The sequence below is a fragment of the Lathamus discolor genome, chromosome 4, assembly GCF_037157495.1.
Source record: "Lathamus discolor isolate bLatDis1 chromosome 4, bLatDis1.hap1, whole genome shotgun sequence".
Taxonomy (NCBI): Eukaryota; Metazoa; Chordata; class Aves; order Psittaciformes; family Psittacidae; genus Lathamus; species Lathamus discolor.
The window spans coordinates 41838817-41903965 of NC_088887.1; the positions used below are offsets into that span (position 1 = coordinate 41838817).

Below are 65149 nucleotides of genomic sequence, written 5' to 3' on the forward strand. Positions count from 1 at the left end.
ATGGAATGGAATGGAATGGAATGGAATGGAATGGAACGGAATGAAATGGAATGGAATGGAATGGAATGGAACAGAACAGCTATGATATGTTATGCATATAGTTTTGCATGACAAGCTCTGACACAGGTCTGAGGGGCTTTCTGCAGTGCAGATCCCAGTGGAGGCCAGTCCCAGGCACTGAGGCCTACGAACACCCTCTGGACCCTGACAGACCTGCACTCCTCATATACTCTCCTTTAGACATGAATGGGGTGCCCCTGGAGAGAGAGAGCATTGGGCCAAATGGACTCCTGATGGAGTGGTGTTGTTCTCAGGCTTTTGTGTTTTATTCTGTTTCTCCAAAAGAAACTCAGGTATTTTAAAAAGCAAGTATTTGGGTGAGGGGTGGGGCTGGGAGTGGGTCGGAATCACAAGGAAATGAGCAGATATTGCCCACATAAAAAGGATTTGCAACCATTTAGTTCAGGAGCACGTCCTGCTTCAGGCTGAGGGCTTGATCTTTGAGCCTCGCTTGAGTCAGAGATGTGGTCTTTTGCTATCCCGTGAAAACCCAAATAAACTGGATGAACACAGAGTTTAAGAGTTTCAAAAACCAGTTCACACATGTTTTTGCAAATCAGTTCAGATGCTCAAATGATCCACAGACAATCTACATCCCCCAATCCCGTCAGAAGGCACAGGCCTCCTTCCCACAAAGTGAAAAATGCCTGTGATGGACACGATACCTATTCAATCCCTTCCACTAGTGCAGGGCTGGGAAGAAATGTCATCCAGAATTTCCTCAGCATGTACTGTTAGGGAATGAAGGAAGTAGGCAAAAAAAAAAACAAAACCCTGGGAGTTGGAAGAGCCCTACAATCATCATCCTTTAGGGCTGGCCAAAGGCTAAAGCATGTTATTAAGGGTGTTGTCCAAATGCCTCTGGAACGCTGATGGGCACAGGGCATTGGTCACCTCTCTAGGAAGCGTGTTCCAGTTTTTTAGCAACTCTCTAGGTAAAAGAAATGCTTCCTCATGTCTACTCTACACTGGCCCTGGCACAGCGCTGAGCCATTCCCACATGTTCCATCAACAGATCCCAGCAAGATCAGCACCTCCCTCTCCATTTCCCGTCCTTGGGGAGAGCAGCCTCCTCCTCTCCCAGCTAGAGAAACCCGGTGTCCTCAGCCTCCCAAGACATGCCTGCCAGCCCTGTCACCAGCTTTGTTGCCCTCCTGGATGCATGCAAGGACCTTCATGTTCTTAAATGGTGGGGACTAGAACTGCACCCAGTACTCAAGGTGAGCCTGCACCAGTGCTCATTACAGCAGGGCAATCGCCTCTTTCTCCTTTTTTTGTTGTTTTCTTGTTACGAGCTCCCAGCTTCCTGGATTCACGCCCTCCCGTTTTTTCTGTACGCGCTATGGTAGCCGCTTGTGGCCCCTGCACAGCGCAGGCCTGGAGCAGGCAGCCCCGCTCCCTCTCAGCTTCCCCGACACTTTCCAGCTACCGACAGCGCCCCGCGGCTCAGCCCCTGCTGCAGGAGGGCCTCCCCCAGGGCACCGAGCGCAGCCCTGCCCGTGGCGCGCCCTCCCCTCACGACCCCGGTGCAGGCGCTCTCTGCCCCCGAGCTCCGCGCTGCAGCCTCCCCTCCCATCGGCTCTGCCTGGGGCCGACGCTGCCACCGCCGGGGCAGCCGGGGCAGAACTCCCGGAGCGGGCCCAGGCCCTGAGGCGAGCGCTCCCCACCCCGCCCACTGCCCGCTGGCGCCAGCCGCCGTGCGCTGTGGGTCCCTGCTCCCCTCAGCGGAGCTGCGGCTCCGGGGCAGGGTCTGGTGAGGGCTCGCGGCTCCCTCGGTGGCCCTCGCCGCTCCGAGCTGAGGCTCCTGGATGCGGGGTTTCCCCTCGCTCCGGTGCTGCAGGCTCCTCTCTGGAGTCCTCCTGATTTTAAGGACGAGGCTATTAACTGGTCCCCTTGCTTCTTTTGCTCTCTGGGCAGAGAGGAAGATTAGTTCTATTTAACTTTAGCTGCTGTGGTTAACATGCTGCCATTTACCCATACACTTGAAGGCCTTTCCTCTATCGGGTAGGTAGGTAGGTCTGCCTGTAGCCTCCCCTGCCCTCTGCTGCCTGTGGCGGTGGCATACTTAACCGCTGAGGGTGCTACATGCCAGTCACCTGCCGCACTGCTCCTGCCCACCGCCTCTCATCGCAGCAACTGCCACCCAGGCCAGGGCTTGCTGGTGTGATATCGGAGCCCAGCACTCCTCTGCTTGCCCGGCAGGGCTGCGGGAGCACCCTGGTGCTGCGTGATCCTGGTGCCCAACCCCACAGCACTCCAGTGGGTTAGCAGCATGCCCAACCCCCAGGTGCATTTCCCGGGCTGCCCATGGGCATGGATGTGCAGCCAGGCTGAAACCCAGTAAATCTTCCCCTTCTTGACACAGGCTCCACTCAAAGATTTCACTGGGAATTTGTTTCAGCTCAGAGGAAGCGTATCAACTCATTAGAAAGTGGCATAAATCTGTGCAAGGAAAATGGGGCTTGCTGAGACCAACTAAGATGTAACACTTTCATACATGAATTTGTGTAAGCTGATAATGATGCTTAGCAGCTAAGGAAGGTGATTACAACACGTTTAGTAGCTTATAGTGCCAAAAACATGGCTAAAAAGCACTTGTGGTTAAGGCAGGGATGAGTATTATGGAAGTGAACTGTGGGGTTTCATAAATACACAACGTTGCTGTTTCAGCCTATTGCTTAAAACCTTACTGCCTGCCAACCCAAGGCTCATATTAGTCAATTTGTCAATTGTTTACCAGTTGTAAAGACTTCTTTTTATTACTCTTTGAGCACTACAATGGATATACCATTTATTGAATAGCTGGCACATGCTTTCCACTAGCTGTGTTCAAGCAAGTTCTTGTTTGATGACATAAACACACTACTTTGCAATATTTTCCTCTCTTTCTTTCTCTCACACCTCCCTATGCGCGCGTGCACACATATAACAATCTTTTATTGTCTTTCTTGCTGACTAGAAGAAGTTGGGTTTTTTCCCACATGAGCATTTCCAGGAATAACATCGTCCTCACCCGAACCTAGTGGTATGCCCAAAATGTCAACAAGTATTAAAAATGTACTTCTGGAATAGGACATCAGAAAATCATGTTAATTTACCCGTTTCCTTCACACGTGCTCTACTTGAATCTGAAGATGATCCAAAACAACTGCAGTTTTGCAGGTATGATGTCTTTCAGACCCTTATCAACTGTACTAAATAAGATGAGGGTCTTTGTGAACATATCATTTTATTGAGGCAGGGACAAGCTAAAGTAAATCAATCAGACCTCCATGAGGCTGAGGAAGGTGGTTTTGTCCCTGGCACCCAAGGACTTGGTACTTCTGCACTCCTGTCTGCCATGATGCTGCCATCAGCATCTCTGCCTCTTCCAGCCACTACCGCTCACCATTCTGCTGCAGGCAAGGGAGAACCATGTTTCCTGATCATCTCCAAAGTGGTGATATCACCTCAGCAAAGCAAAAGCTCTTTCTTTTCAGACTCAGAAGCGAGCAATTAACTGAATGGCTGACCTGTGAGGTGGAATGATCCAGTTCAGAAACACAGCAGTGGCAAAGGCTTCTTGTGAGGCTGGGGACTGCCCTAAGCCAGGCCTTGCATGGTCATTCAGGGAACATGAGGGGCACCATGAAATGCCAAAGCATTTTATGGGAAAAGAAGTCAAGTGCTGTGGAGATTTACACCAGCATATCTTTATACACTAGCAGTATTACAACATTAACATGAGGTTAGAGCAATTTCAGAACCAGGTAGTGTGTCCCCAAATGAGGTTAAAACTGCTCAATATCTAAAGACTTGCTGTTAAGTTTGTGCTACTTCAAGATGTCCTTATTGATGATCTATGGCACACACAGAGAGGCATGGGAAACCCTGGTCTTCCATGCGTGTGTTCTCACATCTGTGCGCGCACAAGCCCTCTGCTGTGCTGAGCCTGTTAACTTTTCAGTTCAAAAAAAAGAACTGAGATCAGTTGTGTCAAAATAGATAAAGCTTGACAATGTGCATTAATTCAGCTTTGTTCTAAATCATGACAGCCTGTGTTTTGCAGCACCAGAGCAGTATTTTATTCCACAGTTGCTAAAGTTCCATCAGGAATTTTGATTCTTGAAGGAAATGGCCATAAGCACATTGGCTCCATGTAACCTCTGCTTTTTTTGTTCCTCTGAAACACCTGGCAGAGCTGGCATGGCTTTCCAGCCTTTGCAGAAGGTAATAAAGACATCAAGCATATAACTTAGCTTCTTTCATCTTTTTTTTTCCCCCACGTTTGGTTTTTTTAACTCATTGGCAAGTTCAAAGCCTTCCTTCAGCAAGATCTTGCAGACAAAGGCTGCTAAGCCTTTCAATGATTTATTGTGCATGTATTTTATTCTACCTGGTTTTTGCTGGCCTCCTCTTCTACACTGAGCAAACTTATGAGACAAAACAATAGATGAAGGGAAAAAACCCACTTGCATCTGTAAGTCTTACAACTGCAAGTACCCAGATCAAGCCATAGAGCTCCCTATTTTCTTACTGCAAAGCTGCAATACTGTTGACACTTGCATGATTTTATCAGGTGCTGTGTGTAGGGGTCCCTACCCTCCTGCTTTCTCAGGATATAAAGATTCCTTTAAAGTTTGCTATAATAGTTAGGATGCTTTTCCTCCCCCAACAGAAATATGTCAATTTCCACCTTGAGGACACCTATTTTTGCCTCATGTCCTGGCCTCATCCCCTGTGGTGCTGGTGGACTGAACCCTTTCCTGCTCAGCCCCAGCTGCACCTGTTTCACCATTAGGACCTTACTGCTTCCACCCAGGTTGCCTGTCCCCATCTTGTGCCCATCCTCACCCCCATCCCACACTGGCCCCAAGCTTCAGACCTGAGTGCAGTGGAGAGCCCTCCCCTCAGCCTCCAGCACCAGCCCCTTGGTGGCAAGGATGGGCCATTCCCACCCTGCTCCTGCATAGGCTGCTGCCAAAATCACCTTTGCCCGAAGTCACCCTGAACTTCCTGTCGCGTGGCTGATGCTGTGGGGCTGTACATGCCACAAGTTCATTACTTGCTTTCCCCCTTGTGCCCATATCTTTAACAAAGAATACGAACCACAGCTGGTCACAAGATCCAGGGAGTGCTCCCTTACAGCACAACACATTTGCTTAACACTCTGTGTTGTCTTTCCTTAAGTGTCTGGGGTTGTTTTTCCCTCATACTAATTTCCCTACTGAGCCTCATTTTTTTGTGCTTCATTAACGTTTACCTTTATGCCTCTTCCAAACATAGCTTTGCTTATATAGCAGACTCTCCTGCTCCAGCCCCTCTCTTCCATTCCTGCAGGGGTCTCTTCTTGCTTTCCATATGCTTAGGAAAGTGATTGTGTTGGTGTCATTTAGGTCTGGGGTCCCATGTAGGTTTCTCTTTATTCCTTAGCACCTTGGGCTGGAGTTTCTGACTTTTCTTACTCTTGACTTCTCTAACCCTGAGTGCATAATTTTTCCTTTTGTGAATGAGACTTTCAGCGAGAGACTCTTTTAATGCAGTGATGCAGAAGATGAAAATTCTTGTAGGAAGATATGCTGGTTCTCTTTTTTTTTTTTCTTAGGGGTTTTTGATAATTTTGTTTTCTTGCTTGAGGGCTTGGGGTGTTTTGTTTAAGAACAGGGGTTGCCACCTTGCTTGCTGCTGGAATTTGTGCTGTAGATGGAGGTTGGCCCATACACCCAACAGGGCTGCATAACCCCCGTGGACTATGACTGCCAATGATAGCCCAATGACTCTGCCTGCAAAGGGGGGCTGGAAATTCCAGTTTACATCCAGTGAAGGTAATTCACTAAAGTGGCTTGTTACTTTTTACCTTGTTTCAAAGAAATAAGCACGCAAAGTCATTACTCAGTGAGTTTGTGGATATCTCTACCTCACAGAATCAGACCACCAACACTTAGATGGCTTACTGTGGATCTGGCAGCCACACTTCAAGTATGTGACTGAGGAAATTAGACACTGATCACAGCTCACTTTGCTGCTCGCTTATGCCCACCCATCAGCACTGAGGGCAATAGGAAAGCTGTGGTCCCTAGGCAGGCAAAGACCATGGTGAGAAGCCCAGCTGGTTCCATGTCAGGCATCAGCAGCCCTTGCTCCGGGAGCGGGGCTGGCAGGGGCTGTTGCTATGGGCACGAGAGCAGCAAACAATGATAACGTCAAGGCACACTAAGGGGAAAAGGGTAAAACAGGATTATCTCTGTTTCAGTCTGAATACAGCTTCAAATTAACTGTGGTGAGCAATTACCTGTGAAGAAATAATAGAGATGATTCTCCAGTTTAGAAGGAAACCCCTTTAACAATGGTCTGCGAGAGACACTTTTGATTTTGTCTGCAATAAAAGGGAATTATTTTTTTTTTTTTTTATGAGAAAAGAAATCATGGCCATGAAATATCCTACATCAGCTATTGCTAAGGCAGCTGTTTCATTATGGCATGCACTAGTTGGTATTATTTTTTCCAGGCTGTTGGCTGTTGTGCTCGGGTGGCCTTCCCACCCATTCCTCCCAACCCCAATAGAAGGTTTTCATTCCCACAGTTAAGGGAACATTTGCTCAGCTCCCCTGCACTGAATTTTTCTCCAGCTGGGCTCTGCACATAATCTCAGCACTTTGATCCTTGCCTGTCACTGGCAGGATAACTTTCCTGACTTTCATCCAATTTATACGAATTACTTGACCTTTTTCCTTTTGCCTTCAGCCACAAAGCACTCAGCTGCCACACAGAGCATGCCAGCATCCCACAGGAGAAGAGCGTCAAGTTGCCTGTTGAGGCAGGGTTTACATTAACAAAGATACTCATTGCCCTACCACTTCCCAGCTGAAAATCCCTGATGGTATCATTGCTGGTTGGGATCTTGTCTTCTGTTCATTTTCTTACAGTTTTCTGCTAGTCAGTTACTGCTCTGACCTGGCTGCTTTGTGCCACCCACAGCCAGGGCCATACATGTGCTTTACCTTTCAGGAGCCAGAATAGACTTCTCATCTGTCAGGTAAAGGTGTTCAAGAGCCACCTTCTTCTTCTTACCCGCTTTTGCACTGCTTTGAGTTATTTAAGAAGAGGAACAGCACAGAACTGAGGCCCTGAGGACCAGAGGAGGCTCAGTGAAAAGCTCCTCTCTTCCCTTGTGCCTGGTGCTGTATCTCAGTTCCAAGGCTCTGCATCTTTCCTTGGTTCTTTTGCTACCTCCTTTAACACTTTGAAGGATAGTTTGTGTGGGACTGCACAGAAGATGACAGCAGGACCTATAGCCTCTGTATAGTGTGAGGCTTCTGTCATTAAGAAGCCTTGCACCTTCTTTTTGGTGAAGAAATTTTAACCTATATTAATGATGCTATCTAAATTTGGCACTTCCTAAGTCTGAGCATCTAATTGTCTCACTTATGAAAGGAAGGCTATTGAAGGTAGGGCTTCTGGTCTTTTACTCCTTTCCCTTTTTCTTTCTCTTCCCCCATTCTCCCTTTCACTTCTCACTCTGGAGCCGTAGAACACTGGTCCTGAGCTGGCACCAGCAGCATCACTCATGTCCCTGGGCACTATTCCTGGCTTTCTTGGTGCTGCCAGAACAAGTGTGAGACCCCAGATCAGATCAGCTTTATAAAATCTGTTGCATGTGCACAAGGTGACACTGTGAGCAAGCTGTGCCTCCACCAGGTCACAAAAGGATTCCCCCAGAGCGTGCAGCCAGCCACAGTTTCAAATACAGTGCAGAGGAGCAGTGCCTGTGTGTCTGTCCTGATATTCTGCAGCTCCCATTTGTGATTCCACATGGCTCTGCTAAGCACTGTCTGGGTGTAACAAGTACTTAGGGAAGTGCTGGTTCCATGAACTAGATGGTCACTTAAAAAGCCCTTAGATCCTGAGAAACTGAGAGCTACATATGGGGTTTTTTTTGTGTCATTAGTGCATAAGAAATAGAGAAATACTGCAGGTGGGATTCATTATGTGCAGCACATTATCCTGTGATATGGAGAAGAGACATGGTTGCATTCCCAAAATATCCTTCCCACTGATAAAATACAGCAAGCAGGTTTAAAGCTGCGCAGCATGAAGGATAACCTACTTAGGATGAACACGTGCGTGATGCTATCAGCAATATTGATGCAGTTACCAGACGTCATGACGGGTTTGATGAAGGGTTTATATCAAATCACAATTGCCAGAAGCACAAGGGAGCCGATAGCCTTGAAGCAAAGCCACCTGTCATTTCCCCCAGGATGGGCTTTTCCATCAGCCCCAGGATGTTTGCTCACTGCAGCCTTCCTCTCCCACATAGTGTGGAAATAAATATAGGAAAGAGAAGATAGAGGAATACTTTGTGCTCACATGGGTGTTAGGGGAGACCTGATGTGTGTGTGCGTTTAATGGTTCACACTTTGGGCATCCCCTATAGAAGTGCCTCTGACTGATCCACCACCCCACAGGGAAATAGCAGAGCAAATCCAGGGCCACTTCTTGGGGGAATGAGACTTTGCACATCTCTGGAGCCAGACTGGGGACTGACCTCCATCCAGGGCAGGAATTTCCATGGAGGAATTCAAATCTGTTCATCCCAATGGTGCCTGGCAGAAGTGCAGGGTGAGGAGGACACACAGATGCAGCAAAGTAGCCAGAGGGCACCTCATCAGTCAGGGTGACTTGGTTTCCACATGGGTCTAAGCATTTTAGAAGATAAATTCAAGGTGGCACAGGCAGTGGGGCACTTTGTTCAGCAGAATGCTTGCAGCAGCAAGCTCTAAGCTTTAAGGCAGAAATAGCTGGATTTATGAAAGGCTCACGTGGGGCTGAGGCAGGAGCACCAGCCACCTGATGTTTTCCAAGGCAGTCATCCATTAACAGGCAATTTCCCCATCCTTCCCTGAACTCCACAACCCTCCACTAAGCTCTGGTATGCATCATTTCTGTAAGCACAAACCAGCAGTTTCATTTTGAGCGCTCGATGGTGTCATGGGTTTCACTTCAGTTGTTCTTACAGCCTACAAGACCCCAGGTTGTGCGTGGCTCTCGAGTAAAGGCAGCAAACAGTAACACACGGACCAAGCTACTTGGAACTTGAAATTTCTTCTGTAATCTAAGGGGAAGGAAGAAAGAAAGAGAGAAAAAGCTCTAAAACTGGGGGAGCTAACAACATAGCCATAAACCATGTCTGTTCTCCCCACACACACCCCCCCCCCCCCGTAATATTTAATATTGTGTATAGATATAGTGCTATACTGGTCTAGTGTGTGAGTCCATGACTGATCACACTAAATGCAGCCACACATGATAATCAAACCAGTCTGCACACAGGGAATATTCTCTTTAGTCACAGCTAAGCAAACAACAAATCTTTCTTCTGCAGGCAGCCCAGAGCCTTTACCACCCTTTGGTGATTGCACTGCAGTCTGCAAAGCAGCTGGGGGCATGTATGTGTCTGCAAGCAGCAGGGGTTATATAGAAATATATATATCTAATCAAACTTTTATTAACCCATGACCTTCCAGCTCAAAAAGACACGGTTGAACCACTGGTGATTTGTAACGGCTGCAGCCTCCTGACTGAGCAGAAAATCATTTGCAAACTACTCCTGATTTCCTGATTTTTCATGATGTGCCAGCTTTCACCGGGGGCCCTTGGGCAGCTTTACTGGCCGTGCTGAACATGATGCTGACTTCAGTTTGCTGCCTGGAGGGGATGCACAGGGAACAGTGGGACCAGCTGCCCTGGGCTGTGCAGCACCTTTGTTACCCACACATAGGCACACACTGGCTGAGGAGGAGGATGTCTGTCATGGAGAGGTGACAGAGACTCTGGCTGGGAAGTCCTCATTTTGGGTTGTTCCTGCAGCTTTTTGTTGCATTTCAGCGCTTTGAGGCACTGAGCCGTGGAGGGGGGGCAACCCATAACACCTTGTGGTTGGCAGCACTCTCAGGCCAGCTTGTAATGGGAATGTCCTATGAAATCAGTGCTTATTGCTCCCACTGTCAGGCTCGATTGTTGCAGCAAGCATCAAAGTGGAGAAAAACAGGAATAGAGAAGCTTTTTCTTTCATAAACAAGCAAGTAACAAGCAACTCTTTGTCCCAAATATTAGCCATCTGCACAAAAATCCTGAGACTTGAGGGTTTACAAAATGTTTCTGTTCTTTATTACTTAATAGTACAATCTTCAAAAGCTAACCCAACTGCTTTGACTCACATCTGCAAACTATTGCTCATTCACCCAGTCCCACCTGCCCCAGCAACAGCTTCTTAGTCACCTCCCATCTCCCTGCCTCTGCCCTGGCATCTCCAGGGGCTCTCCCACTACAGCTCTCCCATCCTCTCTCCCAACACCATGGGACACTGTCTTTGGGGTGCTGCATGCTCTCATGGGAAGGGTGCTGGAGGAGTAGTGACTTCGCTGGAGGCAGCACTGCCTGCAGGGTCTGCAGGTCAGAGGCAGAGCCAGCACTGAGCCACTGCAGCCATGGCGGAAGGGGATGGACGACCTGAGGACCAGGAGGCCATGGGCAGCTTTCTTCCGGGGAGGCAGGAGCTGAGGAAGGACCTGGTGGCATGAAGACCTTCTCAGCCATCCTGCTTATAACAGCAGCTTGTCTGTGAGGCAGCAAAACCAGAACAGGAGGAGTGGGGAAGAGGGAAAATGAAAGCTTAGCTTCGTAGCTTGATTTTAGCCTTGCATAGTGACAAGCACATGGTAGCCAGCAGCACATGGTCTCACACCTTTGCCTTGAAAGTGATGGCTCACACAGTGCATAAAGCTTTCTGCTGCAAACCTGGTTTCAGCTGCAGCCTGGCACATTCAGTCACCATTGCTTGCTACCATTTGCACAATGCTCCTCCTGTCTACCTCTCTTTCTCACAAATCTTTTACTCTGCTTTCTGTCTCTGGTTGCCTTATTCCCTCTCCATCTATTTTGTCAGCAGCCTTTATCTTCTTCTTTGTCTTCATAAAGTCACCAGGGAGTGCAGTGGAAGGTCCCACTGGCTTACGGGCTTTGGTATAGTGTTGAACACACAATACTCAAATTTCCTATCAAGAGGCTTCTGTGGAGACATGTGGGGGTGGATGAACTAATTACAGCCTCTGGAGTTCAAAAAAGGAATGGGCAGACACATCAGCTAGGTTTCACCTTTGGGAAGGCAGAGCAAAGGTTGTTGGTACACAGCAGATGGATGTATCAAACACAAATGCTTTTCTATTACTGCTGGATGAAGGTAAGTGCAAGCAATCAAATATCCCCTCCTGTTTTCTGTGTGTCCCTCTGTGACACTGATAGAGGGAATCCAAATGTTTCCAAGCAGGCAGTGCCTATCTGCAGCAGGCAGACAATTTCTAAATGTATTAGCAGCACAGAGTCAATAGAGAAATAGCAGTCCAGCATATATCCAATTTTCAAATGTAAATAACTAGACCACTTTTAATTTGAAGGACTACAGCAGGGAATAAAATGAAGCCTGGAAAATACACATGGCAGTGACCACTGGTGCAATGCATTACCTTCAGGCATGCCTGTCATTTTCTCCTGCTGGCTGCTGTGCCCCAGTTCAGAAAAACCTGTGGTCTCATGTGTGAAAACAGGGCTGAGCACCCAAACAGCCCCACCGCACAATGGAGAGGGCAGGCTGCTACATGGATGCTGCCATGCTGCAGGTGAGCAGCGCTGAGCACTCTGTGCAGGATGCAGCCCTGCCTCACTTCCCATCTCCCGCTCTGGCACTGCTGGAAGGGAGAGGACATTAAAGAGAGGCTCAGGCAGTGCAGCACGTTGCTGGCAGCAGTGCTTTATCTCTCTCTGGAGACCCTTTGTGTTCCCCATGACTGGCCTCACAAGCAGGAACACCTCAGTGTCCCAGCCCATAACGAGCACTGATAAGGCAGTCACAGGTAGAGTAAGAAGTGGGATGAAGGAATCCTCCTCCTGTCACAGTGACTGCCAGGTGGAGGGAAACAAGCAAGAAACCTTGAGGAGATCCTGGAGAGGAGGGGGAGGGATGATGCCTTTAGGAAAAACTCTCTTGGGGTTTGCCACTGTAACCAAAAGCAAATTTGTTCTCTTGTCTACACTGACTGCTGAAGGGAGGACTCTTACAATGCTGTCTCTGGCAACACATGCCACAGCAGGTGGAAGCCGTCCTTGCCCTCACTAGCTGCTGGAATGTTCCCATCAGGCACATGTCCCAAAGGAATGCTGAGGGCTCTCCCTCTGAGCCAGGAAAATGGGTCTGACACTGGGACAGGCAATGATGAAACTGTTATGTTCAAAGGAGGAGACCAATTAGGAAGGTTATGTCTTGTGTAAATCCACCAATCTCCATTGAACACAGTGGAAATGAGCAGGTTTAGCCCAGCTGAGCAAGTTCATCCTGGGGCTCCTTATCCTATTTTGCACTCTCCTCACTCCCTTTTTGACCCACCAGTGGATATTCTCAGGGTGCACACAAGGAGTAACGTGCTGGAGGTGCTAACTGTCAGTCTGCCAGATTGGGTAGGTCACCTTCTCAACACTTACCAGCCCATTAAAAGACAAACCCTCTGAAAATGAAAGATGAACATCTGCTTTAAAGCCCACCAGAAGTGAATCTGGCCCAATGGTGGAGGCAGAATATTGCTGCTAGGGAGATGCTTCTTTGGGAGGCCACCAGCAACACCAGGAGGGCTGGCTGCAACACTCCCAACAATGAACCTCTTCAGCTGGGCTGTGGTAAAAGTCTGGGTTTGCTTTTCTGCAAGAGCCGTGTCACAGCAGGCTGCATGGAGCAAGGGAGGGTGCATGGCTCACAGGGAGCCATGAAAGCCTGCAGCTGAGACACTACCTGTGCTGTAACAGGAGTGGTGTAGCCAAGGTGATCCAAGCATGGGAACAGAGCAAGATTTGCACTACCTTTCATTACAACAGTTGTTCTAGTCGGAAAAAACAGACAAGCTTGTCTAAAAAGCTTGCCTAAAAGCTAGTCTGCACTGCTCATTGTCTTTTTTTCCCCAGACTCATGAAAAATACACTGGAGACAAAGAACGAAACGTCAGACAGAAATGATGGATGTCTTCAGGTTTCCTATATGTCCGGTGTTGGTGTGAAAGAGAGGTCCTCTGTGCTTAGGGGGGGCCTGATGCTGAGCCTTCGGATGCTGCTTCAGCAGCACTGGGGCCCCTGGCAGCCACAGCAGGTGCAGCAGTGCAAAACAGAACGTGAAGCTGCAGCTCTGGCATGGAAAAGCAGGAAAACTGAGGGGACTAAAGCTGGGGGGGTGGGGTCGGGGGGTGGGGGGAGTGGGGGAAGAGGTGTATGGGGGAGAAAAAGGGACTGTCCCCTCTCTGGCGCTTACTTGGGGAACGGGTTTTCCTTAGAGAGGGAAAAAAAAAGACGCGATAAAGAGTGTGAAAAGAGCAGCGCCCAGAACTGGGAACTGATAAAGTCTTCTCTTCCTTAGATTGTTATCTCCCATCCAGATCAGCCCGTGTTTGTCCCCACGTGGTTTGATATGAGTCACTTTGTTATATGCTGAGGTCCAGCCAAGATTACCTGTTTTGTATAGTCTTGTGCTATCTTGCTACTACTGATTCACTGCAGTAGAAATGGCACTGTTTTACCGGAGGAAGAGAAGGGGTTGGAAATTACGAAGCCCACCGGTACTTAAAACAGGGGGTGTGCTCCACCTACTGGCTAGGAATAACAAAGTGAGCCGGGATAAAAGGCAGCATCCTCACAGAGAGCCAAACCAGTGCTTGATGTTGCCATCCTCTTGACTTTTTGCATTGGGAGGAAAGACAGGGGGAAGAAGAAAGGGGAAAAACATATGAAGAAGAAACGAGAGAGAGAATATGATGGCTGCAGGGCAGGAAAAAGTACGAAAAGAAGAAACAGCTCTTTTGATTTAAAAAAAGAGATGCTTCAAGCATAAATAAGCTTGCAGCAACCTTGGCCATGTAAGGCCATTTTGATTTATTTCATAACTCTCAAAGGAGAGTTCTTTGCATGCTACATCCCATTTTTTATTGATGCCAACAGGGTTTATACCTGAGACAGATGAGGACACATACCAGGCTGCCGCATTTTCTTCTGGCTGCCACCACCTTCCTCTCCAAGGCTTAGGAGTTGGGCAGGGCAAAAGGACAAAGTTCCAGGGCTCCTTCCTCCCCTGCATCCTCTCCACCAGTAAGTGTAGCTGCTCCTTCTGTCATTGCAATGTGAAGTGGCAACACATTTGTTTCCTGCTCCTGGTCCTTGGTAGCAAATCAGACCTTGGTTTTGTCTTCTTTCTGCAGTCTGAGACTTTTTTTCACTCAGGTCAATGTAGCCTGTGAGCATACGTAGGATGTGTCTTATCTCATATGATCTTCAATCCCCACAATGTCTCCTGTGAAAGACACTTTTCAGTTGCTAGGGAGGAGACAGAGACACAGATCAGATTGAAGGTAATGTGTTCAGAAGTAGACAATTTCATAGTCTCTGTGATGATTTAAAAGTAGATATTTAAGTACTATTAGGGTGATTGAAAATCAAATTCCCAGTATGGTCTTCTGGGAATTTCTTGGATTAAGCAGAATGAAGGCGAGGTCTGATTGTTTGTAAACTCCAGTGCGGAGCTGCTGCTTATACCAGGACAAGGAGGCGAGTCACTGCTAGTCCCTCCATCAGTCAGAAGGGTTGTGCACACGACATAGTCAGAGGAAGAGAGAAAAGGGGAGCTGCAACTGTCACTCTAAATCCAAAAGGGAAAAAAGCATTTACAAAGTAGCACTGCTGCAGTGCTCTGAGATGTGAAAGGGGTATCTTACTCACTGCTTGTTTTTTCTTGCGGAAAAGCCCCAAACAAACAAAACCCAAACAAACAAACAAAAGCCACCCAACCTCCCCCCCAAAGCTTCACTAAGTCTTTCCTGAAGTGGGATTTTTTTGCATGTTTAAATAATATTTTTAGTACTTCAAATATAGATGTGTATATATACAATCACATATATATGTTATATACATACATATATATTGTACTCATATACATGCATACGCACACACATATATATGCATATGCCTTCACACAGAGGTCAGGAAGATCATTTCTGCCAAGGTCTACTTTTCAAATGTTTAAGCATATGGCTGCACACACAAAGCCAGGTATTCCTGCACCTCTACTGTCCAGTTGCATACTCCCTCTGCTATAGCATCATACTAATGAGGACATATGGCACTGGGCTTGCAAACAACTTTGAGCATAGCCAGAGTGAGCACAAGTCCATCTATATCCAGCCATATAGATGTGTCTAAAGATCCCTCCTGTCCTTGAAACCCTTCTGCAAAGCGATTGCCTAAGACTGTGTAGTGTATTCATGACAGAGCAGTAACTAACCATAGGTTAATGCAATAACAGTATCATTTAATATCTCACAGGGCAGCATCTGAATATATTTCAGACCTGTCCTGAATACAGATATTACCAGTGGGTTGTAATTTGTCTATGCCTTTGCCTGCAGCTGCTCTTTTCTATTATTCTAGCAAATACTGCAGAAATGAATAAAAGCTAAGGAAGACTGGTAGGTTTATGAAGTGCACTCCTGCTACTGTTTCTTTGTTCTCATTATTAATCTACTCTACTTTTTCATCATTCTGTATCGTCTGGCTCCTACTGAAAAAAAAAACCAAAGATGCTTCCTTTTTCACTTTGCATTGATATGAGCTTTAATTCAACCCTGTCTGCTGGCTTTGACAGAGCAATGCTAAATTGTAATCAGATTGAGGCTGTGACACTGTTCAGCTGCACATGAAATATGAAGGATACAGAGGGAAGAAGGAGGAGGGAAAAGAGAGAGAGAGAAAGGGGAAGTATATTTGAGCAAACTCACTGGTTCTGATGTTACATCCAGCTTCACACAGTAGTTCACAAAGGGTCACAGGGAAAGATATTTGCTTGGGGAGACACTGCTTCCAGACAAAAAACTGCCCTGTTATACCTCAGTGTATTACCACAACAGGACAGGTAGAGAGGACAAAGAGAGAACAAGGTCAGCTGGGAGACAGGGTGACCTGTCTTGGGGCTGACAGGAGACAGGAGAGCTAGCAGGGACCAAGGGCATGGCTGAAGGTAGACTGACCTATAGGAGATACAGCTGATGAAGCAAGGAAGGGAAGTAAAACAGTGTGGGGAAAAGAACATCAAAATAAAGAAAAAAAATAAGGGGGAAAAAAGCAAAAAAGCACAGAGAGAGCAAGAGAAGAGGAGATGTCTTGACAACTTGCAGCACACCTCTGACTGCTGCTGGCTGCTTGGGCAGGCAGGAGTGAGTGGCTGGGGCAGTTTGCCAACCCTGATGGAGGATGTGTGGGGACAGGAGCTGCTGAAAATGAACCTGCAGCACCCTGAGTTCCTTCTTTTCCCTGTAACCCAGCAGGGTCTGAGTAAAAGCAGGTAAGGTTTTTGGGTTTGCTCTGGCACTGTGCTCCACATCCTTCTTCATGGAGGCTTGGGACACCTCAGTCCCCTTCTGCCTTACTGCTGGGTAGTAAGCCTTATAGATGTGTATTCCAACGGTTTCCAGCATGTCCTTTATCACAAAGGGATTATTCTAAGTGCAGTTAGTTTTATTTTCTCATCACTCTACTAATGGTGCAAACTCTGGTGGCGTTTTTGCATGATAAATCTCCAAGGCTGCCATGTGATGTCTATTTTTTTCAACTCCCTTGAGGGAAAATACCTCCCTGTTCTGCTGTACATACAAAATGACTGATTACACATCAATTAGTACACCCATCACCCAGGCATACTGTATTAAAATTGTAATCCAAGGGCACAGAGATTGAGCATTATAAACTATTGATAACTTTTTATATGGTTTTCATCCAAAAAATGTAATCTTTGTTATTTGTCATTTAAAAGGACCCAGGCAGAAATAGATCTCAAACCTACTGATTGCAAACACCGTTTTCTACAAAGAAAGCCAGTCTTCTATTTTTTTCTCCTTTGTGAAGAAGTTTCAATGGGGATTACAGCTTTATGTTGCAGAACTGTGTTTTCCAGGTGAGCTGAAGCAGGATTGACTTGAGGTTTGACAGTGTGTATCAAAGTCTTCCTCCAGTTTAGACAGCACATGGAGAGCTTTGAAGGCTATCAGCATCAGCACAGCTCTCATCTCAGCACACCATCAGATATTCAGGGGCAACAAATTCATGACAGTGCTCAGACTCTCTACAGCCTCTACCCATAAGGGCTGTACCTTGATGCCCCTGGATCGACTCAGCCCCGAAAGTGTGCTGCTGGTAGGCATGTACATGCATACACACACAGATGTGTCTGCTGGGTGACCTTCAGACCCTACGGCCTCCTGTAGCCAACTGGCAGACCCTCAGGTCTCTCCCTGACTCCAAGGGCACTCAACCTACTCTACATCAGCCCAGCCTGATGCTCACTGGTGATACATGTACCTTCATACTGTCCAGCAGTGGACTATACGTGCATGGACACTAAGACCAGTAGGTCCCACTCCAGCTGCTGCCACTCAGAAACACACACACACACCGCACACTCCCTCCAGAAAACAGTCAGAAATTGAATTTAATGAGAAAATATGGACAGACTGCACTGACCAGGTGCAGGGCAGGCCCAGACAAGTGCTGTGACCAGCAGCTTATGTACACAACCACCCCATTTTATCCCTTTCCCATTCTGTTTTTTTTCACGCTTGTTTCTCCTTGGACTGCCTTGATCCCTTCCCTTCCCCATTTTAGGTTCCTTCCCCATCCCAGAACAACCTGTAAGTCACATGCAGTGCCAAGATGCTCCACCCTGCAACCCATAAAGAATCCTGCCTCCCCAAAGGCAGTGATGGGGGGAAGACAAAGATGTCCAAGTGCCTTTTGATGATCCCATTGTGTTGGAGGTCCCCCCTGGCTATGACCCTGGTCGCCTCCTGTGACAGCCTGGAGAGGGGCAGGGTCATGCCCACCCTTCCCATCTGCCTCTGTCCTCTTTCATGTGTGGGAACACCAGTCTTTCATCCCTTTCATCCAACACCACCAAGCTGTCATCCTTCATTTAACATAACCCAACACTACCAAGTTGCTGTCCTTCATTCAACATTCGCTTAAACCATGACAATAACCCAACACTAGCCAGTTGCCCCGAAGTTCATATGAGATTTTGGAAATACCATGAACAATGAACATAATGGTGCTCTAATGGAAGGGGAGGCGATATGTTGGGATAAGATGCCATCTCTTTCGGCAGTTGCTATTACCTGCCACCAGCATGTTGTGCAGGCAGGCACACACACACCTAGGACAAGGGGAAGTAAAGAGTTCTGAAGAAAAAAAGGAAGGATGGAAGAGGTGTGAGGAGCAAGATTACAAGCAGAATGCAGAGACAAGCTGAGATTTAGGCTGGCCTTGATCTGCTTCTTGCATAAAGGAAGCAGAGGATGAGGAAGGGGCAGAGAAAGGACAGGGAAGCAAACAGGAACAGAGTAAATCTTCTGACAAGGAGAATGATGTGGTCTGCAGGGCTAATTTTTCATCCTCAAATATATGCAGTGAAGGAGAATGTGAAAAATAAATAAGAAAGTGGAAAAAGAAATACATATTAAATGAGGCAGTGCATTCAAACGTAGAAATACAAAAGCTCAGAACTTAGAGGACCTGTGTCAAGTAATGTGATTATACCAAAGTAAATTCTCCAGGAATTCAGATACAAATAGAACTGTACCTAAAAAGGTATCACTTGTGAAAAAACTCAGTGTGACTCTAGTTTGCCAAGTATGAAGTTAAAAGTAACCTCTTTTTGTAAGTAAGTCATACAGTTGGAAATTTTTCCACAAAAGACTCTACGTTATATCCATACCGCAGAGTTTGGTAGAAACCTATAGGAATATGGGAGTCCAGACAGCAGCTCTGCCACTTGTGACCAGGGAAAATCACCTTCCTCAGGCTCTGCTCCCATTTCAAAACAGTCCAGGGTCTGAGAAGTATGGAAAAGGAGGCTGGGAGGACCAGACGGGCAAGCCTGCCCTGCCACAACACCATCACTGAGTCACCTTCAGCTCTCTCTAAGGTCATGTTAAATACTAGCATGAAATACATTCATGAGAATCCTGTTTGGATCAGAAGGGACCTTCAAAGTCCAGTTAGTTAGTCCAAATCCCCTGCCATGGGAGACTTGGACTAAAACCTCTCAAACCTCAAGCCTCACTCCCACCTTTTTATATTCAATTTAATACATTTTTTTCTCCCAAAGTTGCTTCCAAAGACATATTCCACCAGACCAGGTTGCTCAAACGCCATCCAACCTGGCCTTGAACAGTTGCAGAGATGGGAAATTGGCCTGTCTTCTCTGAAACTTAATTTCATTACCCACTTCTATCTTTGGCAGCTATTAAAATGAAGAGCTGGTGAATAACTGTTCTTTTCACTCCTTAGCCTGGATTCCAGCATTTAAATTTTTAAATAAATAGCATGAATTTTTTAATTCTTGGCTTTTATTTTCATTCTTCCAGCTCCACTCTTGAAAATAATTCTCTCTCATCTTCTTCACATCTCACTGGAAAGAGAAGCTCAACTTAAGACTGAATAATTTTCACAACAGACTTTGAGAGGGAAAAATAAAAGCATGATAGACTAGAAGATGATACTCCTGCTGAGAGAGAATCTAAGAGACCTATTAGAGAAATACTAACAGTTGTGTTATAAGAATACTACATTTTTAGGACAGACATTAAGAGGAGAACTAGATGCTAAAGGGTTGACATGAGAAATTCAGAGAAGTAACAGTTTAAATTCATAAAGAGATGCAGTTAATTATGAGACTGATTTGTGTTAATTTCTCCTATAGAAATGAATGAAAATATAAAAATTAAATACTCGCTGCTTCCCTAATCCGTACAGTTACCTGCTTTCTCCAGCAGCATTGGACACCTTCCAGTGGCTGTAGCTCTGTTTATTTGGCTGGCTTAGTTGTAAAACCTGTTGAAAGAGCCTACCCTGGTATTAGCCCATAGTTTATCTGCAACAAAACCATTTGAAAGAAGCATTGTCCTTTAGTCTTTGACAAGTGCCACATCAATGACCTTACACAGCTGATTCCTTCATTTGCTTCCAGGGAGCTTTTGAAATCACCTACGTATTTTGTCTTAGCGATATCCCAGAAGTCAGTCTGGAGCTCCTGAAAATTAGTGACAGATTGAGAGAAGGATCAAGGTAGCTATATTCATGCATACACACACATATATACAGAAATGCTCTGACAGTAAAAATAAGAGAGGCAAATGGGAGGAGACTGGAAAGACATTAAGAGGTCAGGAGGGGATAAAGGAGCTTACGGAAGAAGTGGGGTTTGGAATTAAATTGGAGAGGCTTTTGCAAGGAAAATGATACTTGAGGAAAGGTTAGGGCTTGCTGGAGAAGATTTCTGAAGTGAGAATATAGCGGAATAATTAGGATCAAGTGAAGGGGAACATAACGAGATTGGATGGTGAGAAATGCCATTTCGTTGCTGTAACTGAAGGAGTTAGTGTTCTAGGAGGTTTCTGGCTATGAACAAGCAAGTCTTACAGATAAATTATATCTCCCTCCCCAGCACAGAGATGTGCGAATACAATTTTGTGGTTCAACACCAATTTTGTATGGGCTGTAAAGCAATTGGTTCATAAATGAAGAAAATTCACAAATTAATGAAAAGCAATTGACAAACACCTTTCAGCATCCTCTGAAGACAGGTGTAATTGTGCTAGGATTTTGCTGCCTGAGCTGTTTTGTTCTGCTTGACCTTGAGCATCTCTAGCAGCCACCAACCCCACTGCCCCAACAGGACCTTTTTTTCAGCCAGAAATATATCCCAGCATTAAAAAAGCTGCATGGGGCAGTCATTCAGGACTTCAGGCCAGCGGAGGGCTCATTTGGAGCAGACCTGACAGACCTCGAGCCAGAGCATACGTGCTGTGCAGCAAAGGTGAGTCTATGCCTAGTGCCAGGCTGGACTCTGTGTTGAGGAGCATTTCAGGAAGCTCAGCAAAGCCGTGAGTATCCAGAATACACTGGATTTTATTGTGTATGCACTGCATAAGCATGCATACATAAGCCTCCCGTGATTTCCCTGCAGAAAATATGGAAATCCTCCTACTGAAAGTAATTTTTCTTGCACAAGCTGTTATGGTCTTTTTTTTTTTTTTTTTTTCTGTATATTAATTACATTTTAAGTGCATTTGCTGAAGCCTTGTTTTGCTGGGCTTACTAAGTTATTGCCAGGAAGACATTCATTACAGGCAATGGAATGTGAAAATTACTGAAGTCCAAAATATGGCTTTGTTCATTTTTAGCATATGTATTGGCTAGATAATACAAAACCCCAGGGTTTAAGCAATTGCAGAGCTAATGTTTCATAGGAACAGCTCAACCTCCTTGCGAAACTACTGCAGATACGGAACAGTACCTTTTGCCTTTACCACTTATTTAGCACCTTCAAATGCAGACACCATTTTCTGATCTCCCTTGTGTGTGTATTTGATCCCCACGTGGGATGGTGCTCACGTGGTGACTGGGAGCAGATCCTTAACCCCTACCATTGTCACCAGAGCTTCAGTGACACAAGTGCTGTGGTACAGGCTCAGCGCTCTCTGGTTAATACTCAGCCATGAGAAAATGGCACTGATGGAGAAAGTTGAAGGGTCAGGTCTCCTTCAAGAGACCTTGCTCACATCAGCTTATGAAACACATACAGAAATAAGCTGAGCCTTCTTACTCGGACATGTTATGGTAAAGACTAACAGTGGCTAATTGCATTTTCTGATACTTTCTGATTTATGTCAGATGTAGAGACAGAGATTGCTATCATGCATTTCCTTGGAGAAAAATATGACATGCAAGATCAGAATCGGTGCATTTGCATTTCCCAGTTCCCACTACTTAAGCTCACTATGATTCCTTCTACCATCAGACCGTAAGAGACACTGTCTGCAGCACTGATTTGCTACACATCCCTTCCAGAGGGCATGGGGCACAGCAGGTATTTCCAGGTTCGCAAGCATGCCTGTTTGAGATCCAATAAGACCCTGCTAATAGAAGCTGAACCCAGAGAGAAAAACCACTGTTCACTCTGCCACACGTTTTTATATGTCTTTGTAACATGTTACTGACCTACATAAAGATTTTGGTCATGCCTGGTAGCCCTCAGTGTTTCTTAGGCGAGAACAGACAGCACCATTTTGTTACTGGCAACTAATGCTGCAACTAATATTAATACCTAATAATAACTCATACTAATATGTCAACTAATACTGCACCAGAGCTTTACTGAAGGCAGCTTGCCGGAAACTTTCACTCAGGAGAGGAAAAAGATTAACACAGGTTCAGACACACAAGGCAGAAATGCTGCACATTGAGAAACATTTATCCCATAGCGGCATGGGTTCGCCTGTTGTATATCCTTGAGCCTTTGCTTCCTACTGGCATCTCTGACTGGGACCAAATACCACTTACCCAAACTCGCAGTGTGCTGCCCGGCTGACCTGCTATATGTGTTGTAATGTCACCACCTGTCAGTTTGCGGTGCCCTTGTTAGACTTCTAAAATGGTAATTTAATAAAGGAAGGTGATATGAATCATCAAGGAACAATCTGAATTATCATCTGTAGATAATTCATTATGCACACATTTCTTGTGAGATCCTTAAATCAGCAGGGCTTCTTAATCAGAGACTTAAAAATTTTGTCTTTAACAGCTAGAGACTTGACCCATAAATCAAGCAGCCAGGCCAGCAGGTCCGAGTCATACTTCACATTTTTAACCTGTGAGGATGAGACACTTAATTACCACCAAGGTCACAGAAAAGGGGAAAAACCCTGTAACACAGAGTTGGTTTTGACAGTGTCAATTCTGGCAGTGCTTTCTGAAAGCAGCGGATGGAACCACAGCCAACAACACTGCTGCAATATTGCTGTCCTAACAGGATGATCTAAATGAGTGCTGAATTTTTCTTCATCAATGGTAGATAATATTTGCCCAATACAAAATAGAGAGACAGTCACCAGCAGGTCCAACAGGTCCAGCCACCTTGGGTGATGCAGATGTCTTTTTCTGCCCCATTTCGACAGATGCAGAGGGGGCTGCCAGGGGACCAGGACCAGCACAGTCAGAAGAAAAATGTGTTAAGCACAGGTCTCTGAAGTACATTAGCCTACTTTACAATTTCAATCTCTTATTTTTATGAAATGACATGGATTTAGCAAGCATACAAACCCCTGCAATTTGAATAGGAAGTGTAGGTTTATAAATCCACACTTACCCCGTTAACGTAAATGGCCTGCGTCTCAGAAATGCTAAGACACTGCCATAGCCCCCTGAGGTGAACAGCACTGAATATCTGGTGCCTCTGAAAGCCAAGTGATAAATTTCAGAGTTTTGCGAACTCTGGGCCTGAGGTTTTGCTGATCAATAGTAGTGGTTCAGAAGTAATTAGCTGTCTACTAGCACCTAGTTTGGATGATGGATGCTTGTCTGATCTAGGAACAAAGATATTAACTAACTGGCCATATTTATTGGATTACATTCAGCAAATAATTCGTTCTGTTAACTCATTTGAAATACAGTTAGGCATTTCTGCAGGGCTGTTTTTCCTTTGTTTTTCTTTCTTCGCTTTCTGGCAGTGCAGGTGATACAGTTCATGAGGGTCGGGAAGTGCCTGAATTCTAGTCCAGCTTTTGTAATGGGTGTCTGATCAAAGCAGAACCCCAAGGAGAGAGAGGCAATCAGCTCTTCCCTTAAGGAAAAGGAGTTTTCTGTGAACAGTGACCCTGCTGTGGCATCTTGGTGACTGCTGCCTGCACTAGGAATCTCTGTGTCCAAAATTTTCAAGGGTTCAGCAGATTTGAGTCTTTGCATCAGAGGAGATGGTGTCTCCTTTTCTGTTTTATACAACAAAGAACATACCCTTGTTTGTCCACAAGTGGTAATAGTTATTATGATCGTTTATGTTAATAAGAATCATAAACTAATCTCACCATGAAAATACGGCTGTTTTTCAAGCATAATTAGTTAAATACATTTTCACTGGTGGCAAAGCCATCCCAAAAAATTGTTCGGCTGTAGCACATATGTAAGGCCAGCCTTTCCATGTAACTAACTCTACTTGTATCTACAACTTGGGAATCTGCTACAGGTGGTTTTCCAGGTACTCTTGAATAACAGATTTTTACTCACAGTAACAATGCACCTGAGAAAAGGAGACTGTGAATTAACTGTGCTCCAGCTCCACAATGAGACAGGACCGTGTTGCTATTGTAGTTTCTTCCTGGTTGCTATATGGTAATTTGGTGATGTTATTTTACTTCAGCATGCAATTCTATTTTTCCCAAATGCCAGCATGGGAGATGTAAAGAGACAAGAGATTTATTGTGGGGCTCAGTCAGTTTTGAACATGACATGCTCAGTAAGTGAGTGTATTCTTGGCTGGAAAGCAACAATCACATCAGCAGGTAGGATTCATCTCACTGTCAGATAACAGACAGAAGATGTGTGATGTTTTGCAAGGTACAGGCAAGTGGTTCCAGCCACTTCAGAGTGGCTGAAGAAAGCATAAAGTTGTCAGGTGTCTTCCTTACCTCTGTGAGTGTGGCCAGCCATAAGCCACTTGCCCAGAGGCACTATAAACTGATGGTGCCTGAATCTGAGCTGTTCCAGCTAAAGTAGCTATTCTTCACTAGCAAAGATGCATTTCTTAAAAAGACACTGCTCTATTTACTTTTATTAGCTGCTGGGAGACCATGTCAAACGCACTATGAAGTGTCTTGAAATAGGTAAACCAGAAAAACATATTCCCTCCTCAAGTACTATGTTGTTTAATCTAATTATTTCTAGGTACGCTTGAATGGTAAAACCAGGCCGGCTTTGTTTGTGTTATTACTAGTGCTATGTGTTTCCCTTTGGGCAAGAAGCTGGAAATAAGGGGCACAGCCATCCCTTACTGGAAACTGTGCTGTACAACACAGCCACAGCTGAAACCCACAAAGCCTCAGTGTGAGACCTGCGTTTTGCCCAAAGCAGTGGCATATCACTCACTCGCAGCCCCTCGGGAAGGGAGTTTCTAATCGGCTGCTTGTCTGCTGCAGGGAATGTTTTCCATGCTCCTCCTTCTCTGCCCTTTTGCAGTAAATCCAGAAATTTTCCAGTCCTGGCATCTCTGAACACTTCCCCTAAATGCCAGGGGGGCACCTGAAAGCCCTGGGTACTTGGACACAGGGAGGCAAAATCTGCTGGCTCTGTTAATTTTAACTTGTTTCAGGCTGTCTTCAGTTCCTGAGAGGTGTAATGGTAAAAAGAAGCAGACCACAAGGTCAGCTAATTTTTTGATATAGCTTGTCTAACAAATATTTGAAGAAAAAGCAACATGAAATGCAATTTTGAGGGTAGAAATCAGATGCTTTTCTGATTGCTTAACTTACCTGAACCAGAGGGCTGTGAAATGAACAGCCTGAGGTGGGTCTGACCGAAAGGGCTTTGGACCTGGTGTGGACTGTGTGACTCAATTCAGTTGAGAGAGACTCCCTCTCCCTTCCATAAACCTGAAATTATTCCTTTTCCTCTCAAGAAAATGCCTTTCTGGAGTAAATAGCATTTGTCATTACCAGGAGGGGATGCTGACACTCCTTTTTTCTTATGGTGGTTGGACTATCAGACCAAGCAGACAGGCTAGCTTACAGAAGTAGTGTCAGCACATTTGACTCGGTAACATTTTTTTATCATTAAATTAACAAATCTTCTAAAACTGCCTGCTTCAGCCATCAGCAAAATATTTTACCTACTAACAAACAATCACATCTCACCACTGTGCAGCATTCAAAAAGCATTAGGAATTCATTAAATTTTCTTAAAAATCACAACGGGTGTATTATCACATAGGCACACGCACTTCTACACACACATTGTTCTCTGCCCAGGGAACACTCCTTGTCACCTTTCTCAGCAATCACACACACCAGGAGTATCTTTGATTTTAATGAACTCAAGCTTTTCCCATAACTAGCCGTCTCCGGGGCTTGAAAGTACATACACTCAGGAATGGGGCTCATTTGGCTGCATTGTTGCAGTGTATATCAGCTATTACAATCTCGTTCCTACAATATGCGCTGAATAGCGTTGAAGAGCCTCACTATTATGTCATGCATAGATCAAAAGAGGTTCAAAAGCCTTCCACAATTTTTAAAGCTTAGTCCTGCTGGTAATAAAATCAATGATGAAATTGTAATTGCATTTGATAGGAACAACAGCAGGCACTTTGCTCAGGTCTCATCTTGGGAAGTACTGAGCTGCTGCAGATCCCAGGAAGTCCAAGGAGACTAGTTCAGTGTCACACAAAAGCACATCCTTATTTATTAACTATATTTTTACAAGGTAGTCCAATTAAACTTGACAGCCTGTTTATAGAGGCTTTCTGCCCAGTGGCTAAACAGATATCAGCCAACAAACTGTAACATAGCAGCAAACTGAGTAAATGATGCTGGTCTCTTCATCATTTGAGCTGTACATCATTCACAAACATTGATTCGAGTCCAATACAGGTCATAGCACATTTGTATCTAGCTTCATATGAAGAACATCAAAGCCTTTTAATGCTGACAGTGCTTCCCAAAATTTGTATCCTGCAAGAACCTGAAAATATTCTGCACCATCATCTCAAGGTCAGTATACATCCAATATTCATTAAAAATAAAGAAACTGCAGAGGTGATATAAATCTGATGATATAGATTAGCTGATGAGATTTCTGAATTCCCAGATCACCTGACAGGGAAGCAGCCAGGGGAGAGAAGAAGGGGGAGCAGAGCGCTTCAGCAATTATCTTGTCTGAGTTAGTTATGTCTCCAGTTACAATACATGTGTGGCCATAGGTACTTAAATAAGCTCTCAGTTAGCTCTCAGTTTCTGTTTCCTCCTTCCCAGCACCATGTATTTGAGATCATGACCAGACCAGAGAAGCTTTCCTGTTTCACATCTTTGGACCATTTTTTACTTCTCTTAAGCTTAACTCCTGTCACCTCTTTGACACCTGATGGCCTCCTGATGGGGTTTGACCTGTCAAGGTGTTGAATGACTCCAGCACTGTGCTGAGCAGTGCAGGAGCTGAGGTTTCCCCATGTGAAGAGGACTCCACACCCCTAGAGACATGACCCAAAGCCCAAACATTTCAAACTCTGTTCCTTTCTAATCCCCCATTCCTTCATCCAGAAAACACTACTGCATTCTTGTTTCCATCACTTCCCTCCTTGTCATATCTCCAGTGTATTTTATGTCTAGCCACTTGATTTTTATGTTCAATAACTCACCAATTACAGTGTCTGCTTGGCATGATTTACATCTTACCTACTTCATTATTTCAACAAAGCTGGGGCATTGAGTATTAATCATATCAAAACCAGTTGTTCGTATTAATGTGTAAAGTTCTTAGTTGTTTGACTGGGAGGGGAGGTTGTTTTTAGCATACATTTAGAAAATGTGCTTATACTAATTCCATTTAAATCAAGGAAATCCCACTGTAAGAAAATCTAGAGGTTTCTGAGCTAAACCAGAAGGATCAAGGATTGTGCTGCTTCTGGAATGGAACAAAAGCACAACTGGATTTTCCTGATCAGTATATTTATTGTACAATATTTATCCTATCACTCTGAATTGCTGTTCTTCTTAGTTTGCATGTATTTGAGAATCCCTATTACTTTGCTAAATGCATTTCTCACTAGAACTTTTACTTAAAATACCTTAAAGTCTAGTCACTTTTTTGTTTATACAAATCTGACATTAAGGATAATAGACAAAACAGCAAACTATCAGCCAAGGCTGCAGAGGGTATAAATGGCTAAATCACAACACTGGAAAGATAAATGGAGGCAAGTACAGAAAACATAGTAGTAACAATAGTGTAGCAGCACACCATAAGAGAGGTAACATGTAGCTAGTAAATGAACAAACTCTAATTATCATCCACTCTCTTTACATACTGTGCTATATATTTTCTTGCTTAGCACATTGCATGGCTCATTCTGTACAGCTGTTTTTCAGTGAGTCGAGTGCTTTTCAAAAATAGCCTTAATTTTGAGAAGAAAACACTTCTTTTTAGTAGATTTGCATTTTGCTTTCTGGATTAAATACTTACCTGTATTACTGTTACTGTTCATGAATTCTGATATTATTTTGTCTTGGAATCAGTAAGAATTTGCTGTCAGAGTAAGCAGGCTGAGGAGAAGAATTTAACCTTTTGCTGTATTTCACTGTAGCTTAGAGATGGGTTCTTGAATATAAACCTAAGTTCAACTCTTAAAGCCTGTAAAATAAAGTCAAATTATAAATTATTTCACTGTAAGTGTAGTTTTAGGCATGTTCTCCTTTTCCAGACAGAATACCAGGAAGTGTCTGGATGTGATTTATACCCCTCACCTTTGCTATCTTTCAGTAGAAACTAGAAACTGCAGGCCTAATTCAGGTGCCCTGGAGGTAGATAGTGAAGAATGGACCTCACCGAGATTTCAGGAGTGCAATATCCTCTCCTGCCTTTCTGTAGAAAAGCCACATCTCTTATTGCTGTCAGTTGCCTGATCCACATCCATATGGCTGGCCATAGGCAGCAGCTAACAGGCACTGTTATGGCTCCCCATGCAGTGAGCATGGTCCTGCTGGGTGTAAATGGACCCTGGTAAAAATATTGACAGAGTAGCCCTGTTCAGCATCATATCTTTGCAGCTGGATTTCCAAAAACGCTCAGGAGAGGCCAGCAAGCAAAAGTAAATATGCTGTAACTGAATGATGTCTAACAAATAAATGGGCAACTTGCACATGTTTTAACAGATAAGGAAGGGACTAACAGGTAAATATTTCTGGTCCATAAGAGGGCCAACAAACATTTACACAAGAGTGCTATGGTATTGTATGGTGCAGACACACACAGAATGGGGCATTTCCAAATACAGAATTCAAAGGTACACCACGTGTCCCCAGCCAACAGCACAGCTCTGTGCAGGGTTAACCCATGCAGAAAGCCTGAGCTTGTCAAACAGGACATTAGGCTGCTGGATCTCAAATGTGCTGTTTGACTGCTACCTCTTACGTACTCCTTATGAAGACATGTATCCAGCAGAAAGCCAAGCTTTGTGCCCAAGGCTAGGAAAAATGAACTTGGTCTCTAAAGAGCTGGGATTACAGACAAACCAGAGCAAATATTTCAAGCCAGCATAATCAGCTTTCTCTTGGAGTGCCAATACTGGGTCAGAGTCCCTGGACTATCCAGAATGGCTACTGTTGTCACTGCTATGACAGTACCAATTGATGTGAGCGTATCCACTGGGAAAGTCAGGTCCTGACAAGATCACTTGCTTTTAGCAAGACTGAATTTGATGAGATCTTTGCTCAGAATTACAGTTCAAACCAACCTGGGCCAATGACTGGCTTTAGCTAATGGTGTCTTTAAAGATTTATGTATTCAAAACAAGAAGCAAACCAGATGCTGAACATTATGGACACAACTCTGACTTTCTCCACACCGTTTCCTATCCTGGCACACTTCTAACTCATATTAAATTAGGATGTTTAGTCTTATGCTCATTATAGCTTCTTTCATTGGAATGTTTCTCTTGGGTATGAAGAGATAATCCACATGAATATTTTTCCCATTATGGGCCACATTATTAAGTCTATCATTGTATTTTAATTGATGTTATTATAGCACATTAAGTACTTTGGCATGAGTTAGAGATAGTTTGTTAATAACACTATTAATAAAATACTAAAAGCTCTGTTTCTATTCTGGGTGATGTTGAAGCTTTCAAAATTGTACTCATTCTGTCACGTAGCTTGTGATCACAAATCTGAGCATTATCCTACTGTCTTTTATAGTGCTTTCAACTTCCTTAATAATCTGCTGTTTCAACAATGCCCCTATATTTCACTGAACCAGAGGTGATGCAGAACAATATATCACATCTGGTCACAGTCGTTGGCTATATCAAACAAAATTTTATCCTACCCAAATAGTCTAAATGACTTCAGTTTTGCCATTTAAATGAGTATCAACAGAATAACTCTCAAGATGTTTATAGAGTTTACTCTTAGCAAATTGTGGGGCTTATTTACAGTCTGCTGTGGTATTTTTTTCCAGTATTTGTTTCAGATGCCTTTGTGCCTCTTACATTCTCAGCAGAACCCTAAACACCTCTGTCATCACCAAACCCTTTCCTGGAACACCCTGCATGAATTAGTAGATTGGATTTGTCAGCCACAATATTTCTATTCATTGTGGACGAATTTGCAGCTTTCTGTCCCGTATCATGTTCCAGGTTAAACAGAATTAATGAATGGCAAACTGAACAGGCACCTTCTTAGTTTTTAAAAACTAAGCAAGCTGATTTGCACTGAAATACAGTAAATGGGGAGCCTCTGATTAACGTGTGGGCTGACCTTTCTTTCAAGATAGGGCTTTACTTCAAAAAGGCTAAGATGAAAAATCTGGTAATTTCCATGTGTATAAGGTAAAAAAGGTAATCATTTGAGCTTGTAGTCAATTCTTAGGTGTCAAGCAGAGGGAGGTTATACCTATACTGTTTAACGCTATAAGATGTTCCTGTGCATTGCAACTTAATCAGGTATGCTTTTAAATTATTACAACAGTTGCTGGGACACTTTTGGCCTAGGGTAACTCATACTCTCTGTACTCTGTATCCTCAGGCTATGAGTTAGCACAGGTCGGGGATACCCCAACACAGTTTGCTTGAGAGGCTAAGAAAGACCAACAGTGCGGATGCAGACTCTCCGGTGCTGACTGACTTCAGTGCCAGAGTGTGGTCCTCAGCATGTTTAATTTGCTAACAGAGATGCAGTCAGCTAGTCCTGTTGAAATGATGGCACTTTAGCAGGTCATTCTTATATATAATCTTCTAACGTTGTCTACAGAAGCCCAAGTCATAGAAGGGAACAAGACAGCCTATTTTCCATCCAGAATGTGGAAAAACCATTCCATTCAGCTTCAGTGAGAGATGAACCAGGTCTTGCAGGCAGAAAGCTATAGACAAGTAAAGCAACAAGGAAAACTAATCTCTTTTCTCTATGAAACTGCCAGTCCAGTCACGTCAGTCTTGAAACTCTAACAGCTCACAAACTTCTGAAAGTTTGGGAGGGGCTATCTGAACTGGACTATTTGACACTCGCACCCTCATCCAAAATACCACAAACCAGATCAGAGCTGCCCATTCCCGGCTCTTGGGTCATGGTCAGTTCAAATACAGCCCCTATACCCAGGGACTATGTTCTATGACCAGTGGTGAGGTAGTGCGGACACTGGGCTTGCTCTTTCCTTGGAAGAAAGCAAGCCAGTGGTGAAAGTTCATTTCACCTTGTTTTTCCTGGACCCATCTGAAAGTTCAACCCCTTCCCAGACATGAGGGGAGTCCTAATTCATACCATGCTGGGAGCGCTCCTTCTTTCACTTCTTTGAGACGTGATGTATTTTTATAGCTCTCTGTCGAGTGGCAATTTTGATGTGCAACGAGACAGGCAGGTGGTCCCTGCCTGGACTCCGTCATCAACCAGTGTGAGGAGCTTAAATGTTCCTAAAACCTACCCTGTTCAAGCAAAGAACCGTTAAAGAGATGATGTGGTCAACTGGATGCATATCTCTGAATGCGTTGTTCTTCTTGCCTTTAATTTCTATCATCTTAACCCACTTCACACCGCCCCCACAAAATATACAATAACCTTTTATACCAGTGAAAAAAGTTAACACTACAGGACTGGTCATCACAGTTATATAAGATTCAAAGGGTACTGCACAGAGGGTCTTCCTTACAGATTTGTATTAAAGTGATGAGGACCAGTTGCGCCAGCAGCACAAATGTGTTGACTATGGGTTTTCTTTCAAGAGGAGAAATGCTACTATGCTACATATTTCCACTTAACATCTCCAGAAAAGTATGGCAGAGATAAGGTATAAAATGCTATTTGTCCTAGAATTTATATGTAGTTTTTTGTAGTATTGTATATGTATATGTATTTTTGTATATGTATATGTATGTGTGTATATATATATATGTACATGTTGTTTTATGCATTATTGCACAGTGTATGTGAGCCCTTAACCGTGTGAAATAGATGAATTAAACTCCACATTTGTAGATAAGGCAAGCCAACAGTTACTTGGTTGGATATTTTTACAGACTGTCACATCCTTTTCTAGACACAGGTATTTCACCTGACTCTGTGAGGTAAGTCTTACCCTCTCAGGCTTTTATTTGTTTTCCAGATGAGTTTTTCTCCTGTTCTCCCATATGAGAAACTGTACTTCTCCTCAGATAAAATACTTCTTCCAGGGAAGACTGAGGTGTGTCAGGGTGGCAGCTACTGAGGGAGTAGTGATGGCAATGCTGGAGCAATGCCATAGTACATGAACCCCCAGATGAATTACCAGCTTCTCTGAGCTTTTGGCTGGGTTGTTTTATTTAGTTGTTTGCATGGGGTTTTTTACACAAAACTGACTGAAAACTGTTTTCAGCTATAAAATCCCAAAAATCTTTTCTCAGCAATATGATGTACAGTTGTTGCAGTCTACAGACTACAACTGCATTGATGGCACCCACAGGCATTTATGGAGAGCAAGAAGCAGCCCTTCCTTCTTTATCTAGGTCTCACTCTTTTTTAAACTCAGTGTTGGGAATGAAGGCATTTTGTAACCCATCTGCTTTCACTTCCCTGCAGATTTATTTCTTTTTTTTTCGATTGTCCTGATGACCTTCCCATCACCTTCAGTTTTTTTTCTGTACTGTAGCACTGGATTCCAAGAGCTTCTTAGTTTTAATCCTTGTTCTGCTAGAGGGATCCTTTTTACTATCAGGAGGTCAATTAATACTCCAATGATCTATTTCCCCACTAACATCAAGGGATATTGTGGTAATAATTGGAAGATTTTCACAGAGCTCTCATTAGCAGCAGCTTCATTAAAATTTTATCTAAAAAAAAAAAAGACAAAATAAAGGACTTTCTAGTTGATATTAGAAAAGGGTATTTTTTACAGAGGAGACAACAATCCTGAGAGAAAAATGTCCAAATGTGTTCAGTGCGACTTCTGTTCTCCTCTGGACATACAGGGTTCTTCTCTCTGTTTCAGCACTCTGCTGGCTTCCAAGTACCCTTTTGCATGACCCAATGAAGCATTTGCTAGGTTGGTGCAACAAAGTCATTGGGTTCTCAATGACTTTTTGGCAAAAGATATATGTATATAAATATAATCCCCAGTCACTGTTGTAAGATGCATCCCTTCTTCTTTCATTCACAGAGGTTGAGAAGCTATTGCACATCCCTTCCAGCCCCTATGGGACGGCCACTGTAGTGGGAAAGACATAGGAGAAATGCAGGGGTCTCTGCTTCTTCAGTGGCAGCCCAAAACCCAACTCTCATTGGACCAAACACAGGACACAGGAGCTGGAGGGACAGATCACTAATGCCCTGTCTCCTGTGGCATGCACTGCCTATAAACCAGACAAACTGGTTGCAAAAGGCTGAAAGGAAGGAATTTAAATCAGGGGGACTGTATTCTTTCCAGTCTTTTCCATCTACTTGAGTAGTGCTATGTGTGCATCGCAAGTCCCTGGGCAGAAATTAAAAAGGCTGACGGAATCCCTGTCACGTCTAAGATGTTGTTTAATATTCAAATGAACAGCTGGGAAGTGTATCTTGGTAGCCAGATATTAAAAAGCTGTCTCTCCCCAAAGAGGCATCCTGACTCCTATACGCAATAATCCATTCCTGGTAATGGATTTCACAAATGGGCCTTTATTTGCACCACAAAAGGGCACTTCCATGGTCCTTCTGAAGACCCTGAAACTTCGTCTAGTTTGCCCATACTCACTTGCATTCAGTTTTGGGGCTAGGGCCCCTCAGACATATAGTGTGAAAAGAGGTTGACTTTAGGGGAGATGCACCAAGGAAAATGTTATAACCAACCTGCTGCTTGAGTTGCTTAAGTTTGCGTTTTCTAAGGGCCATGGATGTTATTTTTCTATTTGTTAATTACCACCCCTGATTACGGTACTCTTTAATGCAATTTAAATATAGAGCTTCCTTCCCTGAACAGGGGGATTTGGGGGTTTCTATGTCTTGGTGTGCTTGAACCTGTGATGCAAGATCCTCTGTCTTCCGACATCTACAGTCCTCAGTATTGGTTTATGTTATTATACTGGCTTGGGGTTCACCATCCCCTTGTCAAAAGCTAAGGGCAATTCTAGCACTTCTTTGTGCTAGAAGTAAGAAACAAGAGGAGTGATGCAACAGCTAGTGCTGACTTCATCCCAAGGAGTACAGTAACGATTTTTGGAAGATGGGCGAGGACCTGTCTCTGACCTGGCTCTGTAAAGCACGCTCAGTTACCTTGCTGCTGCCTGCTCTGGAGCTGTGGCACGCAGGCTTTTATTCACCCCGTGAGCTGCAGCTCCACGCTCACCACTGTCACTGTGAGTCCCCAGTGTTGGCGCTGCTGGTTTCCAGCCATGTGGCAGAGGTGGCTGCCCAGAACAATGTCGCAGCCATCGGGAGCCTATTTGTTTTGTTGGGCTGTGAAAGGGCTGTCAATATGCCACACTTCCAAAAGCAGCTCCCAGTGAAGGCTTTTCTTTACTCTCCCCTACCCAGTTATTTATTATTCTTTCCCCTTTGTGTAGCAGTGCATAAGCCAACCCTCTCCAGCAGAGGCAAGCTGACCTGGGAGAACAGAGAGTGGAGGAGGAACAAGGAGCTGCAGCTGCATCAAAGGCAGCTGCGCCACTGCCAGCTTTTCACGCTCACAGTGTGACACTCTCTTAATTGAAAAAGGAGGCCTGAATGTGCCCAGGGAACCACTCAGAGCCTGGTCCTAAAGGCAGTGAGCACCAATTCAAGGCCACCAACTAACTCCTCATTTCGGCATGAGGCAGCACTCTGCTTCTCAGGGGCTGCCTGGGTTTTACCAGCTCAGACTTTCAGGTGCCATGTCCTGACAGCATGGCAGCCAAGTACTAAGAGGCACAAATAATGGTGCTATGCTTTGCAGTCAGCTACTAGATTTTGCTTCTGACAGTGAGTCAGCAGAGGTCATGTATTAAGTGTTTCAAAGTGCTACCTGTACCCTTGCTAGCCAGCGCGCTCTTCTTCAATACTGCACACACACCGGGGCAACTACAAAGAAAACCTGTGACATTTCCCTACAGCAGAATATAGTGTTGGGTGATAGAATCAGATGAATACAAAAGGAGGGAAGTGCCTCAAATATTATATTTGAATGTGTTTGAAAGCATTCTTAATCTGACAACTCTCAGTGTCCACAGAAGCAGCAGGAATGAACTCTAATATTTCGATGCCCACCAGTTTTGATGGTCACCAAGAGATGAGCTTCCCTGGCATCTGATCAGGATGGGTCTTTATTCCCCCTCCTCCTCCTTCCCCTGCCCTCTCCCCTTGTAGGAACCAATTTAAAAGACAAAATAGCCAGAATGCCCTCTTACTGTAACCAAGTATAGACTTCTTTCAAAATTCCCTTTAGAGCTCGCAGTTAATTAACTCCCATTCAGAGGAACCAATTCCTGAGGTCACGCTGCCCTGACTTCTTTTGCTGTCCTGCATACACCCAGCTAAAGAGAGGATAAAGTAAATTCCAGTGCATCTGTGGTAGCTGTAGCAAATCTCTCAGAAGAACAAAAAATTGCTGAGCAATATGTATGCCATTCTAGCTGCTTGTTATGTTCAAATACTAAACGACAGCTCAAAAATATCCTCTGACTGCAACTGCTGAGGAATGTTGCAGTAAATCATGCTTATCTGCATTGCTGCTGTTTTCTGCAGTGTTGTTTTCTATAGTGAAGTAATTGTTCCTAGAAGCAATATCGCACAATTCATAATTAAAGGAACAGAAGGTGTTATTGTACAGTTATGACATGTGTCGGCGTTTACCCAGTCGGTTCTGGCCTGATGCAGATTTGTGAGTGGCAAGTGCTATAAGCGGCCCATGGGGGGATATCCATCTTTCCTGCTTCTGCCAGGTGAGACACACTGTCATGTGCCCATACTCTCCTTGCTGCCCAATCTCAACCCCCTGCATCAGTGGGAAACATTGGTAAGGATTCAATACCTGACCACAAGCATCAGGACAGATTCGGTATCCAATCACACATACCACTTTAATGGAGCATTAAAATGCAGAAGGTCTAATCAGATGGATTGGTATGTTCAGGCAGTCTTTTGAGGAATGCCAGAGGCTGATGTTGAGATCAGATATCACCAGTATCTGCAGAGATACATGCAATTTCTGACAACACAGACTCTGAAGGCATTGTTTTTGGGCATCAGCATGAATGAATCTTATGGGCAAGCAGGGAAATACACCAAGATGTTTAAGATCCTCTCCTTCTGGAGATATGCAGCAGCCCACCTCAAAGTAATCACTTTTCAAAAGCAACTTGTAATAGCAATTATTGCATTTAGCTTTTGCTTCGTTTGAACCGTGTCCTGGGAAAGAGTAAGAGGATTTGGATAAAAGCCTAAACCCAATTAATCTCTTAGCGTTTTATGTTTTCTTAATTTGACTTTATTTTTTTAGTGTATTTTACATATAAAATTCTTTTTATCTAAAGGAGCTAAGTTTACATAATTTTGCTACACCAGTAGCATCTATTGCTGAAGCAGGATGAGGCAGTCTATATATCTGTAATGCCATTCAGTGGTTGCAGATTATATAGCATTCACTCTGAAGCACATGATGGCATTTTATTTCTCTAAAGTATCACACTTGGAATTTCCCAACAGAGAGCATTTCTGGCTTAAAAAAAGGGGGTGTGTAATTATTTTCCCTGCCCTAGCTGTTTGCTGAACACGGTGTCCAGAGTCTGTAGTCAGTAAGTCACTATGCATCACATTTGTGTGTATGGTCACTAAATCCTGAGGTGAACAAATCCCCAGGTAAGGGATTAAATGTTTCTTAAACACTTACATGCACAAGGGCACTTATACTTTTGCAAGACATAAAACCAAGAAAGGGTATGACAGGAAGGCAGCAAAACCATGGCAGCAGCAGCAAGAGAGCAGCTCTGCCAGCATCCCAGTCTGAGCTCGCGGCTGGTAACACCAATTAGCACTCTGCTGCCTCACTTGCGGCATGTTCATCAGCTTATGCACATTCACGGACCCCATAAATTTTTGTCACATTTAGTAAAGATTGTCCTTCTGTTCCCTTTTACCCTTCTGTGAACACAGGTGTCACATCAGGGCGGGAGAGAGGCTGTTTCAGAGGCTGCGCTGGCCATTTCTTGAAAGGAATAATAACAATCAGTATATGCCCCACCAAATTTTATAGGAGCAAGCAATCAATTGTTTTTAAGATCCCATGCTAGGTGCTTATAGCAAACACAGCATCACATGAGCCCATTTATCCCCTGCTGCTCCTGCTGCTATTTGCAGCAAAGGAAACCTTCAGGTACTCCACATCTTGATTAAGAGACTTCTGTCTCCCGAAAGGGCCTGTCGCTAGCTCACTCAGTGATGTATCACAAACTCATTGTCCTAGACTTACTTATTGCGTTTTATTCTCTCCCATGATTCTTGAATTAAAAGAGAGCTTTTCTGCTTCCTGAAGTGGTGAATACTTTCAAACCTGCTGCTTAGGAACAAAACCCACAGTACTTTCAAATGGTTTCATTGTGTTGACTGAAACTAAGATGGAAATATCTTACTCCTGCTAAACTGGGCTGCCTGGCCTGCTACCGAGCCCAGTCTGCAGACGTTACGTACCTGTGCAAACACTGGCAGCCTAGAGGCCTCTCACATGAATACCTGCAACCAGCTAACACTGCTGTCAATAACAAGCTTGAAAAGCTGCAGTTTCTTCTCATTGCATCAAAGGGAACTCAGATGATCAGAAGCCAAGGAGTAAATCTCAAAAGACGGCTTTGTCTAAAACATCACAGTAACCCCCGTGCTAACACTGAATACCTAATGGACATAGCTAGTTCCTATGTAAGCCCAGATCAATAAGCCCAGAATGAAGCTTGTGAGTATTGACAAGAGCTTCCTTCCTTTAGCGGCTGCAGCACAGCATGGGGCATGAGGTGGGGGCTGATCAGGGCTGAGCTGGGAACTGCTTCCTAACTCGCTCTCGTTGACATCTCCCACCGCAGCAGCGACACTCATGGCAGCGACCAGCTAAAACAAGTGGCACAGGGAAAACACAGTCCTTCCCAAAGCAGCACATCTGCATCCTCCCTGCCTGCCCGAGTAACCCCTGAGCACAACGTGCCTTCAGGCTCAGGTACTGTTGTGATGGATTTTAGTACAAACCCCTGGCTGACAGGCAACAGATTGAGGAACAAACAGCAAACCCCTTGCTTTTTAAAAACAAACAGCCACATGCTTCTCAGAGGACAGAGCTGCCTAGAATAACAACTTGAGCAGTACGGGGGTTGCCCTGCAGGGAGGAGAAACGAGGACAGAGGACAGGAGAGAACAGAAAGTTTTACCCTAGTAAAACAAATGGGGAGGAAATATTTCTGCCCCACTGAAATCAAACCTTTCTTTATTGTCACAGCAGAGACCAGCCCCAGCCTTGCTCTGCAGAAGACTTTGTGGGCTATTTGCCCAGAGATTTACCACATGGAAAGCACAGAGCACCCTCAGCTGGAAGAGTGAAACGGAGCTAAAGGCCGAGCAAAGCAGGGGTAGATGCTGGAGCGCTGAAAAATGCGTGCTGAAAGGAGAGTGGGAGTACAACATTAGATGCTCAGCATTTATCTAAATATTTTAAAAAATCATTTTTAAAAAGCAGGCAAAGAATGTGGAAAAGATCTAAAGAAAAAAAGAAATCCACATTTTTATGTCCACATCACTTGCAGCCTTTCTTAGGCTATTTAGAATGATATTTAAGCCTGAAAGTCTTTGACGTTACTTCAAACAAGCAGGCAGGCTAATCAAACTGACAACAGAAGCTACAGCAGCAGTTTCGTAGGGGAAAAAAAATCATTATGGTCTTTGTACAAACACAGTCCACTTATATTAACTTAAAATGTGGATAAAATCTTCATTTATAAAGAAATCATTCCAACCTGAAAAGCAATCATGTCAAGTAAGTCCCATTTCCAAATGACTGTAAGTGCTCTTCTGTGCAAGATTTATCATTTTCAAAGATCTTCAGTGCTGTTTGATTTGTTCTGCATCCAGCTGAGTGATCCCCTTCACGAGAGGGCACCGGCAGAAATCAGCCACAGATCTTGCTGCTTGAAAATGACAGCAGTTTTGATAAGGCTCAGTATAATTTCACTTGACACTGGTTTGCTGATAAGGGTCCTGTACGTGATCACAGCGAGCAGAACTAGTGGCTCAACACCAAGCATTCAGATGTTGCCCCCCACCTAATGCTCATGTGTATCTCTCTGAAGGTTGCTTTGCTGACTCCCTTTTTGCAGGTATGTGATGACACACTGATCGGGGGAGGCTTAACACAAAAATATATGAACTGCATAGCCACAATCTTCATGCTTAAAGCACTGAAATAATGCTTTCTTTTTCAAGCAGGAAAGCCAAAGATCTGCAGCTGAACAGCTGCAGTATTGGAAGAGGTGGAAGCGTGGCAGAGGCATGCACCTCTTTCCACACAGGAGCTCCACAGCTGATCTACTCAGAGGAGCAGTGTTTTGAGATTGAGTAGGAACTTGTGGAAGGACAGTTACGGAGGGACTACAGTCTCTTAGATTTCACCTGGTTCTTGGTATAGAGCTGTAGAATGTCGAAGCAAAAGATTCTGCATTCATTTTTTTCTAACAATTGGGAAAGTTACCCATTCTTCTCCAGCCAGGCTCTTCACTGTGATGAAAGAAGTTGACTGGACTCTTCTTTGTAAGTTATTAAATCACTACTGATATTTCTATGTATGTATGTATCTCAGCTGCCGCAAAACTGCATGAACCCCACCGCATGAAGCTCCCTGCAGCCCCAGAGGGCACCACAGGACCGGCATCACGCTTCTCATCACTACAAGGAAGTGCAGCACTGGACTCCCAGGTGACCCCGTTGTGGTAGACACAGCTTTCCAAGCAGCAGAATGATTGGCATTGCTGGGGCTATCCTGTGAATAAAATCACTTGGCAGTTATGAACTTTACAGATTTAGGCCCTGTTTAATTGACTTGTCCTAGCTTGCTGTGACCAATCAACTCTAAATTGACTTTCAGATTGGACAAACATGCCAAATGCTGTTAATTTTGTCATTTAATACATTGTGACTTTAAAACATCGGAAAATCCCCAAGGCATATGTTATGCCAATTAGCTTGCTTTCAATAGTTGAATACATCTGAATAATAAATCCAGTTTCAGCCCCTGTGCGTGTTATGGAAATGAGATGACATGGGGCCATACTGATGTATATTTAGCTGTCTGAGGATGATACAATTCACGCAAGAAAAAAAATAGAAAATATTATCATCTTCATTGCTGAAACAAGGGTGGAATCCTTCCCTTAAGAGGTCCAACCGTGGTGGTGCTGCTGCAGAGCCACAGGGGCGTGATGAGAAGCTGGCATGGCTGGCCAGCAGTTCCCATTAGCCTTTGCAGGCAATAGCTCAGGTCCTGGGCTTATACCCAGGTAACATTAATAGCGTTGTGAGTGCACAGGAAATACAACCATCAAGACAATTCTATGCAAGGCAGCAGAGTGTATCCCCTGAAAGAGCAATCTGGTGGTTGGTTCAAGAGAGATGAACAAAACCTCCAAACCCTCCTTTTACACTAAATTGAAGGATTCATCCTGAGAGTTTCCCCCCATGAGGTCCAGCAACACCCGTTTTTGCTCAGGCCTAAAGGAATTTGCAAGCCCTTAAAAAGCTTGACTGGTTTGTGACAAACCTGTGTTCAAAACTCTGACGTAGAAAAAACCCCAGACATGCTTTGTGAATTATCACGTGTCCTCTTTCTAGTTTGAATTAACCTACACTCCTGTATTTTCGGGTTTTTTCCAGTTTCTACTTTTCTTGTTTTAACTGAAAGGCCAAAGGAAAAATCAAAGGACCGGTTTCAAATGAAACGTGTGTTAATTTGTCATTTAGGAGATACAAGTATATTCATGTTTGTTGAAACTGCTTTCTCTGCAGAGAGATGCATGCAGCAACTGTATTCTCAGCTCAGGAAAGAACACCAAATTGATTACACATGTATACACTGTGAAAACATGAAAATTTGGCATTTTGTTTCACCAATAGTTGACTCTGAAGGCATGAAAACATGACTTTGAGCACTGTCCTCAAGGACTAAGAAAACAGATCATTAAGGAAAATGTTGCAACCCTTACAATTTTTGTGTTATGACCCCTCCTGACTGACCTGATCACTCTTTATCATAACCTTGCATTTAATTACAAGCCAAATAATTATTTTGCACTAAACATAGTATAAACTTCACGTTAATCAATTTATGTCATTCACTAGAAGCAATTCCTACTGAATCCAAATTTATCAAAGTTACCATAAATAAAAAGCAGGACAATTTAAAGCACTGACTGAAATTAAGGCAATGCTTTGTCTCAGCAGTGTCCGTGCAGCCCTGCTGTTTTTATGTCAGCTCTGAAGTGTCCCCTCGTGGTCGCAACATTAACAGTACCAGCCACTCAATGGCCAAAGCCTTCCTGAGAAATTAGATCAAATGCCCCAAAATGCAGATCATGGATCAGTTTACGTGCAGGTAAAATATATGAGATTTTGACTTAAAAAAAAAAAAAAACCAAAGCAAAAAAATCTGAAAAAGCTTTTATATGACAAAGTTGCTTTTTTCCTTTCTTTGTAGCATGGAGAGTTGCCTACCTCTGTGGCTTTCCAGTGCCATCTGAATCACCCCCTGCTATGGCAAGGACCTAGTGTGATACCCTGCTCTTTTTCTGAGCCACATTACACCTGCTTTAGTTATACTTTGCTTCTAACTCTATCAGGAGTGCGGCAAATATTTTGTGCCCTGCAATACCTAGGTGTGTGTAGTATAATGCAACTCCCAATCATTCTGCTCCATTAGCAGTGGAACACTTTGCAGGAGTGATGGTGGTCCCTACTGCATCTGCATTCCCAAAAATACTTCCTTGCAAAAATAATATGTATGATCTTGCCTTTTGACACATCCTGTGCAAAGCTACGTGTATTCCAATAAAGCTTTTTACTGTATTACTGCTTCTCAATACAGTAAGAACAAATCTAATATAACCCATAGTGCAGCAAACGAATTGCAGGTCAGAGCTGCGAAGCCCAGTCTCACTGATACTTATTACAGAGAAAATGTCTGTAGGGTAAACGTCATTCAGGCTAAAAGCAGAGGAATATGGACAGCATTTTAGGAATACATAACAATGTGACCCCTGCTCCAGCTATACTACTGACACTTAGTTCCTCACATTTAACTGAAAGTATGTGTCTGAGGCTTGAGGGGATAGTAGGTATAAAGCTTTTATTGGCACTCACGTGGTACGGCGCACCAAGAGAAATACAGCCTGCAGGTCATCTCCAGTTACTGCCGATAAAACTTTTATGTACTCTTTCCAAGTACGTATATGATGGTCTCATGTCACTGTTAGTCAAGAACCATGTAGCATCAAAGTGCCTTGCTATGTCACATTGTCATGGTTCTGTATCTGTTTCAGATGTTTTGGATACTACCGCCCTGGAAGCCACAAGAAGGATGTACCAAACCAAAATGCATGGAGCCAAGAATGTTTAAAAATTATTATTGATGCAATTTTTTATATCTCTGCCTAGAAAGAAAATTATTTTATTAGTCCCTGGTCATGCTGTCCCAACCATGCAAAAAATGCCAAAGGAGGGTCTCCAACAAAGGAAATCTCAATAATGGAAAGCAAAATATCCTCTGGTGATTTACTATGCTTTTGTGAGTGGCACTGCGCCAGACAGAGAAGCAATCTTACCTCAACCCACTTGCAAAGCCATGGTGCCAGCTCTGCCCTGCTGTTCATAGATGACTACCAAGGAACAAGGAGTCTGAGGAGGTCAAGTGTGCACAGGCAGCAGCATCCTTCTGACATTGGATATTCAGGGCATAATCCTAACTACCCCTACCTTGCAAATCTAGCCTTAAGGGGCTACTGGGAACTAGAGGGAAACAGAAACAATTTTTTCACATGTAAGAACATGCTGACACTAAGATCTACAGCTCCCATATGAAGACAGAGTGAGAAAGTTGGGGCTGTTCAGCCTGGAGAAGAGAAGGCTGCATACAGACCTCATAGCAGCCTTCCAGTATCTGAAGGGGGCCTATAAGGATGCTGGGGAGGGACTATACATTAGGGACTGTAGTGATAGGACAAGGGGTAACGGGTTCAAACTTAAAAAGGGGAAGTTTAGATTGGATAGAAGGAGGAAGTTCTTTACTGTGAGGGTGGTGAGGCACTGGAATGGGTTGCCCAAGGAAGTTGTGAATGCTCCATCCCTGGCAGTGTTCAAGGCCAGGCTGGAGGGAGTCTTGGGTGACATGGTTTAGTGTGTGGCGCCCTTGCCCACAGCAGGGGGGTTGGAACTAGGTGATCTAAAGAACCTTTCCAACCCTAACTATTCTATGATAACAGAGAGAAACTGAAAATAACCTTGCTTTGATGGTATTGAGTTATCCTTCAAATCTTGTGCATTGAAAAACACTGAATTTTAAACAGTTGAATAGTGATAAAACGAGTATTGCCTTTTTAAATGTGGGTTGGTATAAAAGAAGGAGAAAAAAAACAACAGTTTTGGTCAAAATTCTTTCAAACCAGTTATCCGCATCTGGCTTAACTTGCATATCCAGGAACACACTCCCTGAAACCCCATTTCTCCTCCATTTTTAATATATTTTTTCAAAGGAAACTCTTCTCTGTGAAAATATCCCCTAGCAGGGATCCAAAACCCAATAAATAGTACTAAGCTGTTAGGCTTAACGTCCTCCTTTGGTCTTGCGCTTTTGATTCTGCCCCAGCTGTTTTCCCTAGTGCTGTAATGAATAGCCCAATTGATTTATTTTTTAGTATAAGTTCATTGCAATTGCCATTTTTTAGTATAAATAATATCATTGTGCCTGGTAGTCCTTACTGTAGCTAATGTCACCACACTTAAATGTCTTGTTTTCAGATGCTCATGAAATCTTCAACATTTGCATCAAGATTTTCCAGGCTGGAGGCTTGCTTTGGGTTGTCTCTTGTTGATTTAAAGTTCAAGTCACAGTGATCCAGCTGTTCCAAGGAATTAAGAGGAAGTGTTGGTAGTGAAAAAATGAAGTATGACAGAGAGGGTCATGCTGGTGTCAGCAGCATGTCCTGATCACTGCCAGGAAAATCTATCCACTCAAGTGTTGTAAGTGACGAGCATTAAAAAAGCAGTTTGTTTATAGTTGGCAAAGATTCATTAGGGGGTAAACACTGAATTTTCCAACATTACAGATCAATTTCAGCACCTCACAGCTTTGCTGCTTACCTACTTACTGTCCTTAGCAAGGCACTTGCTTAGGTCCTTAGCAAGGACCACGCTTTCCCATCAAGCAATAGGGCCTAAGCCAGTTACGGCTTGGTGGCTTCTGGCTACCCGAAGCCAGAAAGGGGGAAGAAATGCTCCAGCACTTGTCCTCCCTCCATCTGCCAAGTGGTGCTTGTGATGCCTCTGCTGTCACTTGGGGATTAAGGTGAAAGCAAAAGTCACTCATTGGAAACACAAGCGATGAGGACCCAGACCTGTGAAAGGCCAGGGAAAAGATGGGACAAAGCACCCAAGAGAGGGGCACTTGAAAGAAGAGTCCTTGAAAATGCTGAGCAATTTTACTTACTGCCATCACCACCATTTCTACCTCTGAAATCCTACTGATCTCTGCCAATGGGATGTTCCTCTCCGTTTTGTCAAGGTTCCCTCTTGAGCCAGTTCTGGACAAGCACTTCTTTAAATCAGACCTGCTGGCAAACGGGACAGTCTGGATTCTCTGCAGGTGGGTGGGAGCTGAGAAGTGTCTCATGCATTTTTGAGCCTGGTATTCTGAAACAGGATGCTGAAATGGCATGCTGGAAACCAACTTCATGATTCTTGTCCTAGCTGAACAGATGGTACTGGGAGATGAAATATTAACCATTGGTGGAGGTACTCTTAGGAAGGGAAAAGCTGATGTTATTCTGATAGGGTGATTATTGGAGAGAAAATTCTGAGGGTTTTGATTTCTTGCTATACATGTGGAAGATTTCTGTGCTAGTAAAGACTGAGATTTGTCTGTGCAATATTAGGTCTCTGTATATTGGAAGTGACAACCTGTCTCAGCAGAACCCCTAATTTGCCTCGTAATTAACTATGAGCTCCAAAGAGCCTGGATCAGCCATTCAGGTTGCCAGCTGCAAATTAGGACACAGGGAAGCTTAAGCACCTTGGCATGCCAAGGTAAAATGCTTTCTTTCTTAAATTTATAATGTCTCATTCTTTTATATCATTTAACATTGACAGATGGATGTGCTTCATAACTAAGGTTGGTATCACAGTCCCCCTTTTCCACGAAAGGAGTAGCAGCAGAGGCAGGTGAAGTAGCACATCCGTGATCATGATTGTAGCACATCATGCTCAAGGGCACTTCAACTTTATGCTGCAACTATCAGATTTTCTTTTGTTGGCTAGAAATTATTTTTCACATTGAGTCAGAAACACCGTTTAAAACATCAGGAAAATTATCACGGAAGAGAATTTGGAGAACATGTAGCCTTTGGAAGCTCTTCCAGAGGGATTAGGCCTTGCTTTGTATGTTGCTTTAGCTGGTGGGAAAATGTGCTACAGCACAGGTCAGCAAACTGAGCAACAATGTGTCAGGGAAAAGGGAATGAACTCTGCAACTTCTTATATATATGATTCTTGATAAAAACTCTTCCTCCAGAAGCCAGCCCAGCATACTGATGTAGTCCAGCAGGTTGAGGCAGCATGGACCATGCCAAGTGCGAGGTCCTACACCTGGGTCGGAGCAATCCCAGGCACAGCTACAGGTTGGGCAGAGAAGAGATTCAGAGCAGCCCTGAGGAGAGGGACTTGGGGGTGCTGGTCGATGAGAACATGAACAGAAGCCGGCTTTAGTGTGCGCTCGCAGCCCAGAAAGCCAACCGTATCCTGGGCTGCATCAAAAGGAGCGTGACCAGCAGGTCAAAGGAGGTGATCCTGCCCCTCTACTCTGCTCTTGTGAGACCTCACCTGGAGTGTTGTGTGCAGTTCTGGTGTCCTCAACATCAAAAGGACATGGAACTGTTGGAACAAGTCCAGAGGAGGGCCACAAGGATGATCAGGGGACTGGAGCACCTCCCATATGAAGATAGGCTGTGGAAGTTGGGGCTGTTCAGCCTGGAGAAGAGAAGGCTGCGTGGGGACCTCATAGCAGCCTTCCAGTATCTGAAGGAGGCCTATAGGGATGCTGGGGAGGGACTCTTCATTAGGGACTGTAGTGACAGGAGAAGGGGTAACGGGTTAAAACTTGAACAGGGGAAATTTAGATTGGATATAAAGAGGAAGTTCTTTCCTGTTAGGGGGGGAGGCACTGGAATGGGTTTCGCAGAGAAGTTGTGAATGCTCCATCCCTGGCAGTGTTCAAGGCCAGGTTGGACAAAGCCTTGGGTGGGATGGTTTAGTGTGAGGTTTCCCTGCCCATGACAGGGGGGTTGAAACTAGATGATCTTAAGGTCCTTTCCAACCCTAAGTATTCTATGATTCTATGATTCTATGACAGCACTGACTTACATAGCTTTTCAGAGTCTGGCACTCTGGCTTCTGTCAAGAGACTGCTTAAATTACAGATGAGCAGATGTGAAGCTTTTCAGAGGTGCACATCAGACCCTATGTAACACAAAAGGCACTGACAGCATCTTTTCATAGAAAAAACATAGCCAACACATCAGGACTGGAGAGCAATTCCCTTGTTTGGCTCAGGAAACCCAGCCTGTACTTGCACTGGCCTGTCTCTGCCCTAGCTGGTTTCTCATCTGTGAAACTGTGGCAACACTACCTTTTGGCAAAGGACTTTCACGTGAAAATACTGTGAGAGAGCAAATTATCATTATTTCTCACTCACAGTTGATATGCCTGAACCGGGGAACCTGAGAAACAAACACATGGATCAATGGCCAAGGACAGCGCACCCTTTTTGGACCTCCATCCATGTTGTGGGGTTCAGCAGATATGGCTAAAAACACTTACTCTACAGATCAGAGTTAGTGTAGCAGCCTGCCTCAGCAGCCTTAATCCTGATAATTTAGACATTTTTAAGGACTGAATTTCCACAAACTGGTGCAAAAGTACTATTCTGCCTCCGAAAGCTCAGATTTGGATATATGCCAGCCTAGTTTGGCTATTTCAGATTTTGGATATATGCTAGAAAGGTAAATTGCATTTACTTTCAACTGCTGACATGACATGGACAGTGGGATTGAGTGCGCCCTCAGCAAGTTTGCTGATGAGACCAAGCTGTGTGGTCCGGTTGATATGCTGGAGGGAAGGAATGCCATCCAGAGGGACCTTGACACGCTTGTGAGGTGGGCTGATGCCAAACTTATGAAGTTCAACCATGCCAAGTGCAAGGTCCTACACCTGGGTCAGAGCAATCCCAGGCACAGCTACATGATGGGCAAAGAAGAGATTCAGAGCAGCCCTGCAGAGAAGGACTTGGGGGTGCCGGTTAATGAGAAAATGAACATGAGCCAGCAGTGTGCGCTCGCAGCCCAGAAAGCCAACCGTATCCTGGGCTGCATCAAAAGGAGTGTGACCAGCAGGTCGAAGGAGGTGATCCTGCCCCTCTACTCTGCTCTTGTGAGACCTCACCTGGAGTATTGTGTGCAGTTCTGGTGTCCTCAACATAAAAAGGACATAGAACTGTTGGAACAAGTCCAGAGGAGGACCATGAGGATGATCAGGGGGACTGGAGCACCTCCCATATGAAGATAGGCTGAGAAAGTTGGGGCTGTTCAGCCTGGAGAAGAGAAGGCTGCGTGGAGACCTCATAGCAGCCTTCCAGTACCTGAAGGGGGCCTATAGGGATGCTGGGGAGGGACTCTTCATCAGGGACTGTAGTGACCAGACAAGGGGTAACGGGTTAAAACTTAAACAGGGGAAGTTTAGATTGGATATAAGGAGGAAATTCTTTCCTGTTAGGGTGGTGAGGCACTGGAATGGGTTGCCCAGGGGGGTTGTGAGTGCTCCATCCCTGGCAGTGTTCAAGGTCAGGTTGGACAAAGCCTTGGGTGGGATGATATAGTGTGAGTTGTCCCTGCCCATGGCAGGGGGGTTGGAACTAGATGATCTTAAGGTCCTTTCCAACCCTAACTATTCTATGATTGTATGATTCTATGTATCAGAAGCTTGAAGAAAAAATGCTGTCCTGTGTCAGGTTTCTTTTCTTAATCTTGTTCCAAAAGAAAAAATACATGTAGTTTTACACATCTTCATTGAAAGTGCCTGAAAAAATGTCATTGCATGCCACTGGTTTTGAACACGTTCAGTCAGAAGCACTTTCATGGCAGAAGGAAGCAGGATGATGTATGCGATGCTGCATTGTACTGACACGTCTTGCAAAATAAGTAGCACAAATACCAGTCTAATAAAGGAAGGCAAAAATGCCTTCTCATACAGCTTTCAGATGAATCCAAGTGCAAGACAGCTAAATGGAAAAAAGAACCAAAAAGGGGTAAAATGAAGATGCTATTAGGTAACACAGGCCAAATTACTTTTTGTTTAATTCCTTTCCTTTTAGTGATTCAAGATCCGTATGCTTCTTAAAACATAGTATAAAAGCTCTAAAAGGAACTAAAAGAATCATAACTGTGTTCAGGTCTGCAGCACATAGCTGGTGCTGAGAGTTACTGCTAGCATAGGGCCACTGCAACAGAGGATTTGGTCAATGAGACCTCAAGACAACTGGACTATCCATTGATCCTAATGCCTTTCAGCTCATGACTCCTTCCACTTAGATGAACTTTCTAAAGGTAGGGTAAGGATATTCTTTCTCAAGATCTGACATTTACTTTTCTCCTTTTCCAATACACTGAACTAATCTCTCAGCAGAGCTCACAACAATACACAGCTGGATAACCTGGTGCTTCCTGCCTTGTTCTTCATTTGCTAATTTGTTTTTGCACACACCTGAAATCAAAAAGGTCAGCTTATGAACACTGTACATTGCTTCTGCTCATCAGAGCTACATAGGTTTTGAGTGCTAAGCACAGGTTAAAAATGGGTAACCATACAGAGGGTTACCAGCACAGCCTTCAGTATGCTACTGAGGCTACAGCTGTGTATCTTCTCTGCTCTGACTGCTGCTTCAAGGGTGGAGCACCCCCAGTTGTCTTTCTAACACAGTAGCATACCTGAGGGACTGTCCCCCTTTCATTTCCTCATTTTCATCCACGATGTTTCACTTTCATCCATAATTTCATTCACATAAGCCAGATAAACACCATGTCATTCTTCTATCTTTGTGGGATCTCGAGAGCAACCTGCACACTGATTTCATGTCAGGTTGAGCCCCAAATAGGTGCAAACAGCCTACTTTTCACTAACTTCCCATTAACTGGATACATACATAGCAACTACCACTGCCTTTACCTCAGTATTTCAGAGGTCTATAATTAGCCTCGATACAATGTATCTTCTCCTGTCTTTGAAACAAATCTCCAAGTCTGTCACCATCAAAAAGATGCTCTGCTTTTTGCTGATTCTGTTTGAATCTGAAGCATGCTTATTTGGCTTACAGAAGGAAATTTATTACATCTGCAGAAATCAAAACTGTGAGGCATTCTTAGGATTGCATATGACCCACTCTTTATATTAGATTGGTTTTGATATTTCCAGACTGAGCAACAGAGTGGAAAAGTATTCTTCCTAGCCATTCGATTTTCTATCCTACTATCTACTAAACAAAACTTTCTCAACTGTATATTTCAGCATTCAGGAACGTAATTCACAGCCATTTACTTAACTTTGTTCAGTCCACACTGAAATTTATATTGCGTACTTACCTTCTATTGCATCAAATTCGCTATTTGTTAAGAAATAATAATAAAAAATATAGTTATGTGCTAAACTTGCATTTTTAAACAAAACGTCCTTATATCACAGACTAAATGACTGTCTGATGTGCCAGTATACTGTTATCTGTGCAAATTCAGGCTTTGGGTCTGACAACACCACTAAATGTAAAAGATGCCCAAACCCTGACAATTTCATTAAACCTGAGATAAGAGACAGAAGTAGTCACTAGAGGGAGACAATGTAATTTCATAGAACACCTCCAGAAAACTTTCCAGTGGGAGAATTTATAACAAGCTGCATAATTTGTGCCTGTAAGTCTCAAGGGTTAACCTGCTGGTATTACCCTGCCTAGCAAACTCAGAACTATAGGATCAATGGCAACACGTACCCATGTTGGAAGCAGAGAATAGACACTACAGAAAAAAAGAACCTGCCTACTCTTCAGTCATGAGCAGTATTCACTTTTGAAACAGTCTTGGTTTCATCTGGGATAGAATTAATTCTTTTTCTAGTAGTTGGTGCAATGCTGTGTTTTAGCTTTAGTCTGCAAATAATGCTGATAACACACCCATATTTTAGCTTTTTAAGAAACATCATCAGGAAGTAATAGGAATACATTAAATATGTACTGGATTCAAAAGATATTAAATTTTAAGTTTTTAAGTCTAGTCAGGAAAAAATTCACATCTTTGATGTATGATATAGGCTTACTGCTTTTGGTAGAATTACTCACCTTAATTCACCAAAATGAACTCACCTCAGTAGTTGTTCCTCTTCTTCATTCTCACTTCTTTCCTTTAGTTATCTGCTTCATCCCTGTTCCCACTCTTCTTTGCCTTATGCTGCCTGTGTCAGCATCACTGATGACCTAAGGTTTAGTCTTCTGTGTGTGTCTGACTACAGACCAATCAGATGATTTTCATGAAAGATGCTGAGAGGGTCAGCTCAAATGTTTACCATTTCACAAACATCTTTATTATGTCTAAGACCTGGACAATGCAAATTGCATATTGGATTCTTTGTCAGGACTGCTTGGGTCAGAGAAGCCAACAGGTTTCATGACAAACTGAGAAAATGCAAACAAAACACCAGGTGAGGCATGGCAGTAAAATAGTGGTTGCTGGTATGGACTGCAAAAGGATTGAAAATTCTGCTGCTTCAGGGACCTCCTTGCACTTTTTCAAAGGTTTTTTTTCAATGCAGAAAAATTGTATTAGTTTAGCTGAATTAGCAATATTCTTCCATGAGAAATTGTTCATGCTAATATGATCACCATTATTAATTTATAACAGTACTATGGTACAAACTACCTAGTTTGGCTATTTTAGTTTTTATAATAATTATAGCTAAAATGGTACAAACCCTAGAAGTATGGACCTAGAATATCAGTATGCTGATTTTGCAATCCAATACAAAAGGCACTAGTCCAATGTAAAACATTTGTAAAACAGATGCTTTGCCAATATCTACCACTTCAGTCTCATCACCTGCAATTATGCAACAAATGCTTCCTCCCAAAGCTGGCTTTCTATTTATCTTTCAGACTCTCTTGAAAAAAAATAAAATAAAGCATAATCAGCTTTGAACTAATTTGTGTTCTCTGTCTTCAGGAGAAAAAATAATTCTACATTCTTCTATTTGTGCCACGCATGACAACACTGAAGCCATCCAGCTTGCTAGCTCTGCTTGCAAGCATCCAGTGACAAGTAGTGTAGTAGCTGCCCTCCAGTGTGACAAAGAAGGTTTTCTTTTACCAAAATCAGTTTTACTTTTGTTGTTAAAACTTTAAAAACTAAAATCCCTGTCTTCTCTTCAATCCTTTTATCAGCTTAAATCTCATGCAAATGACAAAGGTAATTACGAGAATTACAGAGAGTGAAACTGATGTATTCATTTACCCAGGGCTGAAAATTAAGGGAATGAATATTCAAAGCAGTATGATGTACCACTGAGTGAGGTGAAAAGACTTGAAGCCAAGCTGAATTAATGGCTTATTGGCAGCATCTTTGAAGTGGATCTTGCTTTTCTGAATAACAAGGTCACCGATCGAGTAGTTCCCACTAAATTCAGCAATCAGAAGCAAAACCTGCACACAGCAATCTCCCCCCTGCTAAATTCATAGGATCTGGACAGCCTCTGTAAGAATAAACAGTATTTCTTGTGGAAACCCTCTTTCTAATAAATTTGGTTTACATGCACTTCTCTTCAGCCTCCACCCCAGGTATTGTGTATTGTTAATAGACATATATCAATAAATAAATAAATTTTCCAAAGAAACCCTACAGCTGGGATGCCGTGGTTTTTTTTTTTTTTTTTACCTAATCCTTGCTTCTTGCACAAGACTTGCCATTTTTTCTTAGTTTAGGAGATCACTGTGGAGCTGCCTTTGATGGAAGGTGAATTCACCTGCCTGATCCTATACAAAGAGCATCCAGGCTTTACAATGCTGGATGTGGTATTCAAAAGCAGCAAGGTCAGCTGAACCACAGATGAACTGTATATTCCTGAAATAGTATGGACTGGAAATCCTCTGTAAACACATCTTTTTCATCTCAGAGGAAGGGTCTGTTGCTTTTTTCTCCTTCTGCTCTGATTTCTGGTTTTGGTTGGGGCAAGAAGTGAAGAGTAGGCTGCTTGAACAATTTCATCTGACTGGTTTCCACATCTTTAGAGCTGCTTGAACAGGCTTCTGTGCAACTACCATGACTCTGCCTGTATGTACTGTAAACAGCAAGTTCTTTGGATGGCAAAGTAGATGAGATTTGGGTGAGAATTTGTCTGAATTTCCTGTAACTGGATAAACTAGCTGTCTAAATTACTGTGCAAGCATACAGATCTACAGCAGGTGAACTCTATATTCTTGTTGCCATCCCTTTAAAACCCCTCTCTGCAAAGGTCCTTCTTCGGCATGGTAACAAAATTTTACTCACAGAAATACTTTAAGTGTTTATTTCAGAGTAACCTTTACAGATTTATTTACGCCCTGGCAATTATATTAGGCACTTCAAAATACTATTAATAACTCTAATAAGTAGCAAGAAAAATGCATAATTTATTTATACTTACTTGCTACTCCCAACTTGATTCAAGGTGTCATCTACAGATAAAAACTGTTGTCACTAATTTCAGTCCTTCTATATAGAATCATAGAATAGTTAGGGTTGGAGAGGACCTTAAGATCATCTGGTTCCAACACCCCTGCCATAGGCAGGGACAACTCACACTACATCATCCCACCCAAGGCTTTGTCCAACCTGACCTGAACACTGCCAGGGATGGAGCATTCACAACCTCCCTGGGCAACCCATCCCAGTGCCTCACCACCCTAACAGGAAAGAATTTCCTCCTTATATCCAATCTAAACTTCCCCTGTTTAAGTTTGAACTCATTACCCCTTGTCCTGTCACTACAGTCCCTGATGAAGAGTCCCTCCCCAGCATCTCTATAGGCCCCCTTCAGGTACTGAAAGGCTGCTATTAGGTCTCCACGCAGCCTTCTCTTCTCCAGGCTGAACAGCCCTAACTTTCTCAGCCTATCTTCATACAGCACGTGCTCCAGTCCCCTGATCATCCTCGTGGCCCTCCTCTGGACTTGTTCCAACAGTTCCATGTCCTTTTTATGTTGAGGACACCAGAACTGCACACAATACTCCGGGTGAGGTCTCACAAGAGCAGAGTAGAGGGGCAGGATCACCTCCCTCGACCTGCTGGTCATGCTCCTTTTGATGCAGCCCAGGATACGGGAGACAGTAGACATTTACAGAGATCATTATGCTGACAATCTTCCCTGCATTCCATGTTAATTCTACCTTTTTACTGTTTCTGAATGTCATTCACTTATTACTGTGGATACAATCTCTGAAAATGCATTAGTGTTGGAAATCCCTATATTGCTGTAAATTAAGGAGTAATCCTTTTCAATGAGGTGCTATTTGAATAAAACACACTAGAATCCTCTGTGCCTCTGTTGCAAACAGCAATACATTTATCTCGTTATTTGAAAGCATTCATCCAAAATTACATGCTGCCAAATATTAATTTCCTTAAGTCTGTTTTTCCTTCCTACCACAATATTTTGCTCAGTCATTACAATGAATATTCATATTCTTGACATAATTAGCATTATGTTAGCATACCCTCATATCCTCACTGCTAATGCTCATATTCAGAATAGCTCTCCTCACCAACAGCTAATTTGAGTTACCCTGCTTTGCTGAAAATTGTTGTGCTCAGAGTTGGGCTAGACCGCTTCAAGATTATTAACATTAGGCATTAATCTGGCTTTTGCTGTTATGTTTAGAAGCATTTGTAAAGTCCAGGCTGCATCTTTTCTTTTGTAGGTATTCCTTACTATAAAATGACAAGTAACAAACCAGCCTGTCCTGCAGTTTCTCCTGCCCTCTGCTGGATGCAATGCTAGAACAGCTCCAGGAATTCATCTTTTTTATCATGTTGTGTCAGATAAGGTGAAGAATTTAACCCCCTCTTTCTGCTCCCCAAGCAAAGACTGTTATTTATGTTCTCTCTCTCTCTCTCTCTCTCAGGTGATCATTTGTATCTGTGTACAGAAAAGAAAAGGATAAAATCCCTGCTCCTTCAGAGAAAGAATGAAATAGGTAACGGGCATTAGGTTTCAGCTTTGGCACATTTCTTACTCAGACTTCAGCATAAGTGTGTGGTCTCTCTGAAACCACTTTAAACATAGGGGTACCACAGAGGTTAAACACTGCATGCTTGCTCTTCATTTAATCACAGAAAAACTTGCACTGGACTGGCTCTCTGGAGGTCATCCTGGTCCAAGCCCCTGCTTGAAGCAGGACCAAAATACATTGTTGTGCGCAGTAATCTTGAGTACCTACCTGAAGGAGATCGTACCACCTTTCCAGTCACCTGTTCCAGTGTTTGCCCATGCTCACAGTGAAAATGTCCTCTCATTGTTATCCACAAGCTCTCAACTGGTTCATCACCCAGCCACCCCTTTGCACAGAGCACAAGCCTTCCTCACTGCCTTCCAAGATTGTCTTTCTCAAAGAGCCCATACCCACGTATGCAGCACTCCGGTCATACAAGGTTATCACACCACATATGTCCCAACAAAAAACCAGCTCTGCAGTTAGGCACAGGTTTCTAATTTTAACCCTTTGTTTCTCCTGCTCAAGTGTTTGTGTACAAACACTTGAAATGGACCCCATCACACTGTGTTCACACAGAAAACAGTACAACACCTTCCCCATCCTGCTGTGACTTCCCCACTGCTCCCTGTGCCTTCAGTTCTCTATAGGTTATAATAAACTCCCCCAGCTTGTGTAGTTTCAAGCTGTCCTCATTGAGTTTGAGGCCTGCCAAAGACACTCTTGCCACACCTCATTAGATGGATCTTGCTCCTGCTTTGAAGTCCTTGCTCCTCCAAAACAACTGCATGTGTGCAGAAGCCATGCTCCTCTGTCATACCAGTCATGCACCAAAGTGTTGATCTACTGAAGGTACCCGCTCCTGCCCAAATCTCTCCCTCTCACTAGAAGAACTGAGAACACTACTGGTGCCACCTCCCATGCCACACTGCTGGTAAAAAAAAAAAAAAAAAAAACACATCTTTTTTTCCCAAAAGCCTATTATGCTGTAACCTTGGCCAAGCCATGTATGTACAGTCTCTCACGCAGGGGCTGGGATCTAAAACCAAATTAAAAACCTGTAACCCTAGTGGCAAATTTCATAAGCATCAGCAAAGACAACAGTACATTAAATATGATCTTAATTTGTGACATGCCTTTGAAGCTATGCTACATGCTGAGAATGCTGACACATGTAAGTGGCATGTTCTATGCCCTTACTGGGACTGCTTTGCATTCAAAATGAACCTCCAGTCTGTCTCAGATAGAGAATCCAAATCAAAACCAAGTCATATTGCTGATGCAAATTATCAAGGTAGGAAAGCTTAAAACTGCAAGAGGTTTGCCTCAAAGTAAGTAAAACAAATTCCCATTCTTTATTTTTAATGCATTTTGAGTTCTCTTGAAAGATTCCCAACTAGAATTTCCAGACATCTCCTGTTTACTCTCATGTTGCATGTATGCTTGACAATACGAAGTCAAAATTTCTTTCCATGACTCACCACTGCAGCCAAGCTGAAACAAAATTATCAGTTCTAATTATGACAGGTATGTTCTTTGCTGCTGATACGTCTTTTTGCCTATTTGCATTTCTGTTGAAGCCACTGGTGAGAATGCTATTCATTTAGTTAACTTTCTGGAGATAATTTCCATTTGTGCAAATGTAATTAACTTCAATCTGGATTGTTTTTACCTACAGAATGTACTAAAACATTATTTATCTAATGACTTTTCTTCATCATGACCAACCTGAGCATCTAATCTGTGTATCATTCTTTACTGCGCTGTTATTTCTCTTGAATTCTGCTTATTAAGTTTTACTGCTATGCTTTGATGCTTCCGAGGTTACAAAACAAAATGGTCCTGCACTAACAAACTTCTTTCTAACCTGATGGGTATATACAGAGAAAACAGGATACAATGTTAACCAGACATAAGTATGGTTTTGAACTCATTGGATTAGTATAAATTTTTACTGCTTTCCTAGGAATTATTTCGGATTTCCACCCCTGATTAGTAAAATCTGACCAAGAGTATCTGTATAGCCCAACTATCCTGTATGCTGCCCACACTTTGATGGCAAAAAAAAATCACTACTTTCATAAAAGTTAACATAAAAAAAAAAAAAAGATGAAGTCTTTTTATGTAAGATTAGAAACCTTACGCTATAAGGAGATAAATGAAAACTGAAGTGAGCTACTTTCTGTGTGGGAAGAGGATGAGGTGATGCCAGACATGGACAGATTCTAGCAGCCTGAGTCCAAACTTACATTTTTAATACCACTGGGGCAAAGTAGGGCAACTAAAACAAAGCAACATTTTCAGGATTTCTAGGAAACTTTAGGACTCAAAACCATACAGACCAGGTGGAAGATTCCCCATAGCTTTCTGCAAAGGAGGGAGCTACTGCAGGATCATAGTTACACAAACATAACCCTCTTTAAAAAGGCTTGGGGTGGAGCTAGGAAATTATAGACCAGTTTGACCTTGGTGGCAAGACCAAGGACCTTAGGCAAGATCCTAAAGATATTAATAAGAGATGAGATCACAAGGAACACAGTCTGCGCAAAGTGGTTAAAGGACATAATCTACTTGGATTTCCAAAAAGTATTTGACATAAAACTGCAAAGTAGATTAATGCACAACAGTAGCAAGAGTAACAGAGGAGGTGTCATCCTTGAACGAATAATGATACAATCTGCAGCCACACTCTCAGAGGATGTATGTCAGAAAGCTGGATTCATTTGACATATAGGCTGCTATATGTCTAACACACGTTAAGGCTAATTTGCTGTCCTAATGCTGCTGGTCTCTAAAAGATACAGTGGACACATTTTGATACCAGTTTCACTACTGAAGTCAGAAGAATTGCTCAAGGTACAATGACAAGATAGACTGGACTCTACCCTAAACTTGCCTTGTCTTAGTGTGTTTCCTGTATTTTGTTACAGCCAGGTTTTTGTACTGTTACTCCCCCTCTCCAGTATATTACACCATTTTTTTACTTTAATGCCTCATCAATACAGGTGGACTGTTTGCCAGCACAGATTTACTGTGCAAGGCTATATATATTCACATATGTAATATCGTATACTCCTGTCAAACTAAATTATTTTGATTTGTCAGTATTGCTTTGAATTTACAACAGTGTAGATGACAGAAGTATTTAGCTCTTCTTTTGCAGCACTAAGTTCTTTGATGGTCACTGTCAGGAATCCAGTTCCGGATCCTTTGTATGTTTACATCAATATAAATTCAGGACAAAAAAAAAGCAAGCTGTTCCACTAAAATAAATTTAAAATTCTAGCAATAAGAGAATTAAATGTGATTTTTTTGACAGATCATCTGAAAAGTCAATTGCATCAATTACAAGAGAGAATTTGGCTTATGTAGCTTATTTACTGTTGACCCCTTGTAAAGTCAAAAGGAAGTTTCAACCATTTACAAGCTGACATATATAAAACATGAATCCACTGGGATTTGTAAGTCTGCTTTGGAAACCTTGTCGACATCAACAGCTCAGGCTATCAGCAACTGCTGCGATAGTTGTTCAGAACAGTCATTCCTTTTTCCAAGCGTAAAGCTGAAATGGCAAGACAAAGCTGCTGCTTGCCCTTGTGTTGTTCCTTCATTTGGTTATATTTATCCCATTACTACTGGAGAGCTTGGCAGTTAGCTGAAGCACCGTGATGAACCAGTTATTGATAGCAGGGAAGCCAGCTCTGTTCCAGATTTGTCATGTGAATATGATGCTGTGTGCAGTAGGCTGCAATATCAATGAAAGGATCAGAAACAAGTCAGCTGATCACTGACGATTCAGTCACTAAAAACTACCACACATCCACTACCTAAACTCTCCTGACAGCAAGAGGCAATCGTACTGCATTCTTCTGGAATTAGGAGAGACTGCCAGCAGGAAAAGGTCCAGAAGTGTGTGTACCAAAGCAGTGATTAATCTCCAAGTGCAGCTGGGTAACTGAGAATGAAATTTGACTCAAATCTGTTGACAGCCACGCACGTACAAGTCACAATGCCATTCAGATGTGCTGTGTGGTGAGTTTGGTTTATTTTGGTAAGAGTGATGTTGATTCAAAAAATGGTTTAAATTTGTTTTGGACTCTATCAGTACTTGGCAGTAAAAAAGTTCTACTAAATTCTCTCTACATCATAGAGAGAATATAAACCCAGTCCTCTAATTTAGCAAACCTATACAACCTGGGTTGGGAAAAATGCCTGTTTCAGGTATTTACATCTACCTTTTTGTTAATCATGTTCCCTTTTTGTTGTATCTCTGTCAGCTGAGAATTTCACACATCCCTTCCCAAATGGAAGAGAAAGCAAAAGAAATTATGTACGGATCATGTTTCTTGTCCATGTCACAAATTTATTGTAAAACTCATCATAGGCAGCTTTAGGGCTTACAGTCCATGACCCTTTCTTGAGGATGAAACGCGCTATAAAAAAGAATCTTAGCTTTTATTTTTAATTATGTCTCCAGTTTTGTCAGAATAGTCACAAGCTGTTAGAAATCAAAAGAAAATAATCTAGTTGACAAGGGACTCTTGCAGATGACAAACACCAAACAATCTTTCCTCCCTGCGAACATGTAAAATCTCCAAGGGAGATGTCTTCCTCCTGCTATGTATTGGAGGCTGGTATTTCAGCCTCTTCCTTTTCACTGGAAGCCTTAGCTAATTTCCTGGCTAAGGAACACCTTCAACCTCAACACCTTCTCGACTGATACTTCGAAGTTTTTGATTATTCAGATTCAGGTGGGTTAGAAAGAACATGGAAAGAAACATGTGCGTACAAACTAATGTGGCAGGGGAACTTAGAAGATATAACTATGATGCTTAAGAGGGATACAATTGCTTCACTACACTAATGAAAGAGAAACCTGAATTCATGGATTCCCTAAAGCAGAGAGAAAATTACCACTGGACAAAGAAATGGCACAACATTCATCTATGATGATCTATCCTAAGACAGAAAAAATGAGAAAAGCCAGAAAGAATAAGGTTTACTGAAATGATACATGAATATCCAATGCATGAGGAGTCATCTCACATGCCAGGAGCTGGCACAGAGTGTAAGACATTTTTGGAGAGTCATGGCTGAAACAATTTTGTTTTCCCATGCATGAATGGTCCTTTGTACTCTTCTGGAGAACACAGCTCACCTCAACGAGTTATCAAAAATATAACCAAAAGTGATTTTTGATCCCATCATAAAAGCATTTTACATTGGTACCAGGCTCTGCTGAGTGTTATTTTTTCTCACACGGATTCTGAATTTTATACAGTTATGACATCAAACCCTTGAACTCTGTGGGCTGGAGCAAGCAGACCAAATCAACCCAGAATCCAGACAGCACAGAGGCAGCATGAAAATACTTCTGTCCACTTTATTCTCTGCTGAAGCCTCACACAAGTCTAAATACAGAATATGACCCATCATTCTACATGACTTGTATTAGAATTCTTAACAAAACTGATGTTTACTTAGGAAATATGTTCTTACCAAGAATATTTCTGCTAAAACATGAAGACAGGAACAATGTAAATATGTTACCATAAGAACTTTCTTTTCTGCACTCACAATTTTATCAGAAAATGGGTGCTAAATAACTTACTTATAAAATCTTTTTTTTAAATTAAAATTATCAAGCTGCATTTTTTTCTCATGTAACACATTACAATACAGTGGCTGCTCATTATTTAAAGTCAGTTTGGCTGAACCAAACCTGCAATCTGATTTAGAGTCATACAGCACCCTGGCAATAAAACTACCACAACTTAAGAGGTGTAGTGAGAGACATTTCTTCAAAGAATGTACAGAAGCCCATGATGAGGAGAAGTGTCAATATTCTGTGCTTTCTGTACAGCTGTAGAAAAAGATACACATGACTAACAGATCCCTCTGTCTTCACGGACATTTGCTTCCTTTTGCTAGGAAGTAATGACCATGGAATTGCTCCCTTTTGGTGTGCTATCCATAAATTGACGGTTGTGTTGCTGCACTGAAGATTTAGCCCTAAGGGCAGTGTGTTTTCTAACTCCTACAGAGAATTTCAGTGAGCAAAGGGCGCTCAAATAAAGCTGTGATACTCTCTGAATCCATCTGTTTAGCCTTGTGACTAATTGAGCACCTCACAAAATGAAGGCAACTGAGGAAAAGCGGTATCAACTAGGCATGCAAATTAAATTGTTAGAAAGATATGTGTTGAACAACTTTAGATAAAATGAATCACATTACTATGAAAAATTATAGGCTGTACAATTACACAGACGAAAGATGCTTCTAATTACCCAGTGTTAATTATCTACTTAAAGTACTTTGTGGAGGATGAAAGAATAGGAGGTCTGTTAGGAACTACATTACTACTCTTTATTATTCAAGAAGAAATCATAGTATATGAGCTGTCTGTTTTAAATGAACACTTGGAGAACAAAACAAAAGTGGTCTGCATCTCAGAGATCAAAAGTCTAAATACAACTATATTTTACCCGTATTGACAAAATCACATGTAAGAAAAAATACAAACTGCCTCACAATTTCTAGGCCAAATTCAGGACTTGATGACATGAATGCTTTGGTGTCACTGAAGATGCAGAGACATAACTGAGGCAGGTACTTTTCACATTACTAAAGGAAAAACATCCCATGTGTTTATTTTTTCAGTGTTAAATGGCTATAAAATGCCACTATTGCAGCCCAGAATGTCTCCTATACTTTGACCCTGCTCTTCAACATTACAAATTATGAAATGTAATGCAAAGCAATAAGTGCTTACATGCAATCACATGTGTTCCTGGCAGGAACAACAGTTTGCACAGGAGTGGGGATTTCTATACTGTGGCAGTAGTGTAATACAGAAACACAAATGATCGAAGATGAGACATAGAACAAGTTATACATATAAGAAAAAGATTAGACTGGAACTATCATTTCAATTTGAATTACAAAGCTCATTCTGCAAACACTTAACTGAGCTGACAAAGCCTTCATTTCAGTTAGGACACCAGGTTATCATATTGCATGCATTATGGGAAAACGACAGTGATCTAAACAGACCTAATTATAGACTTTTCCTGTTCTTAGGCTACATGGAATCAAACTTCAAACAATTTAGCCTCTGGTAACCTTGACCTGGAAAGCAACTCCTGTTTTGGACTATTAACAATCTTCAATGAGTGCATTGCTGCTCTTGTAAGGGATTCTGGGCAGTCAGTTGGTTTCAGGAGCATTAGTCTGCCATACTAAAAATCTAGATAAGACTCTCAGCTTACACTGAAAACCGAGAGAACTGAAATGCAAATGCAAATTGACAGTTTGTGTTTCTCTGATGTCTGGGGATCCTGTAATTAACAACTAAAAACCACACAGCAGTGAAAATTTGCATTGAAGAGAAAGCCCAGTAAAAAAATAATTTACCTATAGGAATAAAAATATGCATGCTTAATTCTCTTTCATCTATGCCTTCCTCTTGATTCTCAGATATCAAGGGTCTGAGCCTATGTACACCAACTCAGGGGAAAATCTTCAAGCTACTTTATGTTATAAGTGTACTCCTTAAAAATCTAAAAATAAGACCAGCTGTGATGGATTAAAGAGTTAATTTCTGTACACAACATACTTTTTCTATAATTCCTTGGGAAAAAAAAAAAAAAAAATCAATGCTGTTTCCATATGAGTATTGCCCCCAAATCTGCCTCGTCCTTCAACAAAACCAAACCAAACAACAAATCACACAGCTTTTGCAAGTCCCTGCAAGCTTGTTGACTTTGGTAACATTTTTGTCTGAGTGAAGCTGCACGGCTGACAGAATTCAATAGCACAAGCTCACTCCTGGAATTGTACCAGCTCCCTCTACGTACACCTTGGCAGACACATCTTTTGGCTGAAAGGCTGCAACAAGATAGGGAACAGAAGCGGTAAAAATGAGCCTCAGCCTCCCCTATGCTGATGGGTCCCAGGAGATTTATGTCATTGCTAAGAAAGGCACAGGGCCAGGAGTCCTACAAACCCTCCACTCCGGGGATACTAGTGGAGTTTTGTCTACGCTTTGAATCTGGCTGCCTTCCCATGCAAATGATGCATAAGGATTAGCTTCTATGCCAAAGTAAGTGCAAATAATTTTGCCTTGACTTGAATGCTAACAAATAGCAGACCCTCTGCAAGTGAGGTTTTAAAGGTAATTTTAAAAAGCAGCTATTACTTTAAACTTCACTGTTCTTTCTAATTATTGTAAAACTGACCGGCTTTCATTTGAAGCCAGATACAATGTAGCCTGCTAACTCTGAGTGACAGTTTTGGAGTGGGGTCCTTCTTCCCAAGGATGAATATTCTAGCTGTTATACTGCTGAAAGTTTATTTCCAAAGACATATGTTGACTCTGAAACAAAACATTTTCTTGGGGACAAGGCAGATGAAAAACTAACTTTTCATACCTGTAGAATGCTTAAAGCACAGTCTGCAATAGTAATGCCATCAGCCACCGTCTAACGTGCGAAACGTAATGCACGTAAAGAACATGGGTTTGTGTTTTATTGCCATAAAGGATCTTGTGACTCCCCTGTGGCAACATAAATTCAAAACAGACAGCTATCTGTGTTTGGAAATGAGTAGATACATCACTTTACATATCCTTGAAAGTGTATGTGAAGAAAATAGTTCTAGGGAGAGTTGAAAAAAAGGCTTCTCTATATGGATACTATCATTAATGACAAGAGAAATATCCACCCCAATTTTTTTACTGTGTCATCTAGTTCCCTGATATTATTTCTCTCAAATATGGAATATTAATTTTTAATTCTCCATTAATCTCAATGAAATAGTAAATATTTTTCTTCTTTTCAATGTGCACTCACTGTGTTTACTATTATGTTGGCACAGACTTTGATGAAAAGGAAAATACATTGCTTGGAAAGGACATTCCATTTCTCCAGTGGAAAGATGCATGTCAGATGAAAGGTTATTTAAAACGTATTAGTTCCCTGAGTTACGTCTCTCTGATACTCAGCATTCATCTTATTTTTTCTTTTTTTCTCCCTTCGCCCCTGTGAACTTTGCCTGGTTTTTCAAACTACTGGCCTGAAGGAAACCACCCATCCTGATTTTGCCTGGTCATACAACTCAGGAGAATTGCTAAAATTCTCTTTCCTTTCTTCTGCTTGTCCTTATTCTTGCAGTACCTGACAGAAGGTTAATGAGAACTTGTTTCCATGCTCTGCTAACCTGTGTAAAGAAAAATACAAAGGCTGAACTGGGATAGCCTTGAATAGTACAGTACAAAAGTATCTAAGTTAAGTCTTACATACAAAACCAACAGCAGTAAGTTCTTCCTTGTCTTCAGAGATTCTACTTTTCATTAAGAAGAATAATGGTGGGCTAAGTTTGAGGAATGTTTAGATTTTAAAGAGAGCAGAAGGTGTTGAATCCTTACTACGAGTGTCTCAGTGAAGATGCTTTTCCATAAACCAGTTGGAATTTCCTAAAAATTATCTTATTCAATGTTAACCTAATTCCGCCTGGTGAATCATAGAATAGTTAGGGTTAGAAAGGACCTCAATATCATCTAGTTCCAACCCCCCTGCCATAGGCAGGGACACCTCACACTAAACCATCCCACACAAGGCTTCGTCCAACCTGGCCTTGAACACTGCCAGGGATGAAGCATTCCCAGCCTCCCTGGGCAACGCATTCCAGTGCCTCACCACCCTACCAGGAAAGAACTTCCTCCTTATATCCAATCTAAACTTCCCCTGTTTAAGTTTGAACCCGTTACCCCTTGTCCTGTCACTACAGTCCCTGATGGAGAGTCCCTCCCCAGCATCCCTATAGGCCCCCTTCAGATACTGGAAGGCTGCTATGAGGTCTCCATGCATCCCTCTCTTCTCCAGGCTGAACAGCCAAAACTTTCTCAGCCTATCTTCATATGGGAGGTGCTCCAGTCATCATCCTTGTGGCCCTCCTCCAGACTTGTTCCAACAGTTCCATGTCCTTTTGATGTTGAGGGCACCAGAACTGCACACAATACTCCAGGTGAGGTCTCACAAGAGCAGAGTAGAGGGGCAGGATCACCTCCTTCGACCTGCTGGTCACACTCCTTTTGATGCAGCCCAGGATACGGTTGGCTTTCTGGGCTGCGAGCGCACACTGCTGGCTCATGTTCATTTTCTCATCGACCGGGACCCCCAAGTCCTTCTCCTCAGGGCTGCTCTGAATCTCTTCTCTGCCCAACCTGTAGCTGTGCCTGGGATTGCTCTGACCCAGGCGTAGGACCTTGCACTTGTCATGGTTGAACTTCATAAGGTTGGCATCAGCCCACCTCACAAGCATGTCAAGGTCCCTCTGGATGGCATCCCTTCCCTCCAGCATATCAACCGGACCACACAGCTTGGTGTCATCGGCAAACTTGCTGAGGGCGCACTCAATCCCACTGTCCATGTCAGTGACAAAGATGTTGAAC

At 43.1% G+C, this 65149-nt stretch overlaps 1 long non-coding RNA gene across 1 annotated transcript; it reads left to right on the forward strand.

Annotated features, from left to right (window-relative positions):
* The first annotated feature begins 1179 nt into the window (after positions 1-1179).
* LOC136012634 (uncharacterized) lies at positions 1180-43375 on the forward strand. The gene is made up of 3 exons (XR_010611866.1): positions 1180-1280; positions 39967-40082; positions 42698-43375. It is a non-coding gene; the product is annotated as an uncharacterized LOC136012634 (long non-coding RNA).
* Positions 43376-65149: the final 21774 nt, after the last annotated feature.